The sequence below is a fragment of the Cervus canadensis genome, chromosome 17 (assembly GCF_019320065.1).
Source record: "Cervus canadensis isolate Bull #8, Minnesota chromosome 17, ASM1932006v1, whole genome shotgun sequence".
NCBI classification, from domain to species: Eukaryota; Metazoa; Chordata; class Mammalia; order Artiodactyla; family Cervidae; genus Cervus; species Cervus canadensis.
The window spans coordinates 7,985,002-8,056,627 of record NC_057402.1 but is presented as its reverse complement, the minus strand read 5'-3'; the positions used below and the strand labels follow the sequence as shown (position 1 = coordinate 8,056,627).

At 47.7% G+C, this 71,626-nt stretch overlaps 1 long non-coding RNA gene and 4 gene segments (V, D, J or C); 4 read left to right on the top strand and 1 right to left on the bottom strand.

Moving 5' to 3' along the window:
• Positions 1-7,872, top strand: part of LOC122454893 — a 15,006-nt gene extending 7,134 nt beyond the window's left edge. The window contains 1 exon segment of the V gene segment in view: positions 7,556-7,872. Coding sequence covers positions 7,556-7,872 — 317 coding nt within the window.
• A 7,431-nt stretch (positions 7,873-15,303) lies between these two features.
• LOC122454892 lies at positions 15,304-39,006 on the top strand. The segment is given in 6 exon segments: positions 15,304-15,370; positions 15,453-15,760; positions 26,764-26,766; positions 30,462-30,500; positions 38,666-38,733; positions 38,775-39,006. Coding segments are annotated over 6 exon segments (696 nt in total).
• On the bottom strand, positions 28,467-29,948 carry LOC122419669. Its single transcript, XR_006262957.1, has 3 exons — positions 29,797-29,948; positions 28,835-28,896; positions 28,467-28,581 (listed from the first exon to the last, which is right to left on the bottom strand). It is a non-coding gene; the product is annotated as an uncharacterized LOC122419669 (long non-coding RNA).
• Positions 39,007-57,180: 18,174 nt separating the features above from the next.
• Positions 57,181-62,232, top strand: LOC122454891. The segment is given in 3 exon segments: positions 57,181-57,232; positions 57,313-57,641; positions 62,123-62,232. Coding segments are annotated over 3 exon segments (491 nt in total).
• A 5,407-nt stretch (positions 62,233-67,639) lies between these two features.
• The window catches only part of LOC122419713, a 27,030-nt gene continuing 23,043 nt past the window's right edge, over positions 67,640-71,626 (top strand). The window contains 2 exon segments of the V gene segment in view: positions 67,640-67,717; positions 67,800-68,107. Of these exon segments, the coding sequence occupies positions 67,672-67,717; positions 67,800-68,107 (354 nt within the window).

Here is a 71,626-nt window from a genome sequence, read left to right as displayed (position 1 = left end):
TGATGCTTTCTAAGGCCCACTTGACTTCACATTCCAGGATATCTGGCTCTAGGTGAGTCATCACACCATTGTGATTATCTGGGTTGTGAAAATCTTTTTTGTACAGTTCTTCTGTGTATTCTTGCCACCTCTTCTTAATATCTTCTGCTTCTGTTAGGTCCATACCATTTCTATCCTTTATCAAACCCATTTTGCCTGAAATTTTCCCTTGATATCTCTAATTTTATTGAAGAGATCTCTAGTCTTTCCCATTCTGTTGTTTTCCTCTATTTCTTTGCACTGATCGCTGAGGAAGGCTTTCTGATCTCTCCTGACTATTCTTTGGAACTCTGCATTCAAATGGGAATATCTTTCCTTTTCTCCTTTGCTTTTCACTCTCTTCTTTACACAGCTATTTGTAAGTCCTCCTCAGACAACCATTTGGCCTTTTTGCATTTCTTTTCCATGGGGATGGTCTTGATGCCTGTCTCCTGTACAATGTCACGAACCTCTGTCCATAGTTCATCAGGCTCTCTGTCTATCAGATCTAGTCCCTTAAGTCTATTTCTCACTTCCACTGTATAATCATAAGGGATTTGATTTAGGTCATACCTGAATGGTCTAGTGGTTTTCCCTACTTTCTTCAGTTTAAGTCTGAATTTGGCAATAAGGAGTTCATGATCTGAGACACAGTCAGCTCCCCGTCTTGTTTTTCCTCACTGTATAGAGCTTCTCCATCTTTGGCTGCAAAGAATATAATCAATCTGATTTCAGTGTTGACTATCTGGTGATGTCCATGTATACGGTCTTCTCTTGTGTTGTTGGAAAAGTGTGTTTGCTATGACCAGTGCGTTCTCTTGGCAAAACTCTATTAACATTTGCCCTGCTTCATTCCATACTCCAAGACCAAATTTGCCTGTTACTCCAGGTGTTTCTTGACTTCCTACCTTTGCATTCCAGTTCCCTGTAATGAAAAGGACATCTTTTTGGGGTGTTAGTTCTAAAAGGTCCTGTGGGTCTTCATAGAACCATTCAACTTCAGCTTCTTCAGTATTACTGGTTGTGGCATAGGCTTGGATTACCATGGTATTGAATGGTTTGCCTTTGAAACAAACAGTGATCATTCTGTAGTTTTTGAGATTGCATTCAAGTACTGCATTTCAGACTCTCTTGTTGACCATGATGGCTACTCCATTTCTTCTAAGGGATTCCTGCCCACAGTAGTAGATATAATGGTCATCTGAGTTAAATTCACCCATTCCGGTCCATTTTAGTTCGCTGATTCCTAGAATGTCGACATTCACTCTTGCCATCTCCTGTTTGACCACTTCCAATTTGCCTTGAGTCATGGACTTAACATTCCAGGTTCCTATGCAATATTGCTCTTTACAGCATTGGACCTTGCTTCTATCACCAGTCACATCCACAACTGGGGGCATTGTTTTTGCATTGGCTCCATCTCTTCATTCTTTCTGGAGTTATTTCTCCTCTGATCTCCAGTAGCATATTGGGCACCTTCTGACCTGGGGAGTTCCTCTTTCAGTATACTATCATTTTGCCTTCTCATACTGTTCATGGGGTTCTCAAGGCAAGAATACTGAAGTGGTTTGCCATTCTCTTATCCAATGGAAATGAGTCCTGACTTTTCATTGGAAGGGTTGATGCTGAAACTGATGGTTGGATGGCATCACCAACTTGAGCAAGGTCCAAGAGTTGGTAATGGACAGGAAAGCCTGACGTGATGCAACCCATAAGATCTTATAGAGTTGGACATATCTGAATGACTGAAGTGAACTGAACTGAAATATTTTGAAAATGACTTACCACCCAAAGCAACCCACAGATTCAATGCAATACCTGTCAGTTTGCCAATGGTATTTTTCACGGAACTAGAACAAAAGTTTTAGTCTATTTGAAACATGAAAGACCCCAAAGGGGCAGAGAGATCTTGAGAAACAGCCGAAGAATCAAATTCCCTGAATTCAGAGTATAATACAAAGCTACAGTTACCATGGCAGTAGCAAAGATGTCAGTGCTGACAAAGGTCCAGGTCCAGAGCTCCAGGTGTCTCCTTCATAATTCAAGGGGGCCTGGGAGGTCTCCTTCCAGGAATAGGTCTTCAGCCTCAGTAAGTATGTCCACCTCTGTCCAGGATCCCCTGCAGGGCGGCCAGGTCCAGTGTGAGAAGCTGAGATCTGGACAAAAGGGCTCACTGTGCCCTGATGTGTGCTCTCCAGCACATCACCTACAAGTCCAGGCTGCAGGTTAGCTTCACATCTGTAACATGCAGGTAAACCAACATCTACATCACATGCATGGTGTGCATATGTAGAAACAAAATAGTAAAACAGGCACTGAGGGTCAGGGCCCAGGATAGTCCACCCAAAATGTGCCTCAATGGGATGTAGACTGCTATGAACTAAAGTGACTTAAGAAAGGGCCCTTTACCTGCTGTTGGTTCTGCTCTCCTGTTAGTACCGACCTAACTCTGAGTATGCTAGCAATTAGGGCTTCTCACGTGGCTCAATGGGAAGGAATCTGCCTGCCAAGCAAAAATCCTGGGTTCAATCCCTGGGTCCAGAAGAAGGAAATGGCAACCTACTCCAGTACTGTTGCTTGGGAAATTCCATTGACAGAGAAGCCTGGTGGGTTATGGTCCACGGGGTTACAAGAGTTTGACACAACTTAGTGACTAAACAACATAGACAACATGGAGGCAATTGGACCTGGTGACTCCAATGCATGGTTTTCACCAGACCACCAACACAGGTCTTCTGAGCTCAGGTCCGTGGACTGTAGTAATCATGTACCTGGACCTGTTGTGAGAGCTATGGAGGGAGCTCAGACTCTGATCTGACTCAACCTCCAGTGTCTGTGCCCACTAAGCCCACAGCTTCTAAACTCAGACCCACTCCATCTACATGAGCACTTGTCCTTTGGGGCGTTTTACAGGTGCTGAATTTATCAAGCCATCAATGGAGGTGTAATTGCCCAGTTCACACAGCCATGAAGAGAGATTTCACCTCTTATTCCTTAGCCACACATGCCCATGTGCTCAGCTAATCATGGACAACCTGGAAGAAATTTTTAGAAAGGGATAATCTTCAAAAACTGAACTAGGAAGAAATAGGAAATATGGACAGACCAGTCACAAGTAATGGACTTGAACTTGTGATTAACATCTTCCAACAACAACAACAAAAAGTCCAGAACTAGACAGCTTCATGGGTGACGCTATCAAACATTTAGAGAAGAGCTGATACCTGTCCTTCTCAAACTGTTTTCTAAAGAGAAATTCAGAGTGAGAAATGCTCGCAAAGTCATTCTAGAAGGATCTCATCACCCTGATATCACAGGAAGGCAAAGATATTACAAAATAGAAATTTCTGACTCATATCATTGATGAACAATCATGCAAAAAATCCTCAAGAAAATTCTAGCAAACAGAATCCAGCAACACATTAAAAGGATCAACATTTTGATCAATTGGAATTTATCCCTGGGATGCCAGGATTCTTCAGTATGTGCAAATTAAACACTATGGTACACTATACTAACAATTTAAGGAATAAAAACCATATGGTCATCATAATGGATGCAGAAAAAGCTTTTGACAAAATTCAACACCCACTTATGATAAATGCTCTTGAGAGAGTGGGCACAGAGGGAACCTATCTCAATATAATAAAGGCCATATATGATAAATCCTCAGCAAACATCATTCTTTATGGTGAAACACTGAAAGTGTTTTCTAAGATCAAGAAAAAGACAAAGATGTGCACTCACTACTCTTATTTAACATAATTTTGGAAGTCATAGCCATGGCCATCAGAAGAAAAAGAAATAAAAGGGAAGTCAATTTGAAAAAGGAGAAAAACCATAATTATTTGCTGATAACATGATAATTAAAAAAAAATCATAAAGAAGTTACCAGAAGACAACTTGAAGCTCAATGATAAATTCAGTAAAGTCGTAGGATATAAAATTAATGCTCAGAAATTCCTTGCATTCCTATACACTAATAATGAAAGATCAGAAAGAGAAACTAAGGGAACAATACCATTTACAGTTGTAAAAAGTAATAAAATGCACAGGAATAAACATATCTAAGGAGACAGAAGGCCTGTACTCATAAAACTATAAGATATTGATGAACAAAATGACAGATGGTATTCTAAATTTGGGGAATAAGATGGGGGTACCCACAGGTGTAACTTTCAGTTCTTCCACATATCACCATAAACTTCTTCCTGTCCTACTGGATTCAGTGGTCTAGGGTACAGGGTTGCAAGTGGAGGTCTTGAAAGAAAGGGCCAACGGTAAACAAGCTAGTTACAGTTAACTATATCTTTAAGCTTTATTGCAGAATTTCTAAGGGTCTGGTGAAATAGACTGTGCTTTCACCTTTTCTGGAAAAATTGAAGGGGTTCAAAAGAGTCATGAGGGACATTATGTGGATATGTCTGGTTTAATTAAGAGTAGAAACAAAACATATTATGTGACACATTAGAGAGGTAAAACTGGATGCACAATTATCCCTGTTTAAGTGTTTTATAATACGCTCATATCCTCCAGATGTCACCACAGTGAACATACACCTTGCCCTTTTCCACTCATAGGTAATCTTAGGTTTCTTACGGCTCCTGTCTCCCAGTTTTCCTTCTTCTCTCACCTGGACAGGGTGTAGGTCTCTCATATTTTTGGAGTCATGGGATCTAAGCACCAGTCCAAGGCTCTCTGGAGGTGAGCTCAGCCTCTGTGCACTTCCCTGAACAGAGAAGAGACAGAACATCTCAGCACTGTCCTGGGATGGGCTCCACTGCCCTTGATCTCTTGTTGCAAATGGCCAGTTGTCATTCAAACTCAACGCTGGTCATGAATATAGACAACAGAGAACAGAGGAGGGAAAGCATGGCCATGAAGCTCACATTAGTGAGACATAATCCATCCCACACTCAAATTCACAGAGACTCTGGTCTTCAGCGGGGCTCTAACCTGATTTCTGTCTCCATCAGTGACACAGGATGGGGAGGTCTAAATCCTTTGACCAGCTATGTGCCTGTGACCTGCAGTGATGGCTGAGATGAAGATGAAGTTTCTGTGTAAAACTCTTTACAGAAACCTTCAGAAATCCACACCTGATATTGCATTTGTTATATTCAGATATGATTGATGTTTTTACAGAAGTTGAAAGAAGTTAATTATTATTGTTATTGTTCAGTCACTAAGTCATGTCTAACTCTCTGCAACCACATGGACTGCAGCACATTGGGCTTCCCTGTCCTTCACCATCTTCTAGAATTTGCTCAAACTCAGGTCCATTGAGTCAGTGATGCCACCCAGTCATCTCATCCTCTCTCATCTTATTCTCCTCCAGTCTTATCTTTCCCAGCATCAGAATCTTTCCCAGTGAGGCAGGAAACTTGCACAAGCCTCTTATCTTCATCCATCAGAGGGCAGACAGAAGCAGCAAGAACTGCAGTCCCATGTCCTCCAGAATGAAAACCATAATCACAGAAAACTAATGAAAATGATCACATGGAACACAGCCATGAGAACTCAATGAAACTACATGTTCAGTCTCTCAGTCGTGTCTGACTCTTTGGGACCCCATGAACTGTCGCCAGCCAGGCTCTTCTGTCCAAGGAATTTTCCAGGCAAGAATACTGGAGTGGGTTGCCATTTATCATTCAAGGGGATCTTCCTGGCCCAGGGTTCAAACCTGAGTCTCCTGTGTCTTCTACATTGGCAGGCAGACTCTTTGCCACTGCACCACCTGGAAGGTTTATTAAAAACACACAAAACGAAGTGACATTGATGGAGAGATAGATATGGATCAGTGAAACAGAAGCTATGTGATGTAGGATAAGCCTAGTTGTAACTTGATAAGACACAGAAAGTATAGAATGCAACACACACACATATGTATTTGAACACACATTTTAAAATAACATACATTTAAGGATTCATTAAATGTATGTCAAAGCCTTTGACGGTGTGGATCACAACAAACTCTGGAAAATTCTTAAAGAGATGGGAATACCAGATCACTTTACCTGTCTCCTGAGAAACCTGTATGCAGATCAAGAAGTAATAGTTAGAATCTTACATGGATCAATGGACTGGTTCAAATTTTGGAAAGGAGTACATCAAGGCTGTATATTGTTACCCTGCTTAATTCATTTATATGAAGTGTATATCAAGGGAAATGCCAGGCTGGATGAAGCATAAGCTAGAATCAAGATTGCCAGGAGAAATATCAATAACCTCAGGTATGCAGATGATACCACCCTTATGGCAGAAAGCAAAGAGGAAGTAAAGAGTCTGTTAATGAAGTTTGAAAGAGGAGAGTGAAAAAACTGGCTTAAAACTCAACATTAAGAAATCTAAGATCATGACATCCAGTTCCATCACTTCATGGCAAATAAATGGGGAAACAGTGGCATCAGTGACAGAATTTATTTTCTTGGGCTCCAAAATCACTGCAGATGGTGACTGCAGCCATGAAATTAAAAGGGGCTTGCTCCTTGGAAGAAAAGCTATGACAGAACTAGACAACGTATTAAAGAACAGAGATATTACTTGGCTGACAATGGCAGGTATAGTCAAAGCTATGGTTTTTCCAGTAGCCATTTATGGATGTGAGAGTTGGACCATAAAGAAGGAAGTTGTACTGGAGAAGACCCCTGAGAGTCCCTTGGACTGCAAGGAGATCAAACCAGTCAATCCTAAAGAAATCAACCCTGAACATTCAGGACTGATGCTGAAGCTGAAGCTCCAATATTGTGGCCTCCTGATGTGAAGAGGTGACTCACTGGAAAAGACCCTGATGCTGGGAAATATTGAAGGCAGGTGGAGAAGGGGATGACAGAGGATGAGATGGTTGGATGGGATCACTGACTCAAAGAATATGATTTTGAGAAAGCTCCAGGAGATAGTGAAGGACAGGCAAACTTGGCTTGCTGCAGTCTATGGGTTGCAAAAATTTGGACATGACAGCAACTGAACAAAAACAATAGATACATTTACTCTATTTATTTCAATTTTAAAATGTCTCTGGAGAGAATTAAAATTATTTAAAACAACTACTTGAATGATTCAAGATTTAAAATTCAGTAACCTACTCTTCTTGTGTTACTGTTGTTCACACATCTTGTGTAATTTATTCTAATGATCCAAAAGTTGGCACCATCCCATGACCTGATCCCAGTGTTCCACAGAGATCAAGTGTTCTAGCTGGGAGTGACAGGCTGAGAGAGTTCAAATGCCCAGTTGGATGAGTGGGACCTAATTCAGCCTTTCTTCTCTTATAAGGACAGGGCTCCCTCACATGCAAAATTTCCTCCCTTCTCTAGACTAAATTCCACCCCTCGGCTGTGGGAGCTCACAGCTCCCTGCTCACACAGGGCTGAGGCCTCAGAGAAGGCAGAGCTGTGGTCTAGAAGACGAGGCTGTGGAGCCTTCTCCTCTGCCTGGTGGCAGCTCCCCAAGGCGAGGGTCTCAGGTGCAGACATTGGTCTGTGGGGATGGTTGTGGCTGCAGGTGACTGACAGGGTCTGATTCTCGTTGTCTACAGGTGTCCTGTCCCAGGTAAAACTGGAGATGTGGGGCTCTGAAATGGTGACTCCACGGCAGACCCTCACCCTCACCTGTGCTGTCTACGGATTATCCATCTCAACCAGTGGTTATGCTTGGAACTGGATCTGCCAGCCTCCAGGGAAGGGGCTAGAGTCGATGGGGAACATATGGTATGATGGTAGCATGGAATACAGCCCATCCCTCAAGAGCCGCACCTCCATCTCCAGAGACATGTCCAAGAGCCCGTCCTCCCTGCAGCTGAGCTCCATGACCACCGAGGACACGAGGTTTATTACTGTGCAAGAGACACATTGAGGGCATCAGTGTCCGCCCAGACACAGACTTCCTGCAGGGGGACAGGAGGGGCTGCAGGGGGCACTCAGGGCCTGCCTACTTAGAAGCCTAGACCAGCGACAAGTGCAGAGGGACTGGGCAGGTGTTTCCCTTGGAGTCAAGGATTTCCTTCCTCTCCCATCTTCCAGCTGTCCTCAGGGATGTTTCCTGCTGTGATCTTTCTGCTCTGATGTACACACACTCTCTTCAGGCGTGGAAGTAAGAACATTCTCTGTTTGCAGATGGGACTTCTTCATTTGACCCCCACAAACCTGTTTTCACTGTAAGAAACAGCCCACAGCCTTCGGACCTCAGACACAGACATGCTATACCCTAATGGCCCCTCCCTCCATCCGGCACAGGGGAATGGCCACACAGGTTTATGAACAGCCCCCAGGGTCTCTGTCTTCCTTACGACATGATGTCCTCTTGGTCCTCATACACTCTCGTGAACACTGGTGTCCAGGGATTGCCTTTCTGTGTTAGTCCCTCAGTCTCCTGAGTAAGGAGGGAGTCCACCTGAGGACTGGACCCCGTTTCCACAAGAGGCAGAAAGGAGCACATGCCCAGACATGGAGAGCGTCCCAGTCCTGCTGGCCACATCTGGGTGGTTTCTGAAAGCGGCCCTGGGCTGTGAGCTAAGATGTGTCTCTCAAGCCTCCACGGGAGAGTCCATGTGATTAACAGGAGTCCGGTGACAGAGTCCTGACCCTGCCCACCCTCTGCTGTTACCCTAGCTTTCCTAAGATGCCCCCATAAATTCTATCTGTTGTCTACAGAAACTGAGGTTGTTTTCTAATCACCATTTCAAAATACATTGTTCTGAGAGTATGGGGACACAAATAATTAGTGTGAGTATTCTGTAATTTGCTGATCTTTATAGCTTCTTATATGGAGGCTTTGAATTTCCTTTTAAAGATCATATTGTTTGCAAAGAATGGAATTTTGTTTATTCCTCTCTGGCTTGGATGCCTTTTATGTCTATAACATACGTAAATTGCACTGCCCAAGACCTCTAATACCCTTTTGAGTAGCATGATAGTCTCTTCAACAAATGGTGTAGAGGAAAGTGGATTGAAAGTGAAAGAAAGTTTGGTCGCTCAGTCTTGTCTGACTATTTGCGATCCCATGGATTGTAGACTACCAGGCTCCTCCATCCATGGGATTTTCCAGGCAAGAGTACTGGAGTGGGTTGCCATTTCCTTCTCCAGAGGATCTTTCCGACCCAGGGAGGAAACCCAGGTCTCCCACATTGTAGGCAGACACTTTACCGTCTGAGCCACAAGGGAAATAACTACATCCAAGCCTTAAAAAAGCATTGTACAAAAAAGTCAGCTCAAATATGATTAAAGACATAAAAGTAACACCCAGATCTATGAAACTATTAGAGAAACACAGGGGAAGTTTCATCCTGTTTGTTCTTATGATGATTTTTATGAAGTTGAGGAGAAAAGTATAGGCCACAAAAGGAGAAATAAAGAAGTGAGACTAAAAATCTTCTATAATGAAAACAAATGCAAAAGATAGAGTAAAAGTAGAAACTGTAATTTTTCCAAACCACCAAAGCACCAGATTTTTCCAAACCATTTTTCTAATAAAGAATTAATATCATAAAGGTATAAGGAACTCATAGCTTATCATAATGTAATAATAATAGTGAGTAGCACTAGTAGTAATTTCAATAATTAACCGGTTAAAAATAATTTGGGTTAAGAATTTGAATAGACACGTTCTTAAAGAAGATCTGGTAGCTTAGCTGCTAAAGAATCCACCTGCAATGCAGGTGAACCCAGTTCAATTCCTGGGTCAGGAAGATCCCCTGGAGAAGGCATAGTCTGTGCACTCCAGTATTCTTAGGCTTCCCTGGTGACTTAGACAGCAAAGATTGACCTAGGGTCAATCCCTGGGTTAGGAAGATCCCCTGGAGGAGAACATGGCAACCACTGCAGCGTTCTTGCCTGGAAAATCCCCATGGACAGAGGAGCCTGGTGGGCTACAGTCCACAGGGTTGTTAAGAATTGGACACGACTGAGCAACTAACACTTTTGCTTTTGCTTAAAGAAGACAAATGGTCAAAGGTATACAGGTAAATGATCAATATCAGTAACATAGGCAAATGCAAAAATCAAGACCACAAGGATATCGCCTTAAATCTGTCAGGATGCCATCCTGATAACAGAACCCAATAAACCATCACACACACACGAAAATTACAGACACAAAAATCCTCAACAAAATACTGGCAAACACAATTCAACAGTACTTGAAAAGGGTCAGATATCATGATCAAGTGGGATATATTCCAGGCAGGCAAGGATTTTTCAACATCTGTAAATCAATCTGGGTGATAATGCTGCATCAACAAATTGAAGAAAGAAAAGTAGTATAATCATCTCAGCAGATGCACAAAAAGCTTTTGACAAAATTCAATACCCATTTATGATAAAATCTCCAAGAAAGAAGGCAGAGAGGGAGCTTACCTCAACATAATAAAGGCCATATACAACAAGCCCCAGCAAACATCATTCTAAATGATGACAAAAATGAAAGCATTTCCTGTAAGATCAGGATCAAGACAGGGCAATGCCCACTTTTGCCACTATTGTTCAACAAGAGAAGGATGTCCAGTTTTGCCACTATTATTCAGCACAGTTTTGGAAGTATTGGTATGGCAATTATTAAAGAAAAAGAAATAAAAGGAATCAAAATTTTAAAAGAAATAAAACCATCACTGTTTGCAGATGATATGATAATATACATAGAAAATCCTAAAGATGCCACCAAAAACTACTGCAGCTAATTAATGAAATGGTAAAATGGCAGGGTGAAAAGTTAATGCACAGAAATCTCTGGTATTTTCATACACAAACAACAAAATCAGAACAAGAAATTAAGGATGCAATTCCACTTATCATGACCACAAATAGAATGAAATACCTAGGAATAAAATGCCTAAGAAGACAAAAGACCTGTACTCAGAAAGCTATACAACAGTGATGAAAGAAATCAAAGGTGACACAAATCGATGGAGAGATACACCATTCTTGGCCTGGAAGAATCAACGTTTTAAAAATGACTCTAATACCCACAGTAGTCTAAAAGGTTTAATGTCGTCTGTCTCAAAACCAAGTTAGGGGTCATCAGGTTTTCATTATTATTTGTTTCTAGGTATATTTTTATTTCCTTTCTGAGTTCTTAAGAGCAGTCTTGGTTATATTGTCTTTCAGTCACTCAGTTGTATCTGACTCTTTGCAGCTCCATGCACTGTACCTCGACAGACTTCCCTGTCCTTCACCATCTCCAGGAGCTTGCTCAAGCTCATGTACATTGAGCCATAGATGACAGTCAATCATTGTGTCCTCTGTTGTCCCTTTCTCCTCCTGCCTCCTATCTTTCCCAGCATCAAGGTCTTCTCTAATGAGTCAGTCTTCACATCAGGAGACCAAAATATTGGAGTTTCAGCTCAACATCAGTCTATCTAATGAATATTTAGGGTTGATTTCCTTTAGGATTTACTGGTTGGATCTCCTTGCTGTCCAAGGGACTCTCAGGAGTCTTCTCCAACACCACAGTTCAAAAGCATCAATTCTTTGGTGCTCAGCCTTCTTTATGGTCCAACTCTCACATCCATACGTGACTACTGGAAAAACGATAGCTTTAACCAGACAGACCTTTGTCAGCAAAGTAATGTCTCTGCTTTTCATATGCTGTTTTTAATTGGTCATAGTTTTTCTTTTTTTAGGAGCAAGTATCTTTTAATTTCATGGTTGCAGTCACCACCTGCAGTGATTTTAGAGCCCAAGAAAATAAATTCTGTCACTGCTTCCTTTGTTTCCTAACCTATCTGCCATGAGGGATCACTGGACTCAATGTCGCAAATTTAGGTTTTGAATGTTGAGTTTTTAAGCCAATTTTTTCACTCACCTCTTTCACCTTCATCAAGAGGCTCTTTAGTTCCTTTTCATTTTCTGCCATAGGGGGGAATGTCACCTGCATATCTGAACTTATTGACATTTCTTCTGGTAGTTTTGATTCCAGCTTATGCTTCATCCAGCCTGGCATTTTGCATGATGCATTCTGTGTGAGTTAAAAAGGCAGAGTGGCACCGTCACATACTCTTTTCCCAATTTTGGACCAATCTGTTGTTCCATGTAAAATTCTAACTGTTGCCTCTTGACCTGCATACAGGTTTCGCAGTAGGCAGGTAAATTGTCTGGTATTCCCATCTCTTAAAGAATTTTCCACAGTTTCTTGTGATCCACACTGTCAAAGACTTAACATAGTCAATGAAGCAGAAGTAGATGTTTTCCTGGAATTCCCTTGCTTTTTCTATGATCCAATACATGTTGGCAATTTGATCTCTGGTTCCTCTGTCTTTCCTTAACCCAGCCCATATATCTGAAGTTCTCTGTTCACATACTCTTGAAGACTAGTTTGAAGGATTTTGAGTATTACCTTGTTCACATGTGAAATGAGTGCAATTGTGTGATAGTTCAAACATTCTTTGGCATTGCCTTTCTTTGGGATTGGAATGAAAATTTACCTTTCCCAGTCCTGTGGTCACTGCTGAATTTTCCAAATTGGCTGACATATTGAGTTTAGCGCTTTAACAGCATCATCTTTTAGAATTTGAAGTAGTTTAGCTGGAATTGCATCACCTCCACTAGCTTTGTTTGTAGTGATGCTTCCTAAGGCCCACTTGACTTTGTCATCTAGGATATCTGGTTCTAGGTGAGTGATCACACTATCGAGGTTATCCATGTCATTAAGATAATTTTTGCTTAGTTCTTCTGTGTATTCTTGTCACCTCTTCTTAATATCTTCTGCTTCTTTTAGGTCCATACCATTTCTGTCCTTTATTGTGCCCATCATTGATTATTTAGTGGCATATTTTTAGCCTCCCTGTGTTTGTTTGTTTTGTTTTTTTTTTCCTCTGTAACTGATCTAATCTCATATCATTGTAGTAGAAAAAGTTGTTCAATAAAACTTCAGTTTTCTTAAATTCACTGAAGTTTGATTTACCCAAGATGTCGTCTACACTGGACAATGATTTGAGTGCACTTTTTGAGTATTCTTCCGTTTTTAATGGAATGTCCTCTCAGTTCAGGTCAGTTAAGTCATTCAGTCATGTCCAACTCTTTGCAACCCCAGGGACTGCACCACACCAGACTCTCTATCACCAACTCCGGAGATTGCTCAAACTTATGTCCATTGAGCTGGTGATGCCATCCCACCATCCCATCATCTGTCAGGCATCCCATCCCATCCTGACCCCTTCTATTCCTGCCTTCAGTCTTTCCCAGAATAAGGGTCTCCAAAGAATATTAGGTGTTGATTTCCTTTAGGATTGACTGATTTGCTCTCCTTGAAGTCCAAGGGACTCTCGAGAGTCTTCTCCATTATTTCAGCACTCTCCTTCTAATGCCTTAAACATAACAAGCCCATAGTAGACAGACTGCAATGGGTTTGGGAATGCAGTTTAGAGTCCTTCAGGCTCTTGTGATGGAAAAGTTTACTGGATTATTCAGGAAGGCCCAATGCAGTTACAGGATTCTTAGAAATTGAAGCTTGAGATAGGAATGCCTGTTAGGGTGATGCAGCACAAGACCCCTGAAGACTGACTCTGAAGATGGAAGAAGGTGTTGAGCCAAGGAATGAGGGCACATCAGAAGCTCAGTGACCTGGACACCAGAGGCCCACCATCCTGTAATCACCCTCAAGAGTCTCCCCCTTGCCATGTATCAGGCAAATCTCAAACCTCTTGGAGGCCTGACCCCCACAAAGGTCACAGACCCAGTTAGGTGAATCCACTCCCAAAAGCAAGATCAGGTGGCAGGAAACAGGATCAGGCAAAGAAGCTGTCCTGGTGCAAAACAGCAATAGCAAAACCCTGACTAGAAAGGGTGTTTCATATTCAACAGGTTGTAACCCAGTCAGTGTACAGGTGAGAACTTTGGGTTTAGGGAGAGCTGACCTGCTCCAGACCCACATGTGTGATATTTCAGGGCCAGAGTGGAATGGGTTGCATATACAGGGTGTCAGTCAGAGATGTGGAGAGACGGTGGTAGTTCCTGGTTCCAGGAGAGATAACACCGCTGATGGCAGCACTCACCACCCCCGGAAAACCCACCTAAAGTCCAGACACGCGGTGACGGCCGTCATCTCGTCTACATGCTCACAGCCGGAATGCAGGTGCGAGGCCACAGCCTCAGGGCCACAGGGAGACGGGGGACCTGAGCTCTGCTCTCCAGCACTGCTGACTCAGAGGACCTCAGGCTCAGTCCAGGACACAGAGACCCTGGGCTCGGGAAAGCTGCTCTCAGTGGGGTTTTCAAGGAAACCTGCTTCCTGAAGAGGGGCTTTCCTCTGACCATGCCGCCCTCACACTCTGCCTGCCGTTCACTGTGAAGGTTTACCTCCATGAGCCATGCATGTCCTCTCACCAGTGTGGTGGGGACTATGTTCCCTGAGCTCCCATCTCACGGCAGGGACACAGAGAGGAAGGAATAAGCACTTGGAGGAGGAGGGAGTCTGTGCAGAGTGAGCAGGGCACCTGCCCAGCATGTTGGAGCACTGAGGAGCTCCCAGGAGCTGTCTGTCCTCAGTCCTCGGTAGCCTTGGGGTCTGCAGTGTCCACACGCAGGGTGGGGGTCCTGAGGTTCACAAGCTCCTGTAGACACTGAGTTGTGCGCAGGACAATGTGGGACAGCCCACTGGGCAAGTCAGCCATGCTGGGAAGACGGGCTTCTCAGCAGAAACTTCTACTTTGTCCACAAAGTTAACTGCAGGGTTAGCACATATGAACAACACCACTTCCAGAGCAACTCTTGATTTTAAACTGTTCAGATGAAGAAATGGTCTCACCAGCTAAGGGAAATAATAAACCATTTTTGAGTTTTGATAAAATTTAAATTGTACTGAGTTTTCGTTGAGTTAAATGCAATTATCACATACATTTTCGCTCCAATGTTTTAATATCCTGTTCATGAACATAAGCCAATGCAGAAAAGAATGATAAATAAGAGTTCTGACAATTATGTAGACCTTGAATCTGCAGTGTATATTTGACAAAAGATGAACCTCCCTGCAATTACTCTCTTCCCAAAACCTATGCTTGATATTTTACCACATCTTTTTTCCTGACCAGCCCTTCCACAGTCTTTCACTCCTGGACACAGAAGACCCCAGATAAGGGAAGGGGGACCCCAGGGCGGCTGAGTTCTCTGAGGGCACAGTCAGCACCCCCTTTCACAGGGGGAGCCCCAGAGACAGGGACCTCCCTTCACTACCTTCTGCTTTTTACGCAGAGGCCCCTCCCACAGGCAAATATCCACTCAGGTCACAGGCTGGAAACAAAGCACCAGGTCACTTAAATTCAGGCTCCTCCTCAAGCTTGAAGAGACTTCAGGAGCGGTGACTCTCATCTGCTCGAAGATGAGCCCACTGTGGACCTTCCTCTTCGTGCTGTCAGCTCCCAGCGGTGAGTGTCTCTGGATCAGACATGGGCACGTGGGGAAGCTGCCTCTGAGCCCGTGAGTCACCGTGCTTCTCTCTGTCCACAGGGGTCCTGTCCCAGGTGCAGCTGCAGGAGTCGGGACCCAGCCTGGTGAAGCCCTCACAGACCCTCTCCCTCACCTGCGCTGTCTCTGGATTCTCACTAACCAGCTATGCTGTAGGCTGGGTCCGCCAGGCTCCAGGGAAGGCACTGGAGTGGGTTGGTGTTATATGCAGTGGTGGAAGCACAGGCTACAACCCAGCCCTGAAATCCCGGCTCAGCATCACCAGGGACACCTCCAAGAGCCAAGTCTCTCTCTCACTGAGCAGCGTGACACCTGAGGACACGGCCGTGTATTACTGTGCAAGAGACACAGTGAGGGGAAGTCAGAGTGAGCCCAGACAGAAACCTCCCTGCATGGGGGCCCAGGACCACCAGGGGGCGCTCGGGACTCAGTAGAAAGCTGAGCCCAGGAGGAGGTGCAGAAGAGGCTTTGGGGGCTGGAGGGCCTGAAGGGGATTCTCTTCAGAACCTGTTCTTTACTCCTCCTGCCCAGGAGCTAAGCCATAGATCCTCTTATGTGTCCTGATATTTCATTGCTATGGTTTATGTCACTCTCAGACAACTGTGTGTGTATATATATTTTAATTTTTCCTTGAAGTAAGGATAGCTTTATGCAAACACACACACACACGAACACAGAAACATAATAGTCAACAGCTAAAATTTTTTCTCCTTCATTTTTCTTCTTTTAAGGAACTCAGTAAAACACTTGACTCACGTTCATTTCAAAACTGTTAACTACCTGAAGTCCACACCCCATTCTGAGCTTCTGTCTGGATCATTCATGAGGGGAAATACAGAGGTCCTCAGGAGGATTTGTCCGTGGGGTCAGCATGGAGCCCACCACCCTCTGTGCTCACTCCCATCACAGTGGCCGTCACTGGTGCAGAGTAAGGAAGCAGGAGCTGTGCTGGGCTCAGCCCTGAGGAAGACCCACGGACTGAGAGGACGAGGAGCTGAGCTGAGACAGGGGAGGGGCAGGGGGCCGTCAGGACGAAGACCCTGGGCTCAGAAAGGGGGACCTGCCCTTGGATCTGGTTCCAAGCCATCTGGTAGACCCAGTGCTTTCCCACCCTAGCTGTCCAACCATGTAAATTCAGAGGGTGCCCATGGGGATCCTGGGATGACCAGGGTGAGCGTGACTACAGCCTCTCTGGACTCACAGGACTAGAGCTCCTCAATGCAAATTCCTCTTCAAGCTCCAGGGTAAAATCCACCCCTTGGTGGTGGGAGCTCACCCCTCTCTGCTCAGACTGGGCTGAGGTCTCATGGAAGGCACAGCTGTGGTGCAGAAGATGAGGCTGTGGGGTCTTCTCTGCCTGGTGACAGCTCCCCAAGGTGAGGGTCTCAGGTTCAGGCACGGGTCTGTGGGGATGGTTGTGACTGCAGGCCACTGACAGGGACTGACTCTCCTTGTCCCCAGGTGACCTGTCCCAGTGCAGCTGCAGGAGTCGGGCCCAGAACTGCTGAAGCCCTCACTGACCCTCTCCCTCACCTGCGCCGTCTCTGGTTACTCCATCACCAGTGGTTATGGTGGGAACTGGATCTGCCAGCCCCCAGGGAAGAGGCTAGCGTGGACAGGGTGCATATGTTATAATGGTGACACTCACTACAGCCCCTCCATCAAGAACCACACCTCCATCTGCAGGGACACATCCAAGAACCAGTTCTCCCTGCAGCTGAGCCCTGTGACCACTGAGGACACGGCCGTGTGTCACTGTGCAAGAGACACAGTGAGGGGAAGTCAGTGTCAGCCCAGACCCAAGTCACCCTCCGGGGGCTCCATGACCACGAGCGGGTGCTGGAGACACACAGTGGTGTTGTGCAGGTGCAGGTGCAGATGGTGACTGACGGCTGGTCTCCTGTCAGGACCTGGGCTTCCTCTCCTTGTAGCAGTTTCCCTGGGGAACTTCTCTGCATTCATGACTCTGTAGGTGCCTACTCAGCCTCTGAGGCAGAATGGTGTGTTGGGACAGGGGACCATATCCCCACGTCTCTTAGGGTCGCTTCCTCTTGTCACTTATGTCCGTTCTCTGGACATTTGGTGTAAGCCGGCTGAGTCCACAAGAGAGGCTCTGCGTGACTCAGCAATGCGGCTCAGCACAGGGCCAGTGAACGAGCTAGCCAGCGGTCAGCTGTGTAAGTGCATGCTGGACTCAGACAACAGAGGTGTGTAAACCCAGAGCCAGGGAAGAACCCCCCTAGGTGGTGCAAATGGAACTGACACTTCACTCACAGCATCAGCCATAGTTCCCTCCATGGAGATGCAGCGGGACCTCCACGCCAGCCTGGGATAGAAGTTGAGTCTGCTGACACCATGCAGAGATGCAGGAAGCTGAAAAGTTTGTGTCACCTGTGTTCCTGCATCTATGTCTGTGGTGTCATCAAACTCACCTTCTATATCAACCTGGGGTGTGGGGTCCCACTGAATTTCCATGGAGAAAACTATGAAGAGTGCTATGAGTGAGGTGTCATCTCTTTGAGCACCAACGGGGCATTCTTCCCTTCACTAACTGATAGGCTCTAGTAGGTGCAGTAGATTCTGTCATTTGGGCAGTTCTATGTTAGATAGAGGCCACATACTAAAGGAAAGCTTTTACTAGTAAAAACAATCCCTACTTGATATCCTCAGTTTTATTTTTAAGGTATGATCCACCAGAAGTTTATACGCGGACTCATCTTTCAATGAGAGAGCACAATACATCTAAGGAATATACAGAATATTCCCTGATGAATAAAGAAGCCACTGTGAGCACCCTCTTGGTGTTCAGCCATGTCTCCTGACTGTCTCATGGAACAAACGCTACCTTTTAGCTCATGGAACTTACTGATTTTAAATCACTTTTGTCCTGATTCATGCATGCTAGTCACTTCTGTCATGTCCGACTCTTTCCCACCCAATGGACTGTAGCCCATTAGGCTCCTCTGTCCATGAGAATTTCCAGGCAAAAGTGGGTTTGCATGCCCTCCTCCAGGACATCTTCCCGACAAAGGGATCAACCCCATCTCTCTTACATCTGCTGTATTTTCAGGTGGGTTCTTTACCACTAGAGCAACGTGATGTTTGATTTTGTTCAAATTGTTCCACTTTTAGCCTGGGGTTGGCTAAACTTTGGGGTTGGTGCCTGTAGCCCTTTGAAATTCCTGTGTGGTTTTGTGTCTTGGAAGACTCCATGGGCTGCGGGACTACTCATAGGCTGCCCCAGCGTTGTCTTGCACACTCCTATCCCAGCCCTGGAATTAGCCATTTCTCTAAGCAATTCTGCTTTCCTCGGCTGTGAGAAGTTGTCAGAAACCAGGAGTTTAGGGATAGTTGTTCCCATGCAGCTGTGCTGACGATGGCTGCTTGGCTAGCAGAGCTAGGGAATCTGTAACAGTGTCCCGCACCAGGTACACGCTGGTGTCTAGCAGTATTCCTGAATCTAGTCTTCTCTGCCGGTACTAGACTGAACTTTCAAACACAGTGGTGCATCCACCCCTACCCCAAAGCTTCACGGACCTCTCTAGCCGTCCTCCCTGGCATCTGGAACTGCCCACGCAACAGCGAGAAGCCTGGTTCCCATCACGTGCCATCTGGTACCTAGTGCTCGGGTCCCAGTATGCACACGCAGTGTTCTGAGTGGTCAGCACTGTCCGCGAGGACACACGGGGTCATTGTCGAGGCTCAGCCCGGTGAGCACTCCTTTACCCTCAGCCTGACAGACCCCACATGTTGGGAAAGTTCCCACAGATCCCACCACCTTCAGCATGCTGTTGTAAGCTGTGTAATGTCAGTAGACATTGTTTACAGTCCATATTTCATCCTGAGAATCAGGACCTCCTAAATGATGTTGTACATGTGCATGTTAGGTTCATCCTTCATGCCAACAAGCTCCGCGGTTTTTGACAAGGGCATGATATCGTGGGTCCACCGTCCCAGGTCATACAGCATAGCTTCACCACCCCTAACAATCACCTACGCTTCACCCGTCCAGTGCCCTCCCTTCAATTCCTGGATCCGCTGACAGGTTTATCCTATGTGTGTGTGTGTGTACGGGTGCTCCTTTGGGTCTGACTCGTTCAGACCCCCTGGACTGTAGCCCACCAGGCTTCTCTGTCCATGGGATTTTCCAGGCAAGAATCTTGGAGCGGGTTGCCATTTCCTCCCTCAGAGGATCCTTTCCACCCGGGGACTGAACCCGTGTTTCCCACGTCTCTTGTGTCTCCTACCTTAGCAAGCAGATTCTTTACCACTGCACCACCTGGGAAGCCCTGTCCTGACTATAGTTTTCCCCTTTCCAGAACGGCCTATAAATGAACTCATACCATATGCAGGCCTTTAAGACTGCTTTCTCTCACTTCGCCAAATGCATGTAAGGTTCTTTCACACTAGCCATGGACATTCCAGAAAGGAAATTAAGAAACTATTCCATTTAAAATTGCATCGAAAAGAATTAAATGCCTAGCAATAAATTTAACCAAGGCAAGGAGAGACATGTGCCCTGAAAACTACAAAACATAAGACAAAACATGAACCACAGGAAGAAATGAGACTCCATGCGTGTTCAGTTGTACCTGACTTTTTGAGACCCGCTGGGCTGTAGCCCGCCAGGCTTCTCTGTCCATGGGGTTTTTCAGGCAAGAACACTGGAGAGGGTTGCCATTTCCTCGGGCAGGGCATCTTCCCGACCCAGGGATCTTACTTCTCCCAACAACCTTGATTCAGCCTGTGCTTCACGGAGCCCTCCCCTCCTCCGTCTCCTGCACTGACAGGCAGGTTCCTTGCCGCGCGCACCACCTAGTGCACAGACACCTGAGTTCACAGATGGAGCAGCTTTTTCACATTGAAGGAGAGCAAGGCTTCTCCGAGTCAGTGACATGACCAGTGAGGAGCAGGCAGCCACTGAGAGGGCTGATGGGAGCCTTCAGGGCCCGGAGAGAGGAGGTGGCTGCTCAACTGTTTGGTGTCAAATGGTTGGTTTCATGACACATGAAGTTTCCATCCACTGAAAAGAACAGATTCCTAGATGACCCTTCAGGGTTTGATCGCTCTTTCTTCTACTCTTCCCCTGCATGTGTGGCCCACAGGCGGCCCGCTCTTTCTCTGGGAAAGGACGCCGTGCGTGCCTCCAGTCTCAGCAGTCATGGGTGAAGCTACTCCAGCCGTTTGTGTGCACTGTGTGGACGCACCTCAGGTCACTCAGGAAGACACCGAGAAGCATGCTTGCCGATCTCAGGATAAAGCTGCAGATATTGCTCAGTCGCTAAGTCAGCTCCGTGAACTGCAGCACGCCAGGCCACTTGTCCTCCACTACCTCTTGGAGTTTGCTCAAACTCATGTCCGCTGAGTTGGTGATGCTATCTAACCACCTCATTCTCTGCCGCCCCTTTCTCCTTGTGGCCTCAATCTTTCTCAGGATCTGGGTCTTTTCCAATGAGTCAGCTCTTCACATCAGGAGGCTAAAGTAGCGGAGCTTCAGCATCATTCCTTCCAATGACTATCCAGGGTTGATCTCCTTTAGGATTGACTGGTTTGATCTCCCTGCTGTTCAAGGGACTCTCAAGAGTCTTCTCCAGCAGCACAGTTCAAAAGCATCAACTCTTTGCTGCTCAGCCTTCTTTATGGAAAATGGCAACCCATTCCAGGGTCCTTGCCACGAGAACCTCACAAATAGCATGAAAAGGGTAAAACCATGCTACCTTACTTCGAAACTGCCACACCGCCTGCCGAGCTGACTGACTGGTCAACCTTCTTTCCACAACAATGACGAGCTTTTCCATTGTCTTCCTCACTGGTCAGCAGTGGGCATCGCAAGACTGGTGGGTTTTAGCCATTCTAACAGTATGGCCAAACAGTGGCCCTGGGGGTGAGGACAGCTCTTAGGGAGGGTCTGGATTTTCTCCGGTCCTGAAGCTCTCAGACATGTCCCCTCCATACCTGTGGAGACGGACCCTCAGTCTCCTGAAAGTCCACTGCACTGTGACCTTCACAGAAGGGGAGTGGTCCCACAGACAGCACAGGTCTTGCTACAAGCACGGGGTTCCAGACCCCCACCCCACCCCAGAAGCTCTGTCTGACGCACACCAGAGTGGGCCGAGAGGCCCTCCCCACCCCAAGTGCCCCATCACACTGCTCCCAGGTCATTCTGTCTCCTCAATAGCAGCCTGGGTGGTGGGACGACAGAGGGATGATGAAGCCCACCCTGCCTCCTGAAATGCAGTCTGGGGCAACATGCAAGTGTCTCTGTTCCCATGCGTGCTGTCCTGTGGGAGCCAGAGGGGCCAGCTCCCGGTGGGTGTGTGAGACACGCCCCGATGGACCCCCATCCTCCTCCGCTCCGGCTCTGGCCAAGTCCAGGGAAAGGGGGGTGGCAGAAAGGTCAGTGGGTGGTGGAACCCCATGGCCAACCCCGGCCGGTAGAAGTGGTGGCCACAGCAGTCCTGGAACAATGTCCGCCTCTTGGAAAAGTCGCATTACACAATCCCCTAGCCCATCAGGCAGCGGGCTGGCTGCTTTGCAGGCGCCCCATGGCCCTGCCTCAATGGGCCAGGCCAGGAACCCCACGAGGCCACCCTGGCACCCGTGCACTGCCCACACTGCATCTGCTCCTGACGATGCCTCACTCACAGCTTCTCTGCTCAGGGGGCAGGCGACCGGGGGCAAGCCCTCTGGGCCAGCACTTCGATCCTTGGAGGTCACGAGCACCCTCTCGATCACCCCCTCTGGGGAGGGGGACCAGCTGCCTTTTACAGGATCCCTGCAGCCAAAGAAAGGTTCTACAGGACTAGTCCCCCCAACCCAACCTCACCCCAGCAACCCCAACTTCTGCATAATGATAGCTTCTGTAAACCACACGTGCAGGGAACACAGTAGCTGGTTATGCCCCAGGTAGCCACATGCATGTGCTCCACATGCTCTCCACACCAAGCCCTGAGGTCCCCACCCTTACTGTGGGGCCCACACTGGCAGCGGGAAGGGGACCCTGTGTATGGTAACTGCATGTCTAGCCTAGGAGCTGCCATGCTGTGGGCCCCTTCAGAAATCCCAGGGGTCCCTGGCCTCTGCTGGCTCTCCTGCCACCTGTGGGTGTGTGATGTTTGCCTCCTTCTAAGGTTATGCCTGTCTCATCCGCAGCCCACACTCAGGAGGCTGACACGACCTCCTGAGACCCATGGAGCCAATTGGGCTGCTAAATATAGCCAGAATGGATACCGATCCTTTTCACACCCAATGTGAAAGCTGCCTGTATGCCTGGTGGAGGGTATTGGTCAGCAGGTGTCCTCTCATGCCCTGAAAAAGACAGCGTGTAGGTACAGAAGGGTGGAAACAGTGACCGGGTACATCACATCTAAGCTGAGTGAAGGTTCTGAGACTCCTGTCTTCTGATGTTGTCTCTGGGGCTGAGCCTCATCACGGAGGACCCCCCAGATAGGCAAGATAAAGAAACTGAACACTAGGATCTGGGTCTTATCCTGAATGTGGCAGACCATCCAGATTTGGGAAGATGGAAAAACTGTGGACAGCAGAAGCCAGGCTCCACGGCATCGGCAGCCTCTTGCCTGTTGCGAATTCGTCTCCAGTTGCACGTCTCAGGGACTCGGATACCACAGGACTGCCAAAGCACCTGCCCAGTTATCATCACAGAACTTCCCAGGAGCACACAGGCTGCCAGCCCTCGCACAACCCACATCCGGTGTTCCTGCAACCAAAAACACCAGGCCCGGAAATCAGAGACGGACCTACCTGTGGGCAGGGAGAGCTGACAGCCTCCCCAGCACGTGCCTCCGCCGCAACAGCCGCTGCTGCACAGGCCTGAAGGCAGACGCAGCGCGCCGTCCTCTACAGGATCCAGCAGGTGAAAGCAAACACCTTTCCCGCCTGCAGGAAGTACTCCCTTTGACCGTTTCTGCAAACGGTGAGGAGGACGTGAAGGCGTCTGTAACTCCCCCAGGATGACAGCAGGCACGGACACAGAATTCAGAGCCAAGAGGAAAGGGGCAGGGCTGCGGAGCAGCAGGGCCCAGAGACATCCCGGAGCCCGAGCTCCTTCCGCTCGGCTGGCCTCACGGCAGGCCGATCCGCCCAGGGCCGGGAGTCGGGTCACGAGTCGCAGCCTCACTGGCAGAGCCAGCGGACAGAGCAGAGGGCCAGCGAGGGTCCTCCTGAGTCGTCTCGCCTGGGGTTTCACTCTAGTTCCTCGTGTGGTGCAGGGACCGGGAGGTGAGGAGGTAGAGTGCTACAGGCCACAGGCTGCTGCAGACACTCCCTGCTTCCCGCTGGATTCTGCAGGGAGGGCTCCGGTTCTCATCCCCTGCAGCCATGCCCAGCGGGGCTTGGCCAAGGGTTTCCTGTAAGCTGATACTGGGGCAAGGGGGCAGGGATCAGGAGACAGCCACTCCGTACACCATGGGCCACCTCCCTGTAGCGAGCAGCTTGCAGTCAAGGCAACAGGACACAGACATGAAAGGGGAGGAACCAGATCCTACTTGTTCTCTCCCAAGACAAGAAGGCAAAAAGCGACAAGGCCCCATGAGCAAAATGCAGCAGGGGGCACCCTCTGTTGATACAGAGTTCTCATATTAAAGATGAAAGATAAATCTTGCTTTTGATTTTGCCCTGTGAGTGAGTTTCTGTCCTCTGTGGATGGCTACAAAGTTGTGTAAAAATGCCTGAAATATTTCCTTGTTCCCCTTGGGTACCAGCAGGCCCCCTGGGTCCACAGAGGCACAGGTGAAAATCATCCCCTGCCAGGAAAGAGTCTTACAGAAGGACAAGAAGGGAACCCGGGTCTCACAGTCAGGCCTGGCTTCTGGTCTCACCAGCCGGGGTCAGCAAGAATCACAGAGAGCGTCCCAGAGGAGAGTGGGGAGCCTGCTCCTCAGGGGGCCTAAAAGAAGCTTCCAAGCGAAAACCAAGAGGAACACACGGTTTGCAAGTGACCTACCTGCTAACCAGAATAAGACACATGCAATTATGAACTTTTAAGACATTTTCAGCACCTATGAACGTGACGTGAGCAGTGTCTGGTTCCAATCGCCAAAGTAGAAGGAAGTGGTGCTCACCGGGAGGAAGAGAGGACTGCGCAGGAGGGGGCCTGGCAGCCCCCGCGGGCAGAGCGGGGTCGTGAGCCGCGGTGCAGGTGTACGTCGGGCATGCAGACCGCTGGAAGAAGGGCTGGACGTGTGGGGTGGAGACAGGCCTCCGCTCCCCTGCCCTGCCCCTGCCATGTCACCCTCGTGGACCCGCCCTCCGCCCGCCCCTGCTCAGCCCCCGCTGGTCTGATGACCAGGCTCCCCCAGGGCCTCGCCCGGTGACTGTGACGCAGTCTCTGCAGATGACCCGCCCGGGCTGGGCGCTGGCAGCCCAGGCACCCTTTGTTCTCCCTCAGTGTCTCCTCGGGCGGCAGTGGCCTCAGCACGCGGCTCAGGCCTGGCTCCTCTGCGGGGCCTCCCCTTCTCTGTCCTCGCTGGCCGACATCCCTGAGCAGCACCCCCATGCTGGCCGAGGGCCGGGTCACCCTGAGGGCAGCCCTCTGGCTGCTCGGGCTCTGGGCAGTGCTGGCCGCTGTCCAGTGCTCTCCGGACCGCCCCTCATGGCGCTACATCTCCACGGAGGTGGTGATTCCCAGGAAGGAGCCGCACCAAGGCAAGGGGGCCCAGGTGCTGGGCTGGCTCTCCTACAGCCTGCGCTTTGGGGGACAGAGGCACCTTATCCGCATGCGGCGCAAGAGGCTCTTTTGGCCTGGGTACCTGATGATGACTCAGGATGACCAAGGAGTCCTGCAGACGGACCACCCCTTCGTCCCTGAAGACTGTTACTACTTTGGCTACCTGGAGGAGACCCCTTTCTCCATGGTCACCATGAACACGTGCTATGGGGGTCTCCAGGGTTATATGAAGTTGGATGACCTTACCTACGAAATCAGCCCCCTCAAGCATTCTCAAAAGTTTGAGCACGCTGTTTCTCAGATGGTGGCAGATGCCAATGCAATGGGACCCATGCACAGACCGGGGTATGAGGAGGAAAGGGACCCTCTGCTCTCTCCAGCAAACATCACTGCAGGCCCCAGGGTGTCTAGTAAGACCTTTGCATTCCATGTAGCAGTTATGAAAGGATCAGTTCAGTCTACTAATGCATTTTACAGAACCTTAAGGAATGTGTCAGCAACTGTTCAGTACATGGTGGATGTGGGCAATATCATTGATGCCGTTTATCGTGGTCTTGAGATTAGGTTTTACATTAGCGTCCTACACCTTTATGACGTCAGGGACCCAGTCAGCACTGCGTCTCTCGTGTCCGGGAGCTCATATTTCCAGTTCTATGCTCTTAACCTGTTTCCTGCTTTTAAACCACATACATCCATAGTCTTTAATACAGTTCAACCACCTGATGGTACCTATGTTCCAAACCTGTATAGTTTGTGCCATAGAAGTAATTTGCTGCCAATTGCTACATCAGGGAAAAATCTCCTAACAGCGGCTCTCTATCTGTGCTTTCTAATGGGCAGAAGTGTGGGTCTGTTGTATGACGGCGATAACTGTGTTTGCCAGAGAAGGACCACCTGCATTATGAATGGCTACCAGTCACTGACAGATGCTTTCAGTAACTGCTCCTACGAGCATTTATATTATACAATTCTGTATGATACAGGCATTTGTATGTATCAAGATAAGCCAGAATATTACAATAGATCATTGACACACCAACGTTGTGGAAACGGAGAAGTGGAAAATGGGGAGCGATGCGACTGTGGCTCCTTCAAGCAGTGCTATAACAACCCATGCTGTGACACCCTCTGTTCCTGGACTGCTAAAAGTAAATGTGATGCAGAAACATGCTGCACAAACTGCACATTCTCCAAGCCTGGGACGCTCTGCAGACCCATGCAGAGTATGTGTGACCTTCCTGAGTACTGCCGTGGGGTTAGTCAGCTCTGTCCTAAAGATGTTTTTATGCAAGATGGAACCCCATGTGGTGAAGAAGGCTACTGCTTTAATGGAAGTTGCACTGACCGCAATGTGCATTGCAAAGAAATCTTTGGTAGAGGGGCTTTCAATGCTCCCCGTATATGCTATGGTCTAAACGGAGGAGCCAACCGATTTGGACACTGTAGACTAAGAGATGACTCTCTCCACTTTGTAGCTTGTAGGAGGCGGGATGAGCCTTGTGGAAGGCTGCAGTGCACCAACGTCACTTCTCTCCCCCGGCTGCAGGAACACGTTGCATTTCATCAAACTCCTATATTAGGGACCTTGTGTTTTGGACTGGACCTACACCGTGGGACAGGAACCGTTGATGTTGGCCGAGTGAGAGACGGTGCCGTCTGTGCTAACAGAGTGTACTGTTTAAACAGCTTCTGCAACAATTCTGTGGGTGAAATAGAGTACAGGTGTGCCCCTCAGAAATGCAGCTTCAGAGGAGTTTGCAACAGTGAAAACCACTGCCATTGCCACAGGGGCTGGGCACCTCCGCTTTGCAAAGCCAAGGGTGACGGAGGGAGTGAAGACAGCGGACCCCCTCCGAATGAATTTCGATCAGTACCATTCGAAAAAGCAGTTATAGTCTATCTGAGACTGGTGTTCGCTCGCCTGTACGCCCTTCTAGCTGCATTGCTCTTTGGTGTGGCCACAAATGTAAAAAAAATCCATACCACCAAAATTAAGGAAGAAACCGTACAATCTGTGTAAACCACCCTCCTGACCCCTGCACAACTGCAGGGGAGGTAGTAGGAACACCTGAGAAGGAATCAGTGATAGACAGCAAAGCTGAAGTCTGCGGCAGACAGGGGTGGGGGCAGGTATCAGGAGGGTCAGCCTTCTCACACCAGGTCTCTTCGATAGGCCGCTGACCAGCACTCTGAAATAAATGTTGAAAACCAAACATAGGTGTCCTCTAGTATTTTGTATTCCTAAGAACTCAAACTGAGCCTGAGACTGGTCAGGAGAGAGCTGAGACAGCTACTGGGTCTTGACACAAAGTTGCTGGTCCCAGTGTTAACAACCCCCTTAGGGGCAACTTTATTTAGCTTTTCTCCAAATCACTGCTCTTGAACACAGGTTTTCCTCATCTCCTAGGTGCCTTCTCTTTTGCCAAACCCAAACTGGATTGAGGGTGGTCGAGGACTACTCCCAGTCGAGGACTATTCACGTGGGGTGGGGGGCGAATGGGGTGGTCTGCCACACGTGGCAGCCCCACTGTCCTCTGGCAGCTGGGCAGGGTGGGTGCCTTCCACGTCCAGCCTCAGGACAGAGCAGAGACCCAGACAGACACTTCTCACCCTTGGGTGACCTCTGGCTGTTTCTGAGGTGAACGTCATGCACGTGTGTGCAAGAATGAGTGTGCTCAAGTGCTGGGTGTGTCTGGCCCCCGTGAGGACACACCCCCAGGAGGCGAGCCTGGAGCCCAAGGCCTCCAGGCTCTGCAGACCCAGCGCTAGAATCTAGATTGGCTATCCTCTTTTTCCACAATTCTGGGGTAAAGGCTTTAAAATCCTCAAACTCAAACTGGGTTCTAAAACTCAGCGATGGAAGGTTCTGGAAACACTCTCCTGGCCCCACAATGGCTCCAGGAAGTGGGAGCCCAGGGACGACTGGGTCTGCTTGGGAGATTCAATGCCAGCATTCATGGGTGAAGACCCTCCTAACCTCCCCAGGGTCCTCCCACCTCCCACCGACCCCTGCCTGCAGAGCCCAGTGCAGGCGGAAGAGGTGCCCTACCTTGTCCAGGGGCAGGACTGTTCACTCCCTCTCCTGATCAGGTCTGGCAGATGCCTGGGTTTACATGCTTGGAACACAGGGGTACCTCCTCAGAACCTTGACAAAGCCTCCTTTGGCCCACCTGCTCCCTCTCTTACCTGAGGAAGCAAGTGAACCAGAGACAGCACCCCATGGCGAAAGGCCATCCTCCCACCAAAGCTCTTGAGAGACAAGGTTCTTCTCTGCCCAGCTGGCTCATCCCCCAACTGGGAGAAGAAGCTGGAGAAAGTGGGCTGCTGTGGATTAGCCATTGCAAAGTCCCGCTGAGCAAAGTCAGAGGTTTCGGGTTCATCCAGGGCTTTGGGAGGAGGGAGGGGATGCAGAGGCAGTATTGTCATGGTTCTTGACCTGAAGCAGCCCAATGGAAAACACTTATTTGGTATTAGTCGATTCTGAAACTGAAAGCAGAAGTAGCGTCTAAAATAGAGGATAGCTTCCCCTGTCTCTGGGGAAGAACCAAAGAAACCTGGACCAAGCAGCAAGTATCAAGAGTGGGACTGATGACAGTGACTGGTGAGTGAGCCCCAGGAGCCCTGGACCGGCTGGGAGGGGCTCGTCGGGGGAAGGCGGGCCCCACCGGGGAGGAGATGCTCCCTAGGCCTCCCACCACCCACAAGAGCCACGCCTCCCTGACCGGCCCCGCCTCAGTACCTGCATGTTGGAGAAGACTCTGGAGAGTCTCTTGGACTGCAAGGAGATCCAACCAGTCCATCCTAAAAGAAATCAGTCCTGAATATTCATTGGAGGACTGATGCTGAAGCTGAAGACCCAATATTCTGACAAACTGATGTGAAGAACTGACTCCTTGGAAAAGACCCTGATCCTGGGAAAGACTGAAGGCGGGAGGAGAAAAGGACGACAGAGGATGAGATGGTTGGAGGGCGTCACCGACTCGATGGACATGAGTTTGAGCAAGCTCAGAGAGATGGTGATGGACAGGGAGGCCTGGTGTGCTGCAGTCCATGGGGTCGCAGAGCGGGACATGACTGAGAGACTGAACTGACTGAACTGAGGCCTCCCGCCACTCCCCAGAGCCACGCCTTCCTGCCTCCTGCTCTCAGCTGTCCTTGCTCATAGACGCCAGCTGGCCCCCTACAGGGGGCAGCACTGCAGTCCCTGTGGCCCGGGGGCTGCTAGCAGCCTCAGAAGGAAAACCCACCTGCATGGAGCCCCCAGGACAGGCCGCCTCACCCAGCCCAGGCTGAGCGGGTAGGCATGGACACTGCTGAGGGCCTCAGCAAGCAGCCACAGCTGCCCAGACAGCTGCAGCCCCACGAGGGCACATGCCGGGGGCACTTGGCTCCAGGGGCCCTGCTGGCCACCTGGGGCTCCAGAGGTGACCTGCAGGGGACGAGGGGAGACTGCCCTCTACCTGGGGCCCCGTGTGGTGCCCAGAGGAACCCCGGGGCAGTGGCCAGGCTCCTCTTGTCCTCAAAGGCGCACTATCAGCCTCAGAACACAGGGCTGGCGAGTCCTCCGTCCAGACCCAGCAGAGTGTGCGTCGTCCACTCTGCCTGAGCTCACCGCGGACCTGCCCTGGACTCCCTGCCTCTGCCCCATCCTCCCCAGACCCAGAGCCCTCCCCCAGCCCAGAACCAGCCCTGCCCACCCACCCCAGTGCTGTCTTCTCATCACAGCCTCCGTCCTCGCATGGAGATCTGGCACCACCAGCAGCTGGCAGGCAACAGTGTGCTGGGTCCTTTGCTGCCAGTGGCCAGCCTGTGGAGTAATTGGTCGTCACGGTCATCACGGGTCCCCTGGGGATTCATGGTGAGGACCCAGAAAGTGGCACGTGGGTGCTGCGCATGGTGCCCAGACCACAGCAAGCACTCAGTCCGCCAGGCTCTGCAACAGCTACTGCCACTCCGTGCCAGCAACCCGAGCCGCCTCCCTCCCTCTGCGGCAGCTGACACACCTGCCCCCACCCACAGCTCCGGAACGCGTGCGCCCACCCCCAGAGGAGCTGTGTCTGTGGAGCCAAAGCCTAGCCGTGGCATGCGCTCCAGCGGCTCTGCCCCTCGGGCAGGGCACGACACACCCTCCAGCTGGAGGCCGCCTCCCCAGCGCGCTGTGCTCGCAGGCAGCCCGGCCATCCAGCGTGTTTGCAGCATTGCTCCCTGTCTCTGCCCCAGTCCAGGGGCGCTCCCTGCCCCGCACCACCTGCTCCCCCCACAGGCTCTGCTCCTCTGCCCTGGACACAGTGCGGGCTGGGAGGCCCGAGCAGGTCAGAGCACAGGGGTTCGCAGAGTTGGCCGACAAAGTCAGCGCCATCACCCAGAATGCTGCTTTTCCAGCAACAAAACTGACTGAGGAAGAGGTAGGAATCTAATTAGAAGGCTAATCCTCAAGAAAGCGCTGAGGTTACCGAGTTTGCAATCACCCGCACAGGCGAATCTGGGCCCCGGTGGATTTGGGACAGGTTTCAGACGTCTGCAAAACTGGTCATAGCCATGTGTAGGAATCCTGCCCTGATGCCCCATGGCTGTGTGTGGGTTGCTGCCCTGATGCCCCCAAAAGGAGAAGCTCAGGCTGGATGACATGTCAGCAAACAGCCAGACGTCATCACTGAAACTCTTATTCTTGTTTGTTGTGGTTTAGACGCTAAGTTGTGTCCAACTTTTCACAACCTCATGGAATGTATAGCCCATCAGGTTCTTCTAGCCATGGGGTTTCCCAGGCAAGAATAATGGAGTCTGTTGCCATTTCCTTCTCTAGGGGAGCTTCCTGACCCAAGAACAAACCAACATTTCCTGCATTGGCAGGAGACTTCTTTACCAGTGAGCCACCAGGGAAGTCCAGATGAAAGTCTAGGAAGTCAAATTCTGTCCAGTTCACTGCACAGACTCAGATCAGACACTCAGAACTCTGTACAGCTCACCCAGTGATCTCGCCCACGGGAAACAAAGACTCACTCTATTAAGCCACTGCAAGCCCATGTGGACACCAAGGGGGCACCCTCTTCTTTCCACACCTGAAGTGACCCTGAAAACTGATGAGATGGCTTTTATATTTAAGACAGGACAGCCTCTGCAGAAAGTGCCCGTGGGAGCCATTACACCTAAGTCTCCCTCCCAGCCCTGCAACTTAGCCGCCCGCCACCCCATAGGTCAGCCTGGGGAGCTCAAGATAGACTGGTGTCCCTACCTGCCAGGTTCCTGTGAGGACACTGTCCACGGCCGCCCTGCTCTGGCCTCTGCTCAGCTTCTGAGGTTCCCTGACCCGCCACCACCGCCCTGAAGGGGCTCGGAATGCGGCTCAGCAGGACATCAAACCTGGGCTCAGAGAGCCACTCAGTCCAGGATGAACACAGCCTTGCACCTGGACGAGGGTCCTCCATGGCTGCATGGTGGGCTGGGCAAGGAGGCATCACAGGCCACCCTGCCGTTGGGCCCGTCCAGACCTGGACCAGCTGACAGCTTCCGAGGGCTCCACACCCACCAGACAAGACCACAGGGGCGCTGAAGGCCAGCAGCGGGGTTTCTGATGCCGGCTGTATCATGGTGGTGTTATGACAGTTACGGTTGGCCCACAGTGACACTCTCCATGACAGAAACCTCTGAATGCGAGGGCCCACTACCAGAGATGCTGTAAGCTGTGTTTGGGGTACGGCTCTGCCCTCCTGACATCGGACTGCACCCTGCACACCCTCAGCCTGCTTTCTCAGGGCAGCAACAGCCTGACGAAGGGTCCTGGGCCATTAGCTGGGCTGCTGAGACCCAGACAATGAGACCCCCAGCAGCTTCCCGCCCCCTCGACCCGGAGGAACTTGTGCAGGCCTGAGGCAGGCTGGGCCTCTGCTGGGACGCCCATGGTCTCAGCCACTCATAGCACCAGCCGCGGGCGGGCAGTGGGCCAGGCTCAGACTCAAAGGCCCACACTCCCAGGTCCTGTCCTGACCGGCCGCCCAACCTCATCACAGCAGCCCTGGGCCGGGGAGGGTAACGGGGATTCTGGGCAGTTCTGGGTCACTGCGGAGCTGAGGGGAGCGACACTGAAAGAGGAGATGTAGCCATACTGGCCCCCTAGGGACCCGAGCCCAGGCCAGAGGTCAGAGAGCAGAGTGCAGCCTGACCCGCACCGCCCTAGACCTGGGGTGGGCCAGCAACGTCTCCAGGTCTTGGAGCTGGGCAAGTCATGGGTTCCGACTGTGTCCCCATCCTCCTCCGTGTCTCCAGAGTAACCGGCCAGAGTTACCCCCAGTGGCCTGAGCTGCCCAGGGACATGTCCAGCCCCTGCGGTCCCCACATTGACACCCAGGAGCCTCAGAGCCACACTGTCCGCATGTATCCACCAGGACCACAGACCCCATACCCTGCCTGCTGCCTGGGGCTGGCCGCAGTGCTGGCTCATAGGGAGCAGATCTGGAGGACTCCACGGGAGGCAGGATCGAGGCAGCACTCAGGCCCCTTTTCAGGAAGTGATCCCAGGAAGACTGTGAGGCTGCACCATGACAGGCAGCCTAGATTAGGAGTTGGCCTGGTTTTCCAGGGTAACATGATTATCAGGCCACCTGGAGCCAGCCAATCAACATGCGCCTTGCAAGAAAAAGGGAACCTATTAGGGAAAGCTGAAAAAGCCCGCAAATGCCCAAGTTTGAAAAAAAGCCCGCAAAGGCTTGGGCCAATAAGATTACTTTGCAAACAGGTAACCAATCCGCTTAATCCAGCCACCAACTGCTTATGTGCACCCTATAAATTTGGGTAACCGTTTGGGCCCAGGGCTCTTGGACCCTGCACCACTGCGTTGGTTGCGGCAAGAGCCCTGACTCGAGTCAGGAATAAACTTCCCTTTCTTTGCGTGTTGCATTGTCTTGGAAGCCTTCTCTCTTCCAGCTCGGGGATTCGGACATCGGGCATAACATTTGGGGGCTCGTCCGGGATCCCTTGACCGGGGAAAGAGAACACTTCCAGGACAGAGGGGAAGGATAAATAATAGCACCGGTGCTCAGGCAGGACAGGAAAGTCCAGTGTAAATCCAAGGCCCTGCTGAGAAGCAGGAAGGTATCTGGTGCAGGAGAAAGCTTTCTATAAAGTGGGAACAGATTGGACGTTCCAGCCGGCGCAAGACCGAGGCCAGCGAGCGCACTGGAAGGCAGCCGGCTCTGTGGGAAGGAGAGTTCCTCTCCTGATCCCGAGTCTGGTGAGTAGTGGACGCCATTCGGTAAGGTAAACCTTGTACCGGGGGGCAAGAAAATTCAGGGGGCCTGAAAACCCAGCGCTGTGTTGTCGGCCGATGTTGGTCTGTCCGTGTGTTTGTCTTCGGCTCTCTGTGTTTGTGTGTGTGCCGGCATTGTCTCTGGTCTCCCTTTTCTGGAAGCCCAGGGAAAAGTCCTGTAACGCCTGGGTGTCTGTAGGTGGCAGGAGACGTCTGTAAGTCCACCCCTTTTGCCCCCCTCTCCCGCCTCCTCCTCCTTCTTCTTTCAACCTGGCTTCCTATCCTCCTTTTGAAATCTTTGAAGATATCTGAAGTTTTGTGTCTCTATAGAAGGTTTTCTGAGAGACTGTATTCTTGTATTCAAGGGAGTGTCTGATGAGAACTGCCAGGTTTATATGTATTTTAACTCTGTTCTGTGTTGTGATTTGTGATGGCTATTTTGCTTTGTCTGGCCACCATTTAGACCTGCCACCGTTTTGTTAGAACTTGATTTTCTTTCCCTGTGCCTTGAGACCAGGGCTCTCAGGAACACTCATCTAGACCATCTTTAACCCCTGAGACTGCAAAAAAAAAAAGAAAAAAAAAGAAGCCTTTAAAAATGTTATTTATTTAAATTTTATATTGTAATATCTAATTCATGACCAAACTTAGAAAATAAAGCTAGATCTTGCACTGTGTCTGTCTAAATATGTTTTGGTATGTCTTTGTCTCTGGAAAATATTTTTTAGGTTAATTTGTAAATGAGCTCTATTTAATTGGCTTTAAAAAAAGGGGTAAGTGCTTACAAATCAAATAACTCTAAATTAAACAATAAATTCCAGGTTTAGGTGAACTGGGAAATATTCAGTATTAAATACCTGATATTAATGTTTGTTTGTTGACCTATCTAATATAGACATGTCTTAGAGTAATTAACATCAAGTGAAATATTTTCATTGTACCTTGGTTTAATATAAGTTAAATATTATACCTGTTACGGGTTTGTTAACAAGGAAATTACCTCGAGTAAAAAAAAAAACTTCTAAAAAATGTAGATGAGGTATGAGTTTGTATATAAACTCTATTAAAGATAATTGTTCTTTAAAAATTTCAGTTTAAAATAGTCTCTCCAGATTGGTGTAACTTGAATTTCTAAGGGTTGTGCTAAACTAAGTATTAGAAGTTTATTAAATAATTAGGTCATTTCCAAATGAAATAAGATTTTGAAATATTTACTACTAAACACTGATTTCCTTTTACAGAAAAACTAAAGAGATTTGGGACTATAAATAAATAATATTTGATGCCATCCTAAAATGTTTTAAGAAAGCAAGGGTTTTAGAAATTATCACTGATATTTATGCTCACCAATCTATAAAATGCTAATATAAAAGTTAGCTCTTGGTTGCTAAAGGAAAGCAAGAAGTGTGCTTTCAGTAAAAAAAAGTGTAAAAAAATACTAAAAAGAGTTATGCATGATCAGGATTTTCTAAAATTAGATTACAATTAGTTAGATAAATAGATTTGGTTAAGAATGACAGGGTCGTAAGAAAACTGGTTAGAGCCAATTAGGTCCAAGATGGCAGAACTGACTTTCACTAGACCTTGAGCCTTGGTATTTGCACCCATTGTGACATATCAACAAGCTAAATGATACACCCATCAAAATTGACTAAATCTGACCAAATGTTCTAAAGCTTTTAATTGATCTTTTTGATAAAACTTCCTAAATCGAATTCTTTTGAAGTTCCTTTGACATCTAGCTAACTTTGGGGTGTTTCAGAGGGCCCCTGAAACATCCCAAAGAGAGATATTAAACTGTTTATTTGGTTGGTTAAATTACATGAAAAAGATTATCAAATGAGTAGTAAATCCACTCATGTTATAATGTATAAAAAATTACTAATACAGATATCCTAGAAATTATATGGAGTTCTTAACATTTTGATATGTCTTAGTATTCTAATGAAAAACCTGATGACTTCACAAAAGTTAACAAAGGACTGAATGAACCGGTGAATATGCTTATAACTTTTATGGTTTCTATCTGAGAAATTATAGGTTTAAATCGTGTGTTTTCCAGGAGTAGGAAAAACTACTCTACACCAAGATGAAAAGACAACAACATCAGAGGTAGACAGCTTGCCCAAGATGCTGGATCTGCTTCGTATGATCATTTATAATGTTTTCTTGACTTCTTAGACCTTTGTATATAAATCAAATGCTTTTCTATCATAGGCCTGATTCTATGCCAGTTTTAAAATTCAATCCAATTGTTGGGTTTGTGGCCAATTACCTGTATCTAGTTCTGGGTTACCTTGGTAAATTTCTCTGCTACAAGACTCTAACTGGTTGGCCCTGAGGAAATTTACTTAAAAAAAATTATAGTCATATTCAGGTCACTGTGATACTACCAGACGGGATCCCCTCACTGGGCCAATTAAAAATGCCTACTCTGACTCTGGCCATAAATTTGAGCCTTTTTCTATTCCTCAAGCTCAATCAGAGCAAAAAGAAAAGTTTTAGCAAAAGAAAAAGAAATCTCCCACAATTATGAGATAGATTTATATAGATAACACCAGGCTATGGTAATTTAGGTTTAAAGTCTCCTCTGTGTTAAAAACAATTAAATCATACTAAAGGTAATCAGTCTAGTAACACTAGAAAACTGGGCTATGTGCCTTATAGACGGTGGTGCCAAGGTATAATTTCCCTGAAAGATAAAGATTCGTACAGAGTAGACTAAGTCAGACGACCTGGGATATACTGGGTTACATCTAATGGAAACTCTTAGGTCTTACTTGCGACTTTACTAGTACTGCTGGCTATGTTCTTTGTATTTCACCTGTTTTACAAAATTGCTATTTCTTACAGTGCCAAATGTGTGACTGAGGCCTCTGATAAAATGATATATATATATGAGATCGATGATGATGGCAGTATAACTCTAGATAAGAGAAAAAGCAACAAGAGGGAATGTTTTCCTGGACCAAGAGGCTAGTAAGACAGGTGGTCCAGAGAATTTTGGATACTGTTTTATGGCCTAGTCCAGTAACAGCACACTGAGTGGCCTGTCAACAAAATCTTTGCCAAACCTGAGAATGGACATTCTCAGCACCATGGGATAAAAATGGTCATGAAATGCCCCCTCAAAATCATAGTCAAGTTTATGAGCAAAAAGGGGCTCTGCCAACTGAAGATTGACACTTGCCACCTACATCTACAGAGATTAAATCATGGCCACTGCAACTGCTGACTTTCAACGGCCCTGAAAGGAGTTCAGGGTGAAGATCAAGAATGAGGCGTTCCGTGCTCTGGGAAAAACTGGCAGAACAGGCCTTCAGATAGTTAGATCTTTTCAGGAGATTTTATGAGTCCCAATTCTTGCATCTTCTTATACCTAGAAAAACACTAACATCATTAATGGTGCCATCTGCTTTGGCTATTAAAGAAAAATTTCACAATTAAAAGTCAAAATAGAGTACTCAGCTATGGTTCAGACATCCTGGGAAATAACCAGGTGATACTATGGGTGTAATTTCAGATTAGACATTGTATTGCTAAACACTCGAGTTTTCTGAGTCGTGTCAGGCTTAGATGCCACCATTCTCAAAACAATGTCTGCTGGAAGCTAGTAACTTCTACCTTACTTTTTATAAAACTAGGCAACTGGCAACCTGGCTACAAGTCTCCCTGAAGTGCCAGGTCCAGACTGGGTTTCAGGCCTATTCTTCTAAAAGAAAGAGATTTATTTTGTCTATTAAAACTCCAGTTATCCCTCCTCTAGCTACTACTAACTGGGTATGTTACAACAAAATGGCAGACCAAGGGATTGAGATTTTAATCATACAAGGCTCAAATCTAGGACTTGGAACTCAAGAATACTTCCAATTCAGTGTCTCTTCTCCAAGCTGAGGCAGTCCTATGCCCCATTTTGACAAAAAATTATCACAGTCATAGTTGCCCTGTTCCCTAAATTAAAACTGAACAGGACTCTGTGGGGTGGCGACTCTGGAGTACAGATCTGCTGTACTGTAGGATATAGGCTTTATTCAGCCTCCTTGACCTTCCCTGAGTTCCAAAGGGTAGATTCAAACAATTGCTAATCAGGGAAGGGAAAAAAATACAGAAACAGAGGGAAAACAATCAAATGGTGGTACAGCCTTGAGACGGGTCCTGGTTCCTACTCAAAGAAATATGCATAACAATGTCTTTTGAGTTCTTCTACAGAACTGGAGCCCCCACCCAGGTGAAAGATGGTAACTTCAGACTAAACACAAGATTCCTAGAACACAGTTCTGTTGCTTGACCACCAGCCAATCACCTCAAATGTTGCCTCCTGTTTCTGGGGACCAGTGATGACCATCCTGTTAGGTCTCCTGTTTGGCCCCTGTCTATTTTATCTCTGAGAGGCGCCAACAGTTTCAAACTAAGTTGCTGTTACTACAAGAGTAAGAGCTGGTTTCAGATATAAAACACCCCAACTTAGGTCAGGTATAGAGAGACTTCTGCTCTGCTAGGCAGGCCTACGCCCAGGCACAGCAGGAAGAAGTTACAGAAGAAAGAGACCTCCGCCCCAATTCCCAAAAAGCATCTTGAGTATGAAGTCTCTCAAGGGGGAGTTGTTAGAGAAAACACGCTCCCTGTCCGTCCACCTAATATTACTCAGATCTCAATATTTGACTGCCCCCACAGATGATATAGAAGACCCATGATTGGGCCTTCCACAGAAACAACAAGACAGGGGGGAATGTGAGGCTGTGCCATGACAGGCAGCCTAGATTAGGAGTTGGCCTGGTTTTCCAGGGTAACATGATTATCAGGCCACCTAGAGCCAGCCAATCAACATGCACCTAGCAAGAAAAAGGGAACCTATCAGGGAAAGCTGAAAAAGCCCGCAAATGCCCAAGTTTGAAAAAAAGCCCGCAAAGGCTTGGGCCAATAAGATTACTTTGCAAACAGGTAACCAATCCGCTTAATCCAGCCACCAACTGCTTATGTGCACCCTATAAATTTGGGTAACCGTTTGGGCCCAGGGCTCTTGGACCCTGCACCACTGCGTTGGTTGCGGCAATAGCCCTGACTCGAGTCAGGAATAAACTTCCCTTTCTTTGCCTGTTGCATTGTCTTGGAAGCCTTCTCTCTTCCTGCTCCGGGATTCAGACATAGGGCATAACAAAGACCACCACAAAAGAGGCCCCCGGGCCCACCTCCCAGCCACGGGGGAACCCCAGGGCCATCTCCTCCTAGAGGAGAGTCATTTACACAGGTCTTCCTCGGGAGCCCCACAGCATGGCCCCTCCAGGTGCTCACGCCTCGGCTCCAGCTCTGAGTTCTCGGCCACCCCAGACAGCCGTGGTGGCCCGGCCCACAGCAGACCCCCAGAAGCCCGAGGCCCCCATTGGCTCTACGTTCAGGTGTGTCCACAGCCTCCACTTGCCTGCCCATCACCCCCAAGCCTGTCTGCAAGAGGGTCTGGACCCCGCTCGGGGCAGAGGTTCAAGGCGGCACTCACCGCGCTTCTTTCCTGGGTGCGGGCCACGCGCCAGACCTCAGAGCCAGAGCTGGTCTCCGTGGGGCAGCGGCTTGACACACCCGGGGCCCCGGCAGCCTCTTCTCTGTGCAGCAACGCCCCCGCCCCCGCCGCCCCCAGACAGGAAAGCCCTGAAGCCCCAGGCCAGCTCCGGTGACAGCTGCTCACTGAGTCTGACTGCAAGGCCCCTTCCTGCCTGGCTTCCTGCCCTGCCCCACCCCCCACACAGGCCTGGAGGTCCGCAGAGACTTCTAGCAGAGAGCCGGACTGCCCAGCTCAGAGGCAGGGTGCCTGCCAATCCTTCCCTTGCTCACCATCCCGGGTCCCTGCACGGGGCCTGGGCGGGGGCCGCAGTCAGGCGCAGGCCTCGCTGCAGTTCATGAGCAAAGATGCAGAGCATGACAGGGGGGCCAGGTCTCCCTGCTCAGTCTGGTCTGGAGTCGGTCGGGGTGACTTCCTGGAGGAGGCGGCACTTTCAGCTACAGTGGGAGGGAAGGAGCGTCTAGGACTCAGTGACAGGACACAGGGGTGCAGAAGGACACCCCAGGGCTCTGCCTGCAGCAGCCTGGGGAGGACGGGGAAGCAGCTCAAGGACTGGAGGCTCAGGGCTCTGAGACCCTGCGCTCAGCCAGGAAGGGCTCCGCAGGCGGGGGCTCCTTGGCCCCAAGGCTCTCAGTGCTCCTGCCCCTGCGCAGTGGGGAGGGCCTGAGGGTCACGCAAAGGCCCCCCACACCCGCCCCAGGTCCCTGAGATCCATGCACAAAGCTCTAGCCCACAGGGTCCCCCAGAGTCTCACTGAAATGCAGAAAGCAGTGCAGCAGTCGGGGCTGGGGGCACACAGGAGACCCTGAGCTGCTGGACCACAATGCTGGGGACCCCAGAGTGCAGGGACAGTGAGTGCCCTGGGAAGGAGGGGGCAGTAGGCACCACCCCCACCCTGCCCCTGCCCACCAGGAGGCTCCCCCGCCCCCAGAAGACCTCAGTCCCCACAGGAGAGCCCTGACAGCTCCCTCGCTGGTCACACCGCCATCCGCCTGGAGACCAACACGGACCACCGGGAGTGCCCTCCCTGGACCCTGAGAGCCGCTGCTCCCCTCACTGTTAGTCACCAGCATGCACACCCTCAGTCCTGGCTGGTCACAGGCCCCAGCCTCCTCTCCCTCCAGCCTGGCCCAGGCCAAGCGGTGAAAGCCGCCACACCCACAGCCCCGCCTCCGGGATGGCCCTTTGCAGCATGGACCCTCATCCGCACACTCCCCTCTCCAGGTCCGTCCCTACAGCCCCCCTCACCCCCAACCCTGCACCTTTACCCTCCCCACCCCACCCCCTCACTTTTCCCTCCCTGAACCCCCTGCACTGATGCCCCCTCTCTGCCTTGGCCCTGGGTTCTCCTCACCCAAATATGTCAACCCAACAGTCCACACCCGAGTCCCGAGCCCCCTTCTGCCCAACACGGCCCACGGAGGACCCCTCCACCCACAGCTCCTGTCCTTCGTCTCTGGGGCTGACTGTCCTCACACCCATGCGACACCCATCCTCCCTTCGTCCTTCCCAGTGCAGCCCGGACCCCTCTGCCCCCAGGGGAACCCACGTGACCCTGATCTTCACCATGAGATGCCCTGGGGTCCAAGAGCAGGGCTTCCAGAGTACAGCTCACTCTCTGCCCATCCTGGGACACAGATGCAGTGTCTGTGATGAGCAGCCTCTTTGCCCACCAGCTAAGGACAGCAGAGAAGAATTCAGACACATCCTTGGCCGTGGTTAAGAATTGATGCTTTTCAACTGTGGTGTTGGAGAAGACTCTTGGAATCCCTCAGACTGTAAGGAGATCCAACCAGCACATCCTAAAGGAAATCTGTCCTGAGTATTCATTGGAAGGACTGATGCTGAAGCTGAAGCTCCAATACTTTGTCCTCTTGATGAGAAGAACTGACTCATTGGAAAAGACCCTGATGCTGGGAAAGATTGAAGGCAGGAGGAGAAGGGATGACAGAGGATGAGATATTTGAATGGGATCGTCGACTCAATGGACATGAGTTTCAGCAACCTACAGGAGACAGTGATGGACAGGGAAGCCTGGTGTGCTGCAGTCCATGGGGTCACAGAGTCAGACACGACTGAAGTAACTTAGCAGAAGCATATATATATATATATATATATATATATATATATATATATATATAGAGAGAGAGAGAGAGAGAGAGAGTGTGTGTATTATAAGAAAATATAATATTATCTTCAATAGTCTATATTATTCCTATTGAATATATATATGCATATGTGCATATATACAGATATATTTCATATTCAATATGTATAATATTGTTCAGTTGCTAAATTTTGTCCAGCTCTTTGTGACCCTGTGGACTGTAGCCCACCAAGCTCCCCTGTCCTTCACTATCTCCCAAACCCAACTCAAATTCATGTCCATTGAGTCCGTGATGCTCTCTAACCACCTCATCCTCTTATGCCCCTTTTGCTTTTTGCCTTCTGTCTTTCCCAGCATCTGAGTCTTTTTGAATACGCCAACTGTTGGCATTAGGGTTACAAAGTAGTGGAGCTTCAGCACCAGTCCTTCCAATGAATAATCTGGGTTGATTTCCTTTATGAAGACTAGTTTGATTTCCTTGCAGTCCAAGGGACTCTCAAGGGTCTTGTCCAGCTCCATAGTTCAAAAGCATCAGTTCTTCAACACTCAGCCTTTTTTGTAGTCCAACTCTCACATCTGTACATGACTACAGGAAAAGTCATAGCTTTGACTACATGGAACTTTTGGCAAAGTGGTGTCTGCTTTTTAATATGCTAAGTTTGTCATAGCTGTCCTTTCAAGGAGCAAGTGTCTTTTAATTTCATGGCTGCAGCCACTGTCTGCAGTGATTTTGGAGCCCAGCAAAATGAAATCCGTCACTGTTTCCACTTTTTCCCTTCTATTTGCCATGAGCTGATCCTACCAAATGCCATGATCTTAGTTTTTTGAATGTTGGATTTCAAGCAGTTTTTTCATCCTCCTTTTTCACCATCATGAAGAGACTCTAGTTCTGCCTCACTTTCTGCCATTAAAGTGGTATCATCTGCGTATCTCAGGTTGATATTTGGCCAGAAATCTTGACTCTGAAAGGTTGTTGCTGAACCAAGAAAAGACACCGGGATTCTTGGACTCCAGAGAAGAAGAATTCAATCCGGGGCCAGGGACAAGGCTTGATCGCTCAGAGCTTTGATGTAATAAAGTTTTATTAAAGTGTAAAGGAGATAGAGAAAGCTTCTGACATAGACATCAGAAGGGGTCAGAAAGAATACCCGCCTGCTAGTTTTTAGCTCATGTTCTATAGTTACTAGCAGTCTGTTAATGAAAGAAAGGAATGTCTTCAAACTCAGAGAATAGCACCAGGCCCCTCATCATTAAATGTATTTGGGGATAATCTTGGCACCAGACGAGTCATCCCGGGCCATAGAACGATTGATTTGAATCTTATACAGAGGCAGATGACCATACAAGTAGTTTCGTTTACATAGATTAGGGGAACAATATCTGAGTATAACATACTGGTTGGTCAAGTTGGTTCTGAGCCTTTAGGCGGAACTGCCTTGAAGACAGAGATTGGGGTAAATGCCTAGTACATTAACATAGGTTAAGGCAAATATTTCCATAAGAAAAGTGCATTAGTTAATCAAGACTTGAGAAAAGTTAAGTTCAGGTGGAACCAGGTGTCATTATGGCAACATAGTATTCTAAGAGAAGCCTCTTTTCAAATTTGTATAGAGAAGGGGAGAAAATAAATATACCACTAGTTTCTTTCCTCCTGCCACTTAGAGATTAAAAAATGTCTGACACTTGCAGCCTATTTTCTCCGTTTGGAGACCCCTGGCCTTCCTGCCTGTTACCGTCTCATTCCCCCCTTTTGTTTTAGGAGATTATGTTTCCTAGGGAAAGGGGCATTGTTTTAGTTTCCTAACTGCTTCTGAGCTGACAAGGGGCACTGTCCCTAAATTGGTGAGGCAACATATTCTCCTAACCCTCCTACCTAGAGTTTCTGATCCAGGGGCCCCACGAGGCAGTTGGAGGTAGCTGCTGCAGTAGCAGGAGATTGAGCAACCATTTTAGGGTTGTTAGATGTCATCAGATGAAGAAGAGGCATCACATATGATAGTTGTCAAAGGTACTCGCAGACTTGAAGTGGAGATGTCCACCACGGGAAGCCTTCCACTGATGAAGAGGGGAGCGCTCCTCAGACCCAGCAGTTAGACTGATTGTGGAATGCAGCCTAGGAGTGAGCCCAGGACAGGAAGGCATTGTCTTGATGATCAAATGGCAAACTCAGGGTCTTCCGTGTCAGCAGAAGTTGGCTCACATAGATTGTCAGGCCCATCTGAAAAGTACAAAGTCAGAGCATAGAAAGGAAAGACACAAAATGATGTCACTTAGTTCTGGTCAGGGTGCCACCTCTTAACTCGAGTGTGATGTACCCACAAATCAATTCCTGGCACTTTGACAGCTGTGGGAGAAGAAAGAATAACCTGGTAAGGGCCTTCCCAGAGGGGCTCGAGGGATGGGCCCCCAGACTCTAATGTTGTTATCAAGACCTTGGTTCCTGGCTCAAAAAGAGGCTTGCTTGACTCAGAGGCGGGGTCAGGAGTCATCTCCCAGAGTTCTGTTAATGCCTGTTGAAAAGTTGAGAGCTAAGTTACATAACTATTTAGCTCCAAAGCTTCAGGGTCTATAACAATGTCTGTGCATAAGAAAGGCCTTCCATAAATACATTCAAAGGGGTACAGTCCCTCCTTCTTGGGGGCAGTTCGAGCCCTCAATAAATCTATGGGTAGGACTTTAATCCAACTGTCCTGCATCTCTTGAGTTAATTTGCACAGATGTCTTTTCATAATGTCATAGCTTTTTCAACCTTTCCTGAGGATTGGGGTCTCCAGGAAGAGTGTAAGTGATACTCTATTCCTAGAGCTTTAGACACCCCCTGAGTTACAGCGGCTTTAAAGGCGGAGCCATTATCACTCTGAAGGCTCCGTGGCAGCCCAAACCTGGGGCTAATTTCATGAATTAAAATCCTTATATCCTCTCGAGCCTGTTCACAATGACAGGGAAAAGCCTCAATCCAACCCGTAAAAGTAAACACCCAAGCTTGTAAGCAAGAACATCCGTTAGCTTTTGGCATATGAGTAAAATCACGTTCCCAGTCCTCTCCAGGATACTTTCACTTTGTCGTAAAGCAGATTTTGCTAGCATTTCAGTCTTTGGGTTATTTTTCTGATAGACCTCGCATCTTTTTTTAATACTCTTTAAAGTTTTCATTACATTTCTACCGTCAAACAAATGAGAAGCCATCTGGTAAGTACTCCCTGCACCTCAGTGAAAACTCTGGTGTCAACCCTTAAGGATTTTCCATTGAGCATTCTCAGGAATTATTAATCGTCTATCCTCAGACTGTAACCATCCTTTATCAGTAATCTTTGCTCCTCTTTTCTCATAGCTTTCTCATTCTTTCTCAGTATATGATGATTTTTCCTGTTCCACAGGACCTGTGCAGATCAAAGGTGTCTGCAGTGAAGGGGCTTCATAAAGTGCCACTTTTCTGGCTTGGCAATCAGTCAACTGATTGCCCTGGGCTACTTTACTCCCATCCCTGCTGTGCCCTTTGCAATGCATAATAGGTACTTCTTTAGGACAATATATAGCAGCTAAAAGTCTCCTGATCTCTCTGAAATGCTTCATTGGTTCTCCTGCTGCTGTTTTAAACTCTATTTCTTTCCATATTGCAGCATGAGCACGTAAAGTCAAACACGCATACCTAGAATCAGTGTAGATATTTACTCGCTGCCCTTTGCTTAACTCTACAGCTCGGATCAGAGCCACAAGCTCCGCTAACTGGGCACTGGTTCCCTGGGGGAGAGAGTTTGCTTCTGAAACCTGTTCAGCAGCCACCACGGCGTAACCTGCTTTACACTTTCCATCCCGAACAAGAGAACTGCCATCAGTAAATATCTCCATGTCAGGATTGTCTAATGGGGCATCCCTCAGATCTTCCCGAGCTGCATAGTTTAAAGTTAGGGATTGGGAACAACCGTGATCAGGTGTTTCATTTTCTTTCTCAGGAAGCAAAGTGGCAGGATTTAAATTCCCAAAAACTTTAAGCTTAGTTACTGGTCCTTCTAAAAACAATGACTGATATTTAAGAAGCCTTCTGTCTGTCATCCAAATATTAACCTTAGGATGTAAGATTCCACTCACATCATGAGAAGTCAGTACAGTAAGATTTCATCCACTGATTATTTTTAAAGCTTCAGGTTAATAAAGTCACTGCCCCAATTACTCTTAGGCAGTGGGGCCACCCACGTGAAATTGCATCTAATTCTCTGCTTAGCTCAGCAATAGGTTGCTGGTGAGACCCTCGGGGTTGGGTCAAAACTCCCAAGGCCATACCTTTTCTTTTAGTGACAAACAAATTAAATTCTGACCCTGTGGGCAAGCTCAGAGCGGGAGCTTGCAGGAGAGCAGTCTGAAGAACCTTAAAAGCCTTTTGAGTGTCTGGAGACAAACCAGTCTGTCGGTTTATGTCTGCTGAGTTTCAGCTCTAAGTTTATATAAAGACCGGGCAAGTTCCCCATAACCCAGAATCCAAAAGTGATAGTAGCCTGTGATTCCCCAAAATCCTCTCAATTGTCATAGGTAGGGGATGATTTAGTATAGGTTTAATCCTCTCGGGACCTATGGCCCGAGTCCCTTCCAATATGATTAGACCCAGATATCTAACAGATTGTTGACACAGCTGAGCCTTTTCTCTTGATGCCTTGTAACCGCAGCTTGCCAGAAAGTTTAAGAAGTCTTCTGAGATGCGTGAACAAGCTTTCTCTGTCTCAGCACTGAGCAAAATATCATCTACATCTTGTAACACCACTGCTTCTGAGCTATTAAAGTTTTGTAGGTCCTGTGACAAACTTTGTCCAAATAAGTGAGGACTGTCATGAAATCCTTGGGGCAAAACTGTCCAGTTTAACTGAGAAGCTGGCTGCATAGGGTCCTCAAAGGAAAACATCAACTTTCCTACGCCAAAGGTACTGAATAGAAGGCATCTTTTAAATCAATTACTGAGAAATATTTGGATCGTTCAGGAATTTCAGACAATAGAGTATAAGGATTAGTGACCACGGGGTGCAAAGGAACTGCCACCTCATTTACTATTTATAAATCCTGAACTAGTCTCCATTTACCATTTGATTTCTTTATACCCAAAATAGGAGTGTTGCATGGACTGTTATGGGGAATTAATAGTCCCTGTCCTTTAAATTATCGATGATGGGTTTTAACCCTTCTTTAAACTCAGGTTACAGTGGATGCTGCTTCTTATGTGGAAATAAGTGTTGGTCTTTGACCTTGACAACTACACGAATAGCATTATGCTTGCCCCACAGATTTTCCATCAGCCCACACTCTAGGATTTACATTTTGTTCAAATAAGGGAAAGAAAGGGAGGGCTCCATATTCATGAAAACAGAGGCATAGAACTTGCTTAGTATATCCCTCCCCTAAAGGGATGAGGGAGACTCTGGCAGGACCAGAAACTCGTGTGAAAAATAGCTCAGAGTCCCAGTCACAACTTACAGAAAAACTGAAATAATACCTCATGGCTCGTCCAGACAGTTCCATTACAGATGCGGATTAGGAAGAAAGTGGGCCAGGGTCTTCAGTAAGCACAGAGTAAGTTGCCCCGGTGTCTAAAAGGAAATCGATGGACTGGACCCCCACAGTTATTAAAACCCTCAGGGGTTCCTCAGGTGTAATTAGGATGGGAGCTTGTGTGGGGACCCCCGTGCACCTTCAGTCCTGATTGTCTTGAGAGTCCTACTGCTGAGACCTACTCCTCTGGGTGCAGTCTCTCCTCCAGTGTGGTCCCGTGCAGACCAGACATGGAGCCGGGGTGGCCTAGATGCCTGAGGGCAATCCCGCTTCACGTGGTCCTCCTTTCCACAGTAATAGCAAGCCCATCCCTTTCACCCGGGCCCCTCTGGGCAATTTTCTCAGGCTGTTTCAGAACGGTTCTGACAGCCATTGCGAGGGCTTCCGCCTATTCCTTGGTCTTTTTCTGCCTTTCTTTCTTTCCCTCATGTTCCCTATCATAAGAGACTGTCTGAGCCAGCTGCAACAGAATATCTAAAGACTTATTTCATCCATACCCCTGTTTTAATAGCTTTTGGCAGATCTGGAGCCGACTGAGTCAGAAATCTGTCTTTTAAGATCACTCTTCCCTCTTCACCTTCAGGATCAATCTCAGTGAACCTGTGAAGGGCTTCTCTCAGTATACCTAGGAATTTACCAGGAGCTTCCTTCTCCTCCTCTTCTATGTTTGCTAATTTGCCATAGTTTAAACTCTTAGCAAACGCTTGCCTGAGTCCTTCAACAATACATCTGACAAAATGACTCTGATCCCATCTTCCTCTGGCCGTGTTATGTTCCCAGTCTGGTTCTATAGTTGGCACGGCCTGATTCCCAGTGTCGGGGCGGGGGTGGGTGGGGGCGCGGTTATCTCATCCTCCCTCTTCCCTACTGATTCATTACCAAGCCATTGGTCTCCATAAGCAACCGCTTTTCCCAAAACTCGACTTTTTGAATCGGGAGTCAGCATTTGTCCCAAGATATACATCACATCCTTCCAAGTAAGGTCATAAAGCAGAGTAACACCTTTAAAAGCTCTAATATGTTTTCCCGGGTCCTCTAAACAGTCTCCCAGATCCTCCTTGATTCTTTGTATTTCTTGATAAGAAAAGGTCTTATTAAGTCTCATAGATTGATTATTTCTCCCGGTGGGTGCTTCATGAAGAGGCAACAGCTTCTGAGACTGTTCCTCAGCCTCTCGGGCTGCTCTGCACATATGAGTCCAGGGACAGACTGGAGAAACCTGCTTTTCTTTATCTCTTTGTCACCTGTCCTCCACTGCATCTCTTACTTCGATGGTCTGAGTTTCTATTGAAACCAGAATAGTCTGAGGCCGTGTTGTTTGGACCTCTTCTTGGGCAGTTTGAATCTCAGTTTGGTTTCTACTGAGACCAAGGCAGCCCTCCTTGGGGGGTTCTCTGACTTTCAGGTTGCTCAGTTGGGAGCACCGGGTATGGGGGCAAAGTATGAGGACAGGAGGTAGCTGAAGGTTTCACACCCAAATCTATACCCTTAGGACATAAGTCTGGCATATTTCACAGAGAGAAAGGGCAACACATATGCTACTTCAACCCATTTCCCTTGTTTCCTACAGAACCAGTCTAATTGTAAAACAATATAGTACTTAAGAGACCCTCCAACCGGCCACCGTTCACCATCATCCAATGGATACCGTGGCCATGCACTGTCACATAGGAAGACCAAGTGTGTCTTCTTTAAGCTCTGGGAATCAAATCTATCCCAGTTTTTCCAGATACAGTTCAAAGGAGTGAGGCTGGAATTGTTACGTCCCATCCGTAAAAGAGAATAAAAGTGACCAGTGCCATCTTTCTACCAGAGGCGTCCCTCCCTGCTCCCTCCCTCCTCTGGTCCACTAAGAGCTAGCATTACCAAAGGAAGAAGACCATTGCACTTCCCATCAGAGTAACCTTCAACCTCAGAGATCCTCTTGGAGCTAGAGCTCCATCTAGCTTCCGAACTTTCAACTCCCAGCGAGACTAGGCGCTTCCTGACTACCAATCCAAGTTTGGGACCTAAGTAACAGTACACAGTAACAGCATAGATCACAAGTCCCTTGAAAGTCTATGTACGACAGATTAGGTTAGTAGTTCTAATTCCCAAGAAGTTATGAAACGGTCAAAGAGACCAGAAAGTTTGACCGAGAAAGGAGAGTTCGGGCCAGACGCTTTGTCCATTTCTGCTCAGTCCCTGAAGGAGACATTGGGTGTCACTTGGCATTGGCAGGTCGGTATAAACCCCTGACAGGTTTCTGCCTTAAGCCCTATGAGGTCACCACGGAACCGCAGAGCAGGGCTCCTCACTTACTTCTGAAAAGGCGTGTCATTCATTCACACAAGCACACCATAGAGCTAGTAAAGTACAGCAGAAAATGTGTTCGCTAGGAGAACAAAGAACTAGAGCTCCAAGCATCCTTACTTTGTCCTGAAGAATCCCGGATGAGCCCCCAAGATGAAAGGTTGTTGCAGAACCATGAAAAGACGCTGGGATTCTTGGCCTCTGGAGGAGAGGAATTCAATCCAGGGCCCGAGACAAGTCTTGATCTCCCAGAGCTCTTGTGTAATAAAGTTTTATTAAAGTATGAAGGAGATAGTGAAAGTTCCTGACATACACATCACAAGAGGGCAGAAAGAGTACCCCATTCCTAGTGTTAGCAAAGGAGTTATATATCTTTTGATTAGTTATTACACTGAATCAAAAATGTCTCAAGATTGTGAAAATTATACCAGATCCACTCCCACAATTTACATTTTAGGATAACAAGATTAGAATTTAACAATAGAGAGATCCTACGAGACCCACTCCTGTAATACATTCTAAGATTTCAGGATGAGTCAGACGGTTTTCAGGAAGGAGAAACCATCCTCCACCAGATACATTGTTGCTGTATAATCCCCAGTAGGAGTTTAGGCTGAGTTGTGTAACTGACTAAGACTAAGGAATGTAAAGGGGTTGGGGGGAGTTTGTCCTTTCCTCCTTGAGAATTCCAGACCATTATTTCCACTTTGAGAGCCCCAGACCTCTTTCTCCTCCCTGGGGACCCTGGACTTCTTATCAATCTGCCTAGGAATTGACTCTCTCACAGGGAAGACACCAGGTATACTGAATTAGGGCCACCCTAATCTCCTCACTTTAACTTAATTATATCACCACCGAGACTCCATCTCTAAATGCAGCCATGTTCTGAGCAGCAGGGGTGAACTTCAGCACATGAGGTTTGGGGAAACACATTCAATCCCATGACACATCCAAAGTGAGGTTTCTTTTCTTTCATCCCCACCAGGAAGGGAGGTTCAAGGACAACTTTCATCCCAAAATCAAGTGCAGACAGAGTTTCGCCAAATTTGGTGCAAGAAGACCCACGTGCAGAGCATATTCCAATGCAGATGCCTGGGTCCTGAGAGCTAATTCTTAGGTAGGTCGATAAGGCGACCAGGGCTTTCAGAGAAGGAGCAAGAGACAACGTTTTTTTCTGTATCCCTTCCTCTCAGTCACATAAAATGTTTTTTAGTAAACTCTTAGTTGTTATGGCAACAAACTATTTCTTCTAAGGCTAACTTTCTTTATGCCCAGAACTAATGATTACACAACAAACAACCCATCTTGCTCAAGGGTATGTTTTTCCTTAGGCTCTGAATAGTATGAAAAGACAAAATGATAGGACACTGAAAGACGAACTCCCCAGGTTGGTAAATGCCCAATATGCTGCTGGAGCTGAGTGGAGAAATAACTCCAAAAACAATGAAGAGAGGGAGCCAAAGCATAAACAACACCTAGCTGAGGATGGGGCTGGTGATGGAAATATAGTTCAATGCTCTAAAGAGCAATATTGCCCAGGAACCTGGAATGCCAGGTCCGTGAATCAAGGCAAATTGGAAGTGGTCAAACAGGAGATGGCAAGAGTGAGCATCAACATTTTAGGAAGCAGCAAACTAAAATGGACTGGAATGGGTGAATTTAATTCAGATGACCAATATATCTACCACTGTGGGCAAGAATCCCTTAGAAGAAATGCAGTAGCCATCATTGTCAACAAAAGAGTCCGAAATGCAGCACTTTGGTGAAGTCTCAAAAACGACAGAATGACCTCTGCTCCTTTCCAAGGCAAGCCATTCAATATCAGAGTAATTCAAGTCTATGCCCTGGTTAGTACTGCTGAACAAGCTGAGGTTGAATGGTTCTATGAAGATCAACAAAACCTCCTAGAATTAACACCCAAATAATGATGTCTTTTTCATCACAGGGGACTGGAAGTCCAAAGTAGGCAGGCAAGAGTTATCTGGAATAACAGGCAAATTTGGCCTTGGAGTACAAAATGAAGCAGGGAAAAGGTTAACAGAGTTTTGCCAAGAGAACACACTGGGCACAGTGAAAGGTTTTATCTGAGTGATAAGACGCTGGGATTCTTGGCCTCCAGAGGAGACAAATTCAATCCAGGGCCAGAGACGAGGCTGGATCACTTAGAGCTTTTGTATGATAAAGTTTTATTAAAGTATAAAGGAGATAGAGAAAGCCTCTGACATAGGCATCAGAAGGGGCAGAAAGAGTCCCGTCCCCGCCCCCGCTAGTCTTCAGCTGGATGTTATATAGTCACCAGCAGGCTGTCAATGAAAAGAAAGGAATGTCTGAAAACTCAGAATGGCACCAGATGATTCATCCCAGGCCATAAAACGACTGACTTGAATCTTGTAGAAGGGTAGATTACCATACAAATAGTTTTGTTTACATAGGTTAGGGGAACAATACTGAGTATAACCTACCGGTTTGAAAGTAGGTTCTGAGCCATTTGGCAGAACCTACTTGAAGACAGTGTCTGCGGTACATTAACATAGCTTAAGACAAATATTTCCATAAGAAAAAATGCATTGGTTTACTCAAGGCTTGAGAACAGTTAGCTTCAGGTGAAACCAGGTGTCATGGGAACACAGTATTTTATTTTTCTTTGTTTATTTATTTATTTTTTGGAACACAGTATTTTAAGAGAAAGCTTTTTTTAATTTGTGTAGAGAAGGGAAAAAATATCTCTAGTTTGTTTCCTCCTGCCGCTTAAGAGAGAGAACAATGTCTGGCACTTGCAGCCTCTTTCCTCCGCTTGGAAACCCCTGGCCTTCCTGCCTGTTTCCCTCTCAATAGCAAACACACTCTTCCAACAACACAACAGAAGACTCTGCATATTGACATTGCCAGATGGTCAATACTGAAATCAGACTGATTATATTCTTTGCAGCCAAAGATGGAGAATCTCTATACAGGCAGCAAAAACAAGACCAGGAGCTGACTGTGGCTCAGATCATGAACTCCTTATTGCTAAATTCAGACTTAAATTGAAGGAAGTAGGGAAAACCACTAGACCATTCAGGTATGATTTAAATCAAATCAAATCTCTTAGGATTATACTGGAAGTGACAAACAGATTCAAGGGATCAAATCTGATAGACAGAGTGCCTGAAACTATGGATGGAGGTTCATGATATTGTACAGGAGGCACTGATCAAGACCATCCCCAAGAAAAAGAAGTGCAAAAAGGCAAAATGGTTGTCTGAGGAGACCTTACAAATAGCTGAGAGAAGAAGAGCCACTAAAGGCAAAGGAAAAACATAAAGCTATACCCATTTGAATGCAGAGTTCCAAAGAATAGCAAGGAGACATAAGAAAGCCTTCTTTGGTGATCAATGCAAAGAAATAGAGGGGAAAAAAGAATGGGAAAGACTAGATATCTCTTCAAGAAAATAAGCAATACCAGGGACTATTTCATGCAAAGGTGGACACAATAAAGGACAGAAATGCTATAGACCTAAGAGAAGCAGAAGATATTAAGAAGAGGTAGCAACGATACACAGAAGATCTATACAAAAAAGATCTTCATGACCCAGAAAGCAACGATGGTGTGATCACTCACTTAGAGCCAGACATCCTAGACTGCAAAGTCAGGTCAGCCTTAGGAAGCATCACTATGAACAAAGCTAGTGGGGGTGATGGAATTCCAGTTGAGCTATTTCAAAACCTATAATAAGATGCTGTGGAAGTGCTACACGCAATAGGCCAGCAAATCTGGAAAACTCAGCAGTGGCCACAGGACTGCAAAAGCTCAGTTTTCATTCCAATCCCAAAGAAAGACGATGCAAAAGAATGCTCAAACTTCTCCACAATTGCACTCATCTCACATGCTAGCAAAGTAATGCTCAAAATTCTCCCAACCAGGCTTCAACAGTACATGAACCATGAACTTACAGATGGTCAAGCTGAATTTAGAAAAGGTAGAGGAACCAGAAATCAAATTGCCAACATTCATTGGATCATTGAAAAAGCAAGAGAGTTCCAGCAAAACATCTACTTCTGCTTCATTGACTACATTAAAAAGACTCTTACTGTGTGGATCACAAGGCACTCTGGAAATTCTCCAACAGATGGGAATACCAGACCACCTGAGCTGCCTCCTGAGAAATGTGTATGCAGGTCAGAAGCAACAGTTAGAACTGGACATGGAAAAGCAGACAGATTCCACATTGGGAAAGGAGGCTATTAACACCCTGCTTATTTACCTTATATGCAGAGTACATCATGGGAAATGCTGGGCTGGATGAAGCACAACCTGGAATCAATATTGCCAGGAGAAATATCCATAACTCAGATATGCAGATGACACCACCCTTATGACAGAAAGTGAAGAAGATCTAAAGAGCCTCTTGATGAAAGTGAAAGTGAAAGAGGAGAGGGAAAATGTTGACTTAAAACTCAACATACGATCATGGCATCCAGTCCCATCACTTCATGGCAAATAGATGGGGAAACAATGGAAACGGTGAGAGACTTTATTTTGGGGGGCTCCAAAATCGCTGCAATTGGGACTGCAGCCATGAAATTTAAAGGCACTTGCTCCTTGGAAGGAAAGTTATGACCAACCTAGACAGCAGACTAAAAAGCAGAGACATTATTTGCCAACAAATTTCCATCTAGTCAAAGCTATGGTTTTTCCAGTAGTCATGTATGGATGTGAGAGCTGGCATATAAAGAAAGCTGAGCACTGTAGAACTGATGATTCTGGACTGTGTTATTGGAGAAAACTCTTGAGAGTGCCTTGGACTTTAGGAAGAATCAACCAGTCCATCCTAAAGGAAATCAGTCCTGACTATTCATCAGAAGGACTGATGTTGAAGCTGAAACTCCAAACCTTTGTCCACCTGATGTGAAGAACTGATTCCTTTGAAAAGACCCTGATGTTGGGAAAGATTGGAGGCAGGAAGAGAAGGGGTTGACAGAGGAAGAGATGGTTGCATGGCATTACCAACTCAATGTGTATGAGTTTAAGTAAGCTCTGGGAGTTGGTCATGCACAGGGAAGCCTGGTGTGCTTCAGTCCATGGGGTCGCAAAGAGTCAGACACGACTGAGTGACTGAAGTGAACTGAATTCTGTAGTAATGATTAAATAACAGCAGTGTGTCTTGCTCAACGACATGTTTCTCCTTTTTTACAAAAACCTTCTTACTGATCCCGTTACCTTAAGATGCATGTTGAGGGAGTGGGTCTGGCCAGACCTTTCTATTGTTAGTAAACAATTGAAAATTACATAAGGCCTTGATAAGTCTAGAGACTGGGGCCCTCTCTGCCCCCTTCTGATGTCTATGTCAGAAGCTTTCCCTACCCCTCTCCACTTGAGTAAAACTTCTGCCACATGAAGCTCTGAGTGACTGAAGCTGTGTCTTTGGTCCTGAAATGAGCTTCTCTCCTTCACAGATCATGAATCTAACACCATTCACCATAAGCTATCAGTACCCCACCCCCCAGAGATGCAGTCTCAGGGCAGCTGGGGGGGCCTGAGATTCTGCATGTGAACGAGGCTCCCAGGTGATGCCAGTGTGAGGACCACATGGCGAGAGACCCAGGACAGGGACCACAGTGCACACCAGCGAGGACACTTCTCACTCCAGCGCTTCTGTGCAGCCTAGGGCCCTGGAGGCTCCCACCAGCTGTGGGCTTGCACTATTGAAGGTCATCCTGATGCTCCAGGGAGATTCAGACAAGGACCTCTCCCTGCCCCAGGGGTTCCGGTTATGAATCCTTGGGAGTCTCCCTGGAGGGTAGGGTAGCAAATATGCAAACTTATGTGGAGAAACTATCCTGAAAAACCCAGGGCCCCCTCCATAGCAGTCTCCCTCACTGCCCAGCTGGGTCCTTGAGTGCTGACCTTCCTGTCCTCGTCCAGGGTGGGCTCTCCCACTGTCTTCACCTCCTCCTGACTGTCCTCCCACATCAGTCAGGGGCCAGGTTTGGGGTCACAGAAGAGAGTGGATAGGAGGCATGAGCCACTGACCAGAGCCCTGCATCTCCCACAGAGGTGTCAGCACCCAGCTGCAGCTGTAGCAACCTTGGGCAGAGGTGAAGAGACCTGAGGAGACCCTGAAGATCTCCTGTAGTATTTCTGGATAGAGCTTTGCCAGCTACTGGGTCAGCTGGGTACCCCAGACCCCCGGGAAAGGCTAGGAGTGGATGAGGGCCATCAATCCAGGTGACTCAGACACTTGCTGCAGCCCGTCCTTCCAAGGCCAGGCCACCATCTCTGCACACAGCCCACCAGCACTGCCTGCCCGCAGTGGAGCAGCCTGAAGGCCTCAGACATGGTCATGTATTACTGTGCAAGGGACACAGTGATGCAAAGCATGTCCTGAGAGTGACAGGATCCCTGCCCCAGCACACAGCTGCAGAAGAGACCCCGCCACCCTGCAAAGACACCCAAGGACTATTCAGATCCAGCACCGGAGGAAGTACCCTCTGCTGTGACCTCAGGAGAAGAACAGAGAGAGAAAACTGTGGAAAGAGCCCATCCCTGAAGGGGCAGGGTGGAGACCCACTCCAGGGGCCCTGATAGGAACTTGATTTCTCTGGGAAACTCACACTGTGTCCTCCCCAAAGTTACTTCGTAATCTCTGCTCCATAGTCAACTCAAACCAGCTGCCTGGTCCAGCTTATATGCAACAAACATCTCAATTAGTGCAAAGTCCTCACAGCACACTGTCCCTGCCAGCCTCCCTCCCTCCTTCCCTCCCTGTCTCCCTCCCTTCCTTCCTTCCTTATTTTCTCCCTTCTTCAATTCATTGGCACATAACTCCCCCTCTGGTCGTCCTGAACATATATATATATATATATATATATGTATATATGTTATATGTTATATATGTATGTTATATATATAACATATGTGTTATATATGTATATATATATATTCTTCTTTCTCAAGACGTGTACTTGTTTGCAGTGCTATAGTGGATTATTTTTAAATACTGTTCAGCATTCTCTTCCTTTGCTCTTCTATCTGTGTTTTAAAGTCTATCTCTGTGCTTGCAGCTCTAGGGCATTCATCCCATGAGGTCCCCTGGAAACGTGACACCAGGTGCTAATACCGTCCTGCTGTGCCTTGGGCTAGAGTTGGGGCAACTCACGGGATGTGTATACACAGCTGAAAGTGACCAGGCGCACATGAGACAAGAGGATGCTCAGGCTGGAATCTGGAGTCCAGGTTCATCTCTTCTTCCATACATAGGAACACGTGTGTGGGTTTATCTGATGATCTTGCCATGACGGTGGAGTGAAATACCTGGGGTGGATCTCCACAAGGATCAGGAATGTCGTGAGTGTCCTGCAATGCCATGTGGCCAGTGCCCTCATTTGAGGTTGTCATGACAACCAACTGTTCAAACCACACCTGTACTGTTGCACAGGACTCCCCACTCCTTCCCTGAGACAGCTCCCCTCACAGCCATCTGAGCAGCACTTCTGCCATGAACATGGTGCTGTGCTGTTTCCGTGCTGGTGCCCTTCTCCAGATGACCCAGGGCCGCCAGCGTAACAAGAAGCCTGAGTCGCTTTTCTGCATGACAGAAAAGAATACTACAATGTAAAGCAACTATACTCCAACTATATATATATATACACACACACATATATATACATATATTCTCAGGTTGTTTCTAGTCTTTTTACTCACTCAGCAGTGCCTTTGTAATAAAAAAGTTTATAATTTCGGTGATGTTGAATATAGCACATTATTTCATGGATCCTATATTTGATGTTTTGTCTAGGTATTATCGCTATATGCAAGGTCAAACTTGAAGTTCTCCCTTGTCCACAGTGAAGGCCACACTGCAGCTGGAATGTACACTTAGCATCCATGACAGTGAATAGATGTCTGTTCCACTGAATTCTTACTGTGTATGTTCAAGTACAGTCATGGAGACCATTGAAAGAAGGGGTATCTACATAAGATTTTTAGAATTATTCTTTAAGTGAGACTTGCCACTTCATCTTACGTTATTGTTGTTGTTCATCCTCAAAGTCATGTCATACTTCCTGGTACACCATGGACTTTTTTATTCAACCGTCAATTAACATCCGTATGGACTAAGTATTTATTTATGTGGACCATCCCCTTGCGAGTGATGAGGACCACAGCATAGGAGAGATTATAGGAAGAGAAAGCAAGAAGGACGAGAGGACCGGGACCTCAGTCTGTCCCTACTTATAAGGACTGAGCTCGCCCACATGCAAATACTCATACCTTCTCTAGAGGAAAATCCACCCCTGGTCTGAGGGAGCCCACAGCTCTCTCCTCACACGGGCTGAGGTCGCAGGGAAGGCAGGGATGTGCGCTAGAAGAAGATGAGGCTGGGGGGTCTTCTCCTCTGCCTGCTCACAGCCCTACAAGGGGAGGGTCTCAGGTGTCAGACAGGGGTCTGTGGGGACGGCTGTGGCTGCAGGTGACTGACAGGGGCTGACTCTCCGTGTCCCCAGGGGTCCTGGCCCAGGTGCAGCTGCAGGAGGCGGGCCCAGAACTGCTGAAGCCTCGCAGACCCTCTCCCTCACGTGTGCTCTCTCTGGTTACTCCATCACCAGTGCTCACTCCTCCTGGGGCTGGATCCGCCAACGCTCAGGGAAGGGGCTGCAGTGGATGGGTTACGTTAGCTACAGTGGAAGCACAAGCTACAGCCCAAGTCTCAAGAGCCGCACCTCCATCTCCAGAGACACATCCAAGAGCCAGTCCTCCCTGCAGCTGAGCGCTGTGACCACCGAGGACACGGCCATGTATTACTGTGCAAGAGACGCAGTGACGGGAAGTCTGTGTGAGCCCAGACAAGAAGCTCCTGCAGGGAGACAGGAGGGCTACAGGGGAGCCCAGGTCCCACCAGGGGGCGCACAGTTCTCACAACTGTGTGATTCAGGATTCAGGAGGACACAAACACTCCTTGGAGGATACAGAACCCACGATTTGCCTTTTAGCAACAGGTCAGGTGCAGATGGAAGTTAAGCGGTTCATTTCCTGTCAGGGTTGGGCCTTCCTCTCCATGTAACAGTTTTCCCTGGGGAACCTCTCTGGACACATGATTCTGAGCTTATACACTCAATCTCTGAATAAGAAGGTGTTCTGAAAATAGGAAGAAAAAGTGTCTCAAGTGTAAAAACTAGAGGCCCACTTACAGTTAGTCATACACATTTTCCCCTGCTTACATCTAGTCTAAACTGAACAGTTTGAAAAAGTTAACATTGGCCTTACCAAGATTTGAACATATTCTTCCATTCTCATTGTGAAATCTCAGCCCTGCTCTACTGGTAGACCAGCCGTCCCTCCCAGGATAGCGGCCCTTGGCTTGCCTGGTTGCCTCCTGCATGAGAAGCATAAATGAGCCAGGCAGCACCACTGGATCCTCAGTGATTCCAGTTAGAGGGCGTGTAGGTAGAGGTGTTTCTATATGTGCTCCTTGCTTCCAGGTCCAATAGGATCCCTACAGGCTTAGATCATACCCGCATCCTGTTCTACTGTGCAGTTTCCTTTATGTCCAATAACCATCACCAGAGCTATTACCAACAGACACATAGATAGGTGGGTGAGGAAAGATTATAGTCAGGTGGATGATAACATGAATTTTCAGAAACTGCTGAAAACAGATCTATACACTTTCTTCACCAGGGCTCCTTAAAATGCAGGGAAATAGCAAGTGTTCTCCTTCTAGGAAGAGCCCTGCAGCCTCACTGGGCAAGTCCACCTCTGCCCAGGATCCCCTTTGATGCGGCCGGGTCCAGCGTAAGAAGCCCACGCCTTGACAGGAGAGCTCACCGTCCCTGATGTGTGCTCTGCAGCACCTCAGCGACAAGTTCAGGCTCGTTTAGCTTCACATCTGTAACACGCAAGTAGACCAACCTGCTTCACACGCTTGCTGTGTATCTGTAGAAACAGACTAGTAAAGCAGGCAAGCAGCTGTGGGATCTAAACACCAGCCCAAGGTTCTCTGTAGTGGAGCTAAGCCTCTGTGCACGCCCCTGAGCAGAGAAGAGAGAGAACATCTTAGAACTGTCCTGGATGAGCTTCCCTGCCCTCGATGTTTTGTTGCAAATGGCCAGTGGTCGTTCTGACCCAACACTTCTCATCAGTGTAGCCAACAGTGAACCAAAGAGGGAAAGCAAGGTCATAGAGCTCACACCTATGACACACAATCAATCTCACACCCAAATCCAGAGAGTCTCTTGCCTTCAGCAGGGCTGTCACCTGATTTCTCTCTCCACTTCAACACAGGATGGGGAGATCTAAATCCTTAGGGCAGTTGTGTGCCTGGAACCTGCAATGATGACTGAGTTGAGGATGATGGTTTTGTGTGAAGCTCTCTATATAACCTTCAGAAATCCATGCCTTGCATTGTTATTGTTGTTCAGTCACTAAGTCATGTTGGACTCTTTGCAACCCCATGAACTGCAGCATACCGGTCTCCTTTGCCCTCCACTGTCCTCCAGAATTTGCTCAAATTCAACTCCATTGAGTCAGTGGTGCTGTCTAACCATCTCACTTCTGCTGCCCATTTCTTTTGCTTTCAACCTTTCCCAGCATCAGGGTGTTTTCCAGTGAGTCACTTCTTCATGTCAGGTGGCCAAAATGTTGGAGCTTCAGCTTCAGCTTCAGCATCAGTCCTTTCAATGAATATTTATGCTTGATTTCCTTTAAGATTAGAGGTGGACTTCCCTGGTAGCTCAGACAGTAAAGCGTCTGCCTAAAATGTAGGAGACCCGGGTTTGATCCCTGGGTCAGGAAGATCCCCTGCAGAAGGAAATGGCAACCCTCTCCAGTATTCTTGCCTGGAAAATCCCATGGACTGAAGACCCTGGTAGGCTACAGTCCATGGGGTCGCAAAGAGTCAGACACGACTTAATGACTTCACTTCACTTCCTTTAAAATTGACTGGATTGACCTCCTTTCGGTCCAAGGGATTCTCATGAGTCTTCTCCAGTATCACAAATCTAAAGATCAGCCTTCTTTTTGATCCAGGTCTCACATTTGTATATGAATCCTGGAAAAATCTTACTGTTGACTATATGGACTTCTGTTTCTGGTAACCACGGCTGGAGACGTGGCTCGGAGCACCTCACTGCTGGCCTCAGATCCGGTCTCTCTCCTGCTGGATCAATTGGCCAGAATCCCTCTCCTGCTGTTGTGTATCTGAGGTGCTCAGGAATGTGTATGAAGGTTCCATCGGAGACTCAGAACAGCGGGCAGAAGCGGGTTGGTCACAGGGCCCTGCCGGAGGAGCTGTATCTGACTCAGCAGCGGGTCTGTCTCCCCACTGACGCCAGGTCCTGAGGTCCTCGGGCAGGTGGTCAGGAGGGACGGGGAGAAGCAAGATGGAGTCTGAGGATGGATGCACCCCGAGGCCGTCCTGGTGAAGAGATGTCCTGCCAGGGGACACGCACATGGCTGACCTAGCTTCTCTGCAGGGTGCTGTGTGGCAACCCACTCCAGTGTTCCTGCCTGCAGAATCCCATGGACAGAGGAGTCTGGTGGGCTACAGTCCGTGGGGCCTCAAAGGGTCAGACACGACTGAGGTGCCTGAGCATGCTCAACTCCCCCCTTCCCCCGGGTGAGCATTCCCTCAGGGCAGCATCTGCTGAGTCAGCTGACAAGGGTGCTGCCTCATCCTCCTCTGACTTCAGGTGTCTCCTCTCAAGCAGGGGTGGGCACTAGAGACCCTCAGGCGTTTGTGCTGTGAGTTGTCAGGGGGCGACTGCACTGGTTTCTGACAAGGGGGCTAGTCTGGCACCTTCTTGTGGGGCCCCTGCAGGGTCCAGGTGCTGCAAGAACAGGGGAATCCAGGGGTGGAACGGTAGGTGGAGTGGGCATCGCGCCCCATGCTTCTGTATGCAGCTATCCTGTGACACAATGTTAGCCCACGGGGGGCTCCAGGAAGCAAAGAGACCCCAAGTCCTCGAGAGCCTCTAGACTCACTGTGAGTGTCAACTGCATCAGTGCAGCTGCAGACTCAGGGAGGTGACGTCCAGGTGTTCTCATAAATTTCTTCCTTGGTTCTCTCTCAAGAGAGTGTATGTTTATTGAAGCTTTTTCTAGAGACAACTTAAAAGCACATGCTGTGTCTAGAAGAATACTCTGAAGGCAGAACACAGCCATTTCATACCAGACTAGAAACACTGCTAGGATGCCCTGTGAGCCCAGGCAGGGGGTGCCCAGGACCCCACTGCAGGGCTGCTGCCCAGGAGCATGTGGGGAGGGGGCTGGGGAGACTCACAGAGGGAGTCTTCTCTTTTCACAGAAAACAATACCTAGTAGGACAAGGACTGGTGAAGTTTAATATTGGGTCCTGTTGAGAATACACAAGTCAATGAGGCCATGAAAAGTACATGTGTATATGTCTGTGAGTGAGTATATGAGTGTGTGAGTGTATGTAAGTGTGTATGTGAGTGTCTGTGTTGTGTGCATGTGAGTGTGTGAGTGTGTAAGTGTGTGCATGTGAGTGTGTGTATGTATGCATGTGTGAGTGTGCGTGAGTGTGTATGTGAGTGTCTGAGTGTGTTGTGTGCACGTTTGTGTGTGAGTGTGTATGTGTGTGCATGTGTGTGTATATGTGTGAGTGTGTATGTGTGTGCCTGTGAGTGTGTGTGTGAGTGTGTATGTGTGTGCATGTGAGTGTGTGTGTGTGTGTGCATGTGTGCTTCTGTTTGCATATGTGTGTGTTTGTGCATGCCTGTGTGACAGGTGTGTGTGTGTGTGTGTGTGTGTGTGTGTGTGAATACCCAGTGGTGGCAGAATTTGGGGAACACACTGATTAAGACGTGAAGATGTCTCTGTGACATTAAAGGCTGGTTCACGGTGAGGACTGTGTCCTGTGGGGCCGGTCACTCACCGCAAGAGCTCTGAGTGCACAGAGGTCAGGGACATGGCAGGGACACACGTCCTCAAACAAGGATGAGGACACGGACACACAAATTCCCACTGAGCATGGTCATGGGTCATAAGACTACTCCTTCCTAATATTGCCCGTGTAGTGAGTGTGAAGTTTTCAGCCTCTAGAACATGCAGATGACCTGTGGTGTCCTAGGTTAAATTGGGATATTCTGAGCCCTGAGAACATCACCCACAACAACACCAGCTCTGCGCAGCAGTCCTGGGAGCACAGCCCTCACCAGGGACAGGAGCTGGAGAGTCCTCCTCCTGGGGCCTTGGCTCCAGGTCAGGGTCATCCCGGTCTGGGGTGGAGGAAGGGACAGGGTCCAGTCAGGGGGGTTCATGCCCTTCTGTCTCCGGTCCACGGGTGTGCACACCCAGGTGCAGCTGGTGCAGTCGGGGCTGAGCTGAGGAAGCCTGGGGCATCAGTGAAGGTGTCCCGCACGGCTTCTGGATACACCTTCAGCGACTACAACATGCACTGGGTGTGACCAGCCCCTCAACACGGGCTTGAGTGGATGGACGGATTGACAGCAAAGATGGTGGACAAAGTATGCACAGAAGCTCCAGGGCAGAGTCACGTTGGCCGCAGACACGTCCACCAGCACCGCCTACATGGAGCTGAGTAATCTGAGGTCTGAGGACACAGCTGTTTATTACTGTCTGAGACACACAGTGTGAACACCCACATCCTGAGGGTGTCAGAAACCCTGAGGGGCAGGGCGGCTGTGCTGGGAGTGGAGAGGAGAGAAATGATGGTTTTCCTGACTTCTCGTCACCAGGAGTCTGGAGTCTGAGAGATCAGATCATGTTCTCGTGGGTCACTGGTGTTTTTGAGCAAGATCTCAAGGTAACAAATATATGAAAGAAAGATGCGAGATAAAGATTTGCCTCCAAAGGTTTATGGATTTTTATTACTTTTTTATCGGGGGTATTGAGAGCCTCACTGTTCTTAGGCATGTTAGCTGAGGCATTATCTGGGATATTTGGTTAATATCAAGTTTGGGATTCTTGTTCTGTAGTGTCCTGGAAAGTCCTCTGCCTCATTCCTTCTCTTTAAAAGTGGTATCGTCCTTGGGGAACCCAAGGATGAATTTCTATTTCCCAGTCTCTGCCAAGCAGCCCACACGTGGCATCCAGTCAGACGCCACGAGCAGGGCTGCAGACTCAGGGCCGACATGTACACAGGTCCCGCTCAGTCTGTGGCAGCACATTGCTCCTTCCGGACCACGGCCTGCAGCGCCCTGTCCCCAGGGGCTGTGCTTGTGGTCCCCTCGTAAGAGGGCGCCATGTGGGAGACACTGGGTAATGTGAGACTCACGTCCTGGCCTGTATTTCTCTGCTGACCATTGTGTCAGGTTCCCACACACACGCGGCTCAAATAAACACACACGTATTCCATTCCAGTCCAGAGTATGATAACTGTTTCACTGGATTGGAATCCAGGTGTGGCAGGACCACAGTCCCAAGGCTCTCAGGGTCTGAATGCTTCTGTGCTCCCAGAATTCATGTTTGGAATTCCTAGGATAATGATGTTAGAATCGGGGTCCTAGGCGGGTGCTTAGGTCATGAGAGTGGAGTCCCTCATGAATGGGGTTGGAGTCTTTCTAAGAAGCCCCAGAGAACATGCCTGTCCCCGTCCACCAGGTGGGGACCCAGGAGGAAGGTGCCTGGTGTGAACCAGGAAGGGAGCCCTCACCAGAAGGCAGCCTCACTGGTGTCCTGACCTGGGGCTTCCAGCCTCCAGGAGTGTGGGAAATAAAGGCTTGTTTACAGACCACCCCACCTGAGCTCCTGTCATGACCCCTGAATGGATAAAGTCAGGGACAATCTGCTTCATTGCCGTATCCTGTCTAGAGCTTCACTGCCTGCATCCCTGGCTCTCAGCCACTTCCTTCATCTGCATAGTCCAGCAAAGCACCCTCCATCAGTGGTCACTTCTCCCAGGGTCTGACGTCCTTGGCGTCCCTCTGAGGAACACAGTTGTGGTTTCAACTGGAGTCACATGATAATCCAGGAAAATCCAAAATTTCTAGACCTCTAAACTAGTCACATTTTCCAAAGCCCCATATGCCACGTGAGGTGACATTCATAGACTCAATGAATGATTCAGACAAACACAGTCCACCTTCAGCCCTGCAAATACATCCATCCCACAGGCCCATTACACTTAGCAAATCCCAGAAAGCCTCCAAAATGTCAACCTAAGAACTGACACTAAATTATAATGTCAATTATAATAAAGATTACAGAGCAATGGTGGTCTAAATACCATCAACCGGAAGTCCCAAATCTAGTCCTCTAACTCAGCTATGCATGAGGATTTGTGTTCTATAATACAGCACTAAGACAGGCATATCTCAGCTACAAGGGGTTTCACTCCATAAAAAGGATGAATGTAAGTCAGAAGGGACCCCTGGTCCCAGTGTGCACGTGAGCTCAGTCCCTGCCGTTGTGTCTGACTCTTTGTGGCCCTATGGACTGTAGGCTGCCAGGCTGCTCTGTCCATGGGACTCTCCAGGCCAAGAATACTGGAGTGGGTTGGTATTTCCTCCTCCAGGGGATCTTCCCGACCCAGGGACTGAACCCAAGTCTCCTGCATTTCCTTCATGTCAAGCAGATTCTTCACTGCTGAGCCACCAGGGAGGCCCCACTGACCCCAACAGTGTTTAAGTCCATCCATGCAAACCCTACCAAGTTCAAGGTCTGGGAATAATCTTCTTTGGCTCCTGTTCCAGCCTCTGGGCCTATTGATCTGGCCCCTTACTTTCCATTCCCTTTTTTGGAAGGTGGTGCATGTTTGAAGCTGAGCACTTTCACCAGCCTGTTTCCTGCTGCTGGAATCTTGAACCACTGCCATGACCCTCGAGTAAAAAACGATTGAGGATGGTGCATGATCCTTTCTGTTCAGTGTTGAATTTGATTTGTTAATAGTTACTGAGAAGTTTTGCATTAAATTCATCAAAGGTATGTTTTATAAAAGTCCCTAGAGAAGCTTTCTGTTCCTAGACTGTTGCTCCTTGGAAGATTTTTAAATTATTATTATAAAATTCAATTTAGACACAAATGATCAGTCTGTTCATGTTGTCTCCTTCATCTTGATTCAGTCCTGCAGGATTCATAGTTTAGGAATTTGTCCATTTCTTCTAGATTTCCAATGTGTTGGCATACAGCTGTTTGTAATAATAGCATATGATTTTTTGTATCTCTGTGGTATTAGCTTTATTTCTTTTCTATTTTTTATTTTTATTCCAGTAAATTTGTTTTCCTCCTCTGAAGACTGGCTAAAGATTTATGGTTTTGTTTGTCTTAGCAAAAATGACAACGACAACAACAAGAAGCCATCTGTTGATTTCACTGATCGTTTTCACTGTTTTGTCTGTGTGTATGTGTGTTTTCATCTCAATATTATTAATTTCTGCACTTTTTTGTAATTTCCTTCCTTCCACTGCCTCTGGGCTCTTTTGGTGTTTGTTTTCTAGTTTCTGTAGGTAGTAAGTTTGACTGTTTAATTCCAGATTCTTGAAGAAGGCCGGTATCACTGTCAGCTTGCATTTCAGAAATGCTTGGCAGGCACAGAGTTTAGAGATAAGTGTGTGTTACTCGATCGTCGTGTCTGACATTTTGTGACCCCATTGACTGTAGCCTGCCAGTCTTCTTTGTCCTTTCTAGGCAAGAATACTGGTGTGGGTTGCCATTTCCTACTCCAGGGAATCGTTCACACCTGGGGATTGAACCCAGGTCTCCTACATTGCAAATAGATTCTTTACCACAAGAGGCAAATTTCTCATTATCTACAGAACACTGTAGATAGAAAACCCTGAAGACTCCACACAAAACTACTAGACCACACTCATCCAGAGAGGACTGAACTCAACAGGTCAGAGTGGGTACCAGTGTCTGATTGCTCACGGCTGAGGAGTTGCTGGGGATTCTCTGGATCCCACTTCTGATGCCATAAACTAAACCCCATAACAGACCAAGGCAGTGGATTTGGGGATGAGGTCTGCAGTCCCCAGTACCTTGAGATGAGAAGCATATTTGGCTTTTACAGGTGGCCCAATGGAATCACAAGATCAGAGAAAGTGCAGGAGAGAAGAAAGCCTGTTAGGTGATGCACACAAGACCCCATTGGCTTTGATAAGGGACGAAGGTGTTGAGCCAAGGGATGAGGACACATCTAGAAGCTCAGTGACCTGGATGCCAGAGGCCCACAGATCCAGGGTCACCCTCAGGGGTCCTGATACCATCTGGGACATTTGAGCCCACAAACTGAGGCAGCGTGACGAGGGACCTCTCCCCAGAGCACATTCAGATGTCGGGAAACAGGATCTGGTACAGAAGACATGCTGGTGCAGAACTGCTATCGCCAAAGCCAGACCAGAAAGGGCTTTTCATAGACAGTAGGTTCTACCTCAGTCAGTGTTCAGGTGAGATCCCTGTGCCGAGGAAGAGCTGACCTGCCCCAGATGCGAAGGGGTGACGTCTCAGGGCAGGAGAGGCCAGGGTCACACGGATAGGGTGTCAGTCAGAGATGGGGACTCACACCGGTCTCTTCTGGCTCCAGGAGAGATAACACCTCTGATGGCAGCACTCACCACCCCCGGAAAACCCACCTAAAGTCCAGACACGCGGTGACGGCCGTCATCCCCAGTCTACATGCTCACAGCCGGGATGCAGGTGCGAGGCCACAGCCTCAGGGCCACAGGGAGATGGGGGAGCTGTGCTCTGCTCTCCAGCACTGCTGACTCAGAGGACCTCAGGCTCAGTCCAGGACACGGAGACCCTGGGCTCGGGAAAGCTGCTCTCAGTGGGGTTTTCAAGGGAACCTGCTTCCTGAGGAGGGGCTTTCCTCTGACCACGCCGCCCTCACACTCTGCATGCCGTTCACTGTGAAGGTTTACCTCCAAGAACCATGCATGACCTCTCACCACTGTGGTGGGGACTATGTTCCCTGAGCTCCCATCTCATGGCAGGGACACAGAGAGGAAGAAATAAGCACGTGGAGGAGGACGGAGTCTGTGCAGAGTGACCAGGGCACCTGCCCAGCATGTTGGAGCACTGAGGAGCTCCCAGGCGCTGTCTGTCCTTAGTAATTGGTAGCCTTAAAGTTCTCAATATCCACCCTCAAGAAGCGGGTCCTGAGGTTCACAAATTCCTGCAGACACTCAGTTGTGTGCAGAAAAATGCAGAACAGGCCACCTGGCAAGTCAGCCATGCTGGGAAGATGAGCATCTCAGCAGAAATGACTACTTTGTCCACAAAATTAACTGCATGGTTAGTTATTAGGAACAACCCCACCTCCGGAGCAGCTCTTAATTTTAAACTGTTTCAGGTGAAGAAATATCCTCAACACTTAAGGGAAGAAATAAATCCTTTGGGAGTTATGATAAAAATTAAATTGTACTGAGTATATTTGAGTTAAATGCAATTGTTATGTGCATTTTATGTCCAATGTTTTAACATCCTGTTTATGAGCATAAGCTAAAGCAGAAAAGAAAAACAAATAACAGTTTCTGACAGCTATGCAGACACTGAGTCTGCAGTGCATAGTTGACAAGTAAAGAGATAAACATTCATGGGATTACTCTCTTCCCAAAATCTGTGATTGATAATTGGCCACATCTTTCTTCCTGTCCAGCCCTTCCACATCCTTTCGTTTCTGGACACAGAGGACCCCAAATTTTGGGAGGGGAACTACAGCAAGGGGCTGAGTTCTCTGAAGGCACAGTCAGCACCCACTTTCACAAGGGGAGCCCCAGAGACAGGGACCTCCAGTCACTGCTTTCTGCTTTTTATGCAGAGGCCCCTCCCACAGGCAAATATCCACTCAGGTCACAGGCTGGAAACAAAGCACCAGGTCACTTAAATTCAGGCTCCTCCTCAGGCTTGAAGAGATTTCAGGAGCGGTGACTCTCATCTGCTCGAAGATGAGCCCACTGTGGACCTTCCTCTTCGTGCTGTCAGCTCCCAGCGGTGAGTGTCTCTGGATCAGACATGGGCACGTGGGGAAGCTGCATCTGAGCCCGTGAGTCACCGTGCTTCTCTCTGTCCACAGGGGTCCTGTCCCAGGTGCAGCTGCAGGAGTCGGGACCCAGCCTGGTGAAGCCCTCACAGACCCTCTCCCTCACCTGCGCTGTCTCTGGATTCTCACTAACCAGCTATGCTGTAGGCTGGGTCCGCCAGGCTCCAGGGAAGGCGCTGGAGTGGGTTGGTGGAATAAGTAGTGGTGGAAGCACATGCTATAAGCCAGCCCTGAAATCCCGGCTCAGCATCACCAGGGACACCTCCAAGAGCCAAGTCTCTCTCTCACTGAGCAGCGTGACACCTGAGGACACGGCCGTGTATTACTGTGCCAAGGACACAGTGAGGGGAAGTCCGAGTGAGTCCAGAAACCTCCGTGCATGGGCGCCCAGGACCACCAGGGGGCGCTCAGGGCCCACCACGTTCAGGACTGCGCGCAGGAGCAGGTGCCCCGGGGGCGCTGGGAGGGAACTCCTGGTAGAATCTGGTTTTCTCATCCCGCCCAGCGATTCCCTGGAAACCTCTTTTGTGTCCTCACTGTTCCGTTATTGTGGCTTATTCTGCTTTCACTAATCTATACGTAGTTTTTATGTTTCTTTCCAGTATAGCTGTGTGTTTAACACATGTCTTGTGTGAATCACACACCAACACACACATGTGATCTAGTACTCAGTGACTGTGTGTTTTCTGTTTCTTCTTCTCAAAGAGGCTCAGTACAACTCTGAGTCACCATCCGTCATTTTTTTAATTAATTAATTTTTTAATTGAATGAAAATTGCTTTACAGACTTCTGTTGTTTTCTGTCAAACGTCAACATGAATCAGCCATACATATATATATATATATCCCCTCCCTTTTGAACCTCCCTCCCATCTCCCTCCCCAACCCAACCATAGGTCGATACAGAGCCCATATTTGAGTTTCCTCAGTCATACAGCCATTCCCATTGGCTATATATTTTACATGAAGTAATGTACGTTTCCATGGTACATGGTACATACATCTCACCCTTTCCTCCCCTATCCCATGGCTATACATCTATCTTCTCTGTCTCTTCCTCCATTGCTGCCCTTTAATTAATTATTCAGTACCATGTCTGTAGATTCCATATATATGCATTGGAATACAATATTTCTCTTTCACTTTCTTACTTACTTCACTCTGTCTAAAGGACTCTAGGTTCATCCACCTCATCAGAACTGACTCAAATGTGTCCCTTTCTATGGCTGAGTAATCCCCCATTGTGTATATGTACCACAGCTTCTTTATCCATCCATCCGTCGATGGACATCTCGGTTGCATCCAGGTTCTAGCTATTGTAAGTAGTGCTGCAGAGAACAATGGATTACATGTGTCTCTTTCAATTTTTGTTTCCTCAGGGTATGTGCCTAGGAGTGGGATTGCTGGGTCATATGGTTGTTTTATCCTAGTTTTTTAAGGAATCTCCATACCGTCTTCCATAGTGGCTGTATCAATTTACATTCCCGTCAACAGTGCAAGAGCAATCCCTTTTCTCCACACCCTCTCCAGCATTTATTGTTTGTAGATTTTTTGATGCTGGCCATTCTGACTGGTGTGAGGTGATATCTCATCATGGTTTTGATTTGCTTTCTCTAATAATGAGCAATGTTGTGCATCTTTTCATGCTTTTGTTAGCTTTCTGTATGTCTTCTTTGGAGAAATGCCTGTTTAGGTCTTTCTGCCACTTTTTGATCGGGCTGTTGGTTTTCCTAGAATTGAGTTGTGTGTGCTGCTTATATATTTTGGAAATGAATGCTTTGTCAGTTGTTGCATTTGCTATTATTTTCTCCCATTCTGAGAGTTGTCTTGTCACCTTGCTTCTAGTTTCCTTTGCTGTGCAAATGCTTTTAAGCTTAATCAGGTACAACATATTTACTTTTGGTTTTATTTCCATTCCTCTAGGAGGTGGGTCATAGAGAATCTTGCTTTCTTTTATGTCATTGAGTGTTCTGCCTATGTCTTCCTCTATAGGGAAAACAGTAAAGGGTTTTATAGTTTCTGGTCTTATATTTAGATGTTTAACCCATTATCTTTGTTTATGGTGTTAGGAAGTGTTCCAATTTTATTCATTTGCATGTAGCTGTCCAGTTTTTCCAGCACCATTTATTGAAGAGGCTGTCTTTTCTCCATTCTATATTCTTGCCTCCTTTGTCCAAAATAAGGTACCCATGTTGTGCATGGGTTTATTTCTGGGCTTTCTATCTTGCTCCATTGGTCTATATTTCTGTTCCTGTGCCAGTACCCTACTGTCGTGATGACTGTAGCTTTGTAGTGTAATCTGAAGTCAGGAAGGTTCATTCCTCTAGCTCCATTTTTCTTTCACAAGACTGCTTTGGCTATTTGGGGTCTTTTGTGCTTCCATATGAATTGGGGAATTTTTGTTCTAGTTCTGTGTAAAATGCCCTTGGTCATTTGATAGAGATCACGTTGAATCTGTAGATTGCATTTGGTAGTATTGTCATTTTCACAATATTGATTCTTCCTACCCTGGAACATGGAATATCTCTACATCTGTTTATGTCATCTTTGATTTCTTTCCTCAGTGTCTTATAATTTTCTGTGGACAGTTCTTTTGTCCTCTTAGGTAAGTTTATTCCTAGATATTTAAGTCTTTATGTTGCAATGGTGAATGGGATCAATTCCTTAATTTCTCTTCCTGATTTTTCATTGTTAGTATATGGAAATGCAAGTGATTTCTGCGTATTGATATTGTATCATGCAATGTTGCTAAATTCACTAATTAGCTCTAGCAATTTTCTGATACTAATTTTAGGGTTTCCTTTGTACAATATCATGTCATCTGCAAACAGTGAGAGCTTTACTTCTTCTTTTTCCATCTGGATTCCTTTCATTGCTTTTGATTCTCTGATTGCTGTAGCTAGGACTTCCAGAACCATGTTGAGTAACAGTGCTGAAAGTGGACATGCTTGTCTTATTCCTGATCTTAGGGGGAATGTTTTCAGTTTCTCACATTGAGACATATGTTTGAGAATAATGAGACATTGAGAATAATGTTTGCCGTAGGCGTATCACATATGGCCTTTACTATGTTGAGGTAGGTTCCTTCTATGCACATTTTTTAAGAGTTTTAATCATAAATGAGTGCTGAATTTTGTCAAAGGCTTTTTTCTGCATCTCTTGAGATGATCATATGGGTTTTTTTTTTTCAATTTGTTAATATGGTATATCACGTTGATCTATTTGCACATATTGAAGAATCCTTGCATTCTTGGAATAAACCCAACTTGATCATGGTGTATGAGTTTTTTATGTGTTGCTAAATTCTATTTTCTAAAATTTTGTTGAGGATTTTTGCATTTATGTCCACCAGTCATATCGGCCTATAGTTTTCTTTTTGTGTTGTCTTTGCCTGGTTTTGGTATCAGGGTGATGGTGGCCTCACAGAATGAGTTTGGAAGTGTTCCTTCCTCTGAAATTTTTGGGAAGAGTTTTAGAAGGATAGGTATTAGCTCTTCTCTAAATGTTTAACAGAATTCTCATCTGAAGCCATCTGGTCCTGGTTTGTTTGTTTGTTGTTTTTTTTTTTTTTTTGAGATTTTTAACACAGCTTCAATTTCAATGCTTGAAATTGGGTTGTTCATAATTTCTATTTATTCCTGGTTCAGTCTTTGAAGACTGAACTTTTTTAAGAGTCTGTCCATTTCTTCCAGGTTATCCATTTTATTGCCATATAGTTGTTCATAATAGTCTCTTATAATCCTTTGTATTTCTGCATTCTCTGTTGTAACCTCTCCTTTTTCATTTCTAATTTTGTTTACACTTGATTCTTCTCTCTTTTTTCTTGATGAGTCTGGCTAAAGGCTTGCCAATTTTGTTTTT